Source organism: Vicia villosa, linkage group LG5 (assembly GCF_029867415.1).
Source record: "Vicia villosa cultivar HV-30 ecotype Madison, WI linkage group LG5, Vvil1.0, whole genome shotgun sequence".
Lineage (NCBI taxonomy): Eukaryota > Viridiplantae > Streptophyta > Magnoliopsida > Fabales > Fabaceae > Vicia > Vicia villosa.
This window is the reverse complement of record NC_081184.1, coordinates 126,018,481-126,079,800: the sequence shown is the minus strand read 5'-3', so window position 1 is coordinate 126,079,800 and position 61,320 is coordinate 126,018,481. Positions and strand designations below refer to the sequence as shown.

The 61,320-nt window shown below is 34.0% G+C and overlaps 4 protein-coding genes and 2 pseudogenes across 7 annotated transcripts; 5 read left to right on the top strand and 1 right to left on the bottom strand.

Moving 5' to 3' along the window:
• The first annotated feature begins 19,014 nt into the window (after positions 1 to 19,014).
• LOC131602381 (disease resistance protein RUN1-like) lies at positions 19,015 to 23,223 on the top strand. Of its 3 annotated transcripts, XM_058874469.1 has the most exons (4): positions 19,017 to 19,742; positions 19,990 to 21,076; positions 21,175 to 21,435; positions 21,586 to 23,217. In XM_058874469.1, the coding sequence occupies exons 1-4, from the start codon at positions 19,237 to 19,239 to the stop codon at positions 22,888 to 22,890; spliced, it is 3,159 nt and encodes a 1,052-aa protein (XP_058730452.1). In that variant the 5' UTR covers positions 19,017 to 19,236; the 3' UTR covers positions 22,891 to 23,217. The 3 variants fall into 3 exon arrangements, with proteins under 3 accessions (XP_058730451.1, XP_058730452.1, XP_058730453.1); XM_058874468.1 differs by having other exon boundaries at positions 19,015 to 19,742; positions 21,175 to 23,218; XM_058874470.1 differs by having other exon boundaries at positions 19,497 to 19,742; positions 20,151 to 21,076; positions 21,175 to 23,223.
• Positions 23,224 to 28,217: 4,994 nt separating this feature from the next.
• LOC131605364 (disease resistance protein RUN1-like) lies at positions 28,218 to 29,735 on the top strand (annotated as a pseudogene).
• A 9,018-nt stretch (positions 29,736 to 38,753) lies between these two features.
• Positions 38,754 to 39,353, top strand: LOC131605363 (secreted RxLR effector protein 161-like). The gene has a single exon (XM_058877728.1). It carries the CDS (start codon positions 38,754 to 38,756, stop codon positions 39,351 to 39,353), a length of 600 nt encoding a protein of 199 aa, XP_058733711.1.
• A 1,609-nt stretch (positions 39,354 to 40,962) lies between these two features.
• On the top strand, positions 40,963 to 45,162 carry LOC131602383 (disease resistance protein RUN1-like). Of its 2 annotated transcripts, XM_058874474.1 has the most exons (5): positions 40,963 to 41,749; positions 41,930 to 41,982; positions 42,091 to 43,010; positions 43,115 to 43,390; positions 43,528 to 45,162. In XM_058874474.1, exons 1-5 carry the CDS (start codon positions 41,247 to 41,249, stop codon positions 44,794 to 44,796), a joined length of 3,021 nt encoding a protein of 1,006 aa, XP_058730457.1. In that variant the 5' UTR covers positions 40,963 to 41,246; the 3' UTR covers positions 44,797 to 45,162. The 2 variants fall into 2 exon arrangements, with proteins under 2 accessions (XP_058730457.1, XP_058730456.1); XM_058874473.1 differs by having other exon boundaries at positions 40,964 to 41,749; positions 41,930 to 43,010; positions 43,528 to 45,158.
• A 5,363-nt stretch (positions 45,163 to 50,525) lies between these two features.
• Positions 50,526 to 54,480, top strand: LOC131602382 (disease resistance protein RUN1-like). The gene is made up of 4 exons (XM_058874472.1): positions 50,526 to 51,173; positions 51,391 to 52,474; positions 52,577 to 52,837; positions 52,982 to 54,480. The coding sequence occupies exons 1-4, from the start codon at positions 50,671 to 50,673 to the stop codon at positions 54,296 to 54,298; spliced, it is 3,165 nt and encodes a 1,054-aa protein (XP_058730455.1). The 5' UTR covers positions 50,526 to 50,670; the 3' UTR covers positions 54,299 to 54,480.
• Positions 54,481 to 60,719: 6,239 nt separating this feature from the next.
• LOC131605362 (uncharacterized) overlaps positions 60,720 to 61,320 on the bottom strand; it is a 1,923-nt pseudogene continuing 1,322 nt past the window's right edge.

Here is a 61,320-nt window from a genome sequence, read left to right as displayed (position 1 = left end):
AAATACATTAACGATACAAATAAAATCCCTATTGAGCGCCACGTGGACCATGGTACGATCCGCTTTGAGGTTGTCTAATAGGTCGCGTAGAAGGGTCACGAGTTGGTAGTGCTCCCCTATTCCTGCGACGCCCCCCTCTATTTGGTTCCTCTTGTGTTTGAGTCGACGGCCCCTCAATGCATTCCGGGTCTACAAAATCTGTGAGCCGTCCTTGACCTCTAGTATTCCCGCTATAGGAAAGGCGGGTGCCCGCATGGCCGTCAAAGCTTTGTCTAGGTGGGTTGAAATTTCTCCTAGTGGGTGCGGCCTGGAAGTTTGGATTTTGGAAGTTGGTGGTGGATTCGGTTTGGTTAAAATAGATTGGTTGTGGTGGTGTATTGAAGTTAGATGGTTGGCTGGGGTATTGTGATGTTGGTTGGTCGAATGTGTTGTAAGGCGGGTATTCTTCTTGTATGCCTATGTCGGGGGTTAGTGGTGGTGATGTGGAAGAACCCCCCACATTGAGGTCTTGGAAGTGTGATCTGGAAGAGCTACCGACATGGTATTGTTGGGATTGTTGTTGTTGGTAAAAAGGCGTTTGTTGGTGGATTGGTTGGTGGTGGTAATTTTGTTGTTGTTGTTGTGGTTGTTGTTGTGGTGGGTAATGTTATTGTTGGTAATTTGGTGGTGGTTGATGATGTTGGAAATACGGTGGTGGTTGTTCTTGATGAAAATTTTGTTGTTGTTGTTGTTGGTAAATAGGTGGTTGTTGTTGTTGTCCTCCAAAATATGGTTGTTGTTCTCGCGGGTCAGCCAAATAGAAAGGGGCAGACACAAACATTTCGGGATTTGTGACTGATCTGTACCAGTTGACATATTCAGGCGTTGGTTTCATTTCTTCCGGCGCCACAGGAAATTGTAAAACAGTGTTGGAACGTTTAGCCCATATTTTACCCTGATCTCTAGCAAACGTCTGCCAATTTTCTACGTACCACTATTCGCTAACCTTCGCCAGATGCCAACGTCCCAAAGAGTCAGGCTCAGGGGGGTCAGGGATACCTTGATGCATGCCGAATTGGAGCTTCACACGGTCACTTGGGTGCATCTCCACAGTGGTGAACCGTATGATGGGTGTTTTTGCCGTCCAAACAGCTGCCTCTTTACGGTCGGGTACGTGGTCCAAACCCAAGTAAGGTCTCCAAAGAAACTGCAACAAAAAAATATTAATTTCAAATTATATAAGATAGTTAATGTTACAAATATATTTAGAAGATGGAAATGTTTAGTGGTGTTACATCTTGAGGTCTTAATCGATCCAATAGTTGGCGGTAAAAAATGATTTTGTTTACTGGCGTATTGGTGTAGTCCATCCCGAGGGCATTAAACCTAAACACATTCAAAAATAAAAATCAATATAGTTACAATTAATAATGGAAAAAAATGAAGTAATTAAAATAAGATCATTAAGTTACCTTGACGCATAAGGGAAGACGTAAATGTGCGGATTTGCTGGGGCTAATACCGGCATTCTCCACCATCCCCATTGTGAATACAAGATCACACTCACAAAGATGTTTTTGATTCATGGCAAACTCAACAAGCATACAAGCAACAAGGCACAAGCAGAAGAACTCAAAAGAAAAGCAAGCATTGGTTACTTATAACAGAGCAGGTCGACCTACTATGCATATAGGTCGACTCAACACAAGCAAAACGAGAAAAATGCAGAAAAACAGCAGCTAGGTCGACCTACTGTCAATCCAGGTCGACCTAAAATGGAGAAAATCTCATACACTTCTGTTAGGTCGACCCACACATCAACTAGGTCGACCTAATCTGAGAAAAATTCCCCACAACGCATTTGAAGTGGATTCTGGTCGACCTACTCCTTTACCAGGTCGACCTAACTGGGAACAAATAACATCCAAAGGATATGCAGCTCTGTTAGGTCGACCTAAGCACCACAAGAGGTCGACATATCTGATCAAAAAGGATAAGCAGCTCTGCTAGGTCGACCTAAGCCCTACAAGAGGTCGACCTAACTGATCAAAAATGCCAAAGTGTCTGTTATTCTTGGCTCCAACTGATAGGCACTCATATATATATCATCAAAGGTTCAATTATTGAAAAAAACACCAACGACTGAAAGATACACAAAGGCTTCTCATCTTCGTTCTTCGTCATCTCCAACACAATTACACATAATCATTCTTGCGTTGAGGGTTAGTGATCGAGTTCGATAGCGTCCATGGAACGGAATTGAAGATTCCTAGTGGGTGAAGATTTGTGGGGTTTTTGGTGAATAAAATCTGCGGGTTTTGTCCTCTAAGATAGGTGTTTCTTGGGGGTTTTTATCAAGAGGTTTCATAGAGGATCCATCTGAGTGTGAAGATTGAAGAACAAGGGTTCAAGGCAATTCAAGACACTGCAGAAAAGGGATCGAGTGAAGCTCTTGGATAACCTTGATCTGACTCAAGATTAAGGGGGAAGAAGATTCAAAGGATCGACATAATTGGTTTATGGTTTATCGCTTTGTTATCTTCTTTGTATATACTACTTTCAACATTAATGAAAGATTTCCCAATTTCAGTTTGGAATTGGGGGCAGACGTAGTCGTAGCGAGGACGATCGACGAACTGCCTAAACAAATATCGTGTTCTTGTCGCTTTTACCTTTTCATTTACGTTCTGTTCATATTTGGTTATAATAGCAAATTGATCAACGATCCGAGTGTTAAGATTGTGAATTAAGAACTTATATAAACCTCACAATCCATCACACATTGAATCATCATCAATTTGATCATTATCACCAAGTGTTTGTGTTTTTGCTTATCTCACTATTGCTGCATTGTAAACGTCGTTCATCATATAAGAAGTTAATTGATTTTCAATAGAGCGACGTATTGATTCTATAGTGTATTCTCTTATCGTTTATCTCAAGCTGGTTAGTGGTCTTAACACATATACAATCGTTTCAATAGTGGTTCGGAATAGACGCGAGTCGATTCAGAATCACTTCCGCTTAAAGTTCAATTAATTCCGCAAAACTGTTTAAGATCTATTCACCCCCCCTCTAGATCCTAAGGCCAGCGTCTAACAAGTGGTATCAGAGCCTGGTTTATTCCGTGCAACGTGAAACACTTATTGGAAAGATGGCTTCCGGACCTAAAGGGGCTCACAATAGAGCTCCAGTTTTTAACGGTGAAAACTATGGCTATTGGAAGGATTGTATGTGTGTCCACATCAATGCAATTGATAGGAACATCTGGACAGCTATTGTCAATGGTCCCTTTCAGATCACCATGACAAATGCAGCTGGTGCAGTTGTTCCAAAACCAGAAAATACTTGGGATGCTGAAGATGAAAAGAGATATGCATACGATTGGAAAGCGAGAAACATTCTAATCTCAGCTCTAGGAGTTGATGAATACTATCGCGTTTCCCATTGTAGATCCGCTAAAGCTATGTGGGACACATTGCAAGTTGCCCACGAGGGAACGGATGATGTCAAACTAGCTAGGATCAATACGTTAACTCAAGAGTTCGAACTCTTCCACATGGAAGATGGTGAATCCATCGAAAACATGCAGAAGAGATTCGTTCACCTGAAAAATCGGTTAAATTCTCTTGATAGACCTGTTTCCAATGCAGTTGCTACTAACAAAATCTTAAGATGCTTGAACAGGGAATGGCAACCCAAGGTTACAGCAATAAAGGAAGCAAATGATCTAAACACCTTAGACATTACCACTCTCTTTGGTAAACTAGAGGAACATGAACAACACCTTAAATGCCTTGACATGCATGAGAAAAGGGCAAAGAAAGAAAAGAACATGGAGAAAGAGGTAGAGAAGAAGTCAATAGCTCTAAAAGCTTCAAGCTCCAAGACCTCAAGACAAGAGCTAAAGGATAGTGATACAAGTGATGACGAAGACTCCGATGATGAGGAAATGGGACTGTTTGTGCGAAGATACAACAAATATCTAAAGAAAAATGGAGCAAAACATTCTGACAAAGGCTTGATCAACTATAGAAAGCAATCAAACAAGTTCAAACAAGATGACGACAACAAAGGAAAAATCAAAGGCCTTTGCTTCAATTGTGGGAAAGTCGGTCACTACAAACCGGATTGTCCATACCTTAAGAAGGAAAAAGAGAAGAACCAAAGCAAAGGTCATAACAAATCCAAAAGAGCCTACATAGCATGGGAAAGTGATTCATCTAGTGAAAGCTCATCAAGCGATGAAGAAGAATCAGCAAACCTATGTTTCATGGCTCATCAACACAAGAAAAAGAAAGCTGTAAGTCATCTTAAACCTGAACTCGTAGATAAGGTATCTCATTCTCAACTAAAACTTGCTTTTGAAGAATTACATAGAGATGCAATTAAAGCTTTCAAACTTTTGGCCTCAAATAAGAAAATATTTTCATATCTTGAATCAAAAGTTGAGAAAACCGAAAAGGATATGGAAGCTTTAAAACAATCTATGCTAGACATTCAAAAGGATAAAGTTGAAATAGATCCTACATCATGGTTTGGTTGTGAGACATGTCACATTTGGCAAAAAGAAGTAAGAGATCTAAAAGCCAAGTTAGACAAGGCTCTACAACCAAAAGTGACTTTTGCGGTTGATCCAAATAAGTTCAAAAGATCGTATACTCCTTTATATAGTAAATACACTTTTGTACCAAAAGTATCAACTAGCAAAACAGCATATTCTCATCATATTACCTGTCATTATTGTTGCAAAAAGGGACATACCATTGAAAAATGCAAATTTAGGAGAATTTTAGTTCCTAAAGGAGTATTTCAATGGTTGCCTAAGTGCAACACAATGTGTATTCACTACCAAGGACCCAATGAAAATTGGGGACCTCCCTCTCTAAATTAATTTTGCAGGAAAAGTGTCTTGACATTGCCGAAAGGTTGTGGTTCCTTGATAGCGGATGTTCAAGACACATGACGGGAGACCTATCTCTTTTCGTTGAGTTTCAAGCAAAGAAAAAGGGGTATGTCACCTATGGAGATAACAATCGGGGAGCCATACTTGGTAAAGGAAGTGTAGGTAACCCTTCTACCACTACTATAACTGATGTGCTGCTAGTAGAAGGTCTTAAACATAATCTTTTAAGTATAAGTCAATTGTGTGACAAAGATTTTAAAGTAATGTTTACAAATTCTGGCTGCACAATAGAACATACTAAGAAAAGAGACATTATGTTTAAGGGATTAAGAGTAAACAACATCTACATGCTAAACTTGGATGAGGTATCTAAGTCCAGTACCAAGTGTCTAATTGCTCTGGGCGAAGACTCATGGCTTTGGCATAGACGTCTCGCCCACATAAATTTTGACTTACTTAATAAAGTTGTCTCAAAAGATTTAGTAATCGGCTTACCTAAAATGAAGTTTTCAAAAGATCATATATGTGATGCTTGTCAAAAGGGAAAGCAAACAAAAATCTCTTTTAAATCAAAGAACGTGGTTTCAACATCACGCCCTCTTGAACTACTTCACATGGATCTCTTTGGCCCTTCAAGGACTAAAAGCATAGGTGGAAACACCTATGGTTTTGTCATTGTCGATGATTACTCTAGATTTTGTTGGACAATCTTTCTACCTAGTAAGGATCAAACTTTTCCAGCTTTCACACAATTTGCAAGATTATGTCAAAACAAAATGGACAACAAAATAGTTGCAATTCGAAGTGATCACGGTGGAGAGTTTGAAAACATTCTTTTTGAAAAATACTGTGATAAACATGGAATTGAGCATAACTTTTCAGCTCCTAGAACACCTCAACAAAACGGAGTGGTTGAACGTAAAAATCGGGTTCTAGAGGAGTTGGCAAGAACAATGCTGAATGAGGGTAATCTACCAAAGTATTTCTGGGCTGACGCGATTAGTACCGCATGTTATGTTTTGAATAGGATAATAATACGTCCTATACTGAACAAAACTCCCTATGAATTACTAAAAGGTAGAAAACCAAATGTATCTCATCTCCATGTATTCGGTTGCAAGTGTTTTGTCTTGAACAATGGTAAGGATAATCTTGGTAAATTCGATGCTAAAGCTGATGAGGGCATATTCCTTGGTTACTCACAATCTAGCAAAGCATATCGGGTATATAATAAGAGATTACTTATAGTAGAAGAGTCAGTACATGTATCTTTTGATGAATCTTATACAAAATATGTTGAGAAAGGTCTTTCGTTTAATGGTGCAGGTCCATCCACTGAAGACATTGTCAAGGATAAGGAAGACGAGAATGAAAATATGGTAAAGAAAGATGCTGAGAGAGAGAAAGATGAGTCTCACGATGAAAAGGAAAAAGAAAGCATCTCAAACAATGAAGAACTTCCCAAGGCCTGGACAAATGTGAAAGACCATCCAATTGACAATATAATAGGAGACATCTCAAGGGGCGTTACAACACGCTCAAAGATAAGTAACTTCTGTCATCATTTTGCTTTTGTTTCACAAGTTGAGCCGAAAAACGCTAAGGATGCATTACTTGATGAGCATTGGCTAATGGCCATGCAAGAAGAATTAAACCAATTTAAACGGAATGATGTTTGGGACTTAGTCCCTCATCCGGGAGATCATCAAGTAATAGACACTAGATGGGTTTTTCGTAACAAACTTGATGAAAACGGCGTTATTACTAGAAACAAAGCTAGATTAGTTGCCCAAGATTATAATCAAGAGGAAGGTATTGATTATGAAGAGACATACGCTCCTGTAGCACGTCTCAAAGCTATTCGTCTCTTACTTGCTTATGCTTGTTCTAAAGACTTCAAACTATTCCAAATGGATGTTAAAAGTGCCTTTCTAAATGGCTATATAAATGAAGAAGTCTATGTTGCTCAGCCACCCGGCTTTGAGAATTACATGTATCCAACTCATGTCTATAAGCTGAAACGTGCTCTATACGGTCTTAAACAAGCCCCTCGGGGTAAAGTTGACACTACTCTCTTTATTAAAAGAAAAGATAAAGATATTCTCTTAGTCCAAATTTATGTAGATGATATTATATTTGGGTCGACTAATGCAAAACTTGTCGAAGATTTTTCTAAGCTTATGCAGAGTGAATTTGAGATGAGTCTCATGGGTGAGCTAAATTTCTTCCTTGGCCTACAAATCAAGCAACTCAGTCATGGAACGTCTGTGAATCAAACTAAATACTGTACGGAGCTGCTCAAAATATTTGGAATGAGTGAAGCAAAGGAAATTGACACACCTATGGCAACAAATACTAATCTAGACAAAGATGAGAAAGGTAAAGAGGTTGACGTGAAACTATACCGAGGTATGATAGGTTCACTATTGTATCTTACTGCCTCAAGACCAGACATTATGTTTAGTGTGTGTATGTGTGCAAGATATCAATCTTGTCCAAAAGAATCTCACTTAAAAGCTGTCAAAAGAATTCTGCGATACTTACGTGGAACTACTACATATGGCCTATGGTATCCAAAGGGAAATGAGTGTCATTTGGTAGGATTCTCCGATTCAGATTTTGCTGGCTGCAAATCCGATAGAAAAAGCACCAGTGGAACATGTCATCTATTCTCAAATTCATTAATAAGTTGGCATAGCAAGAAACAAGTATCGGTTGCATTATCTACTGCTGAGGCAGAATATGTAGCTGCTGGAAGCTGCTGTGCACAAATATTATGGCTCAAGCAACAACTTCTTGACTTTGGTATTAAGCTTGATCGCATACCTATCATGTGCGACAACACAAGTGCCATAAACTTGAGTAAAAATCCTGTCTTACACTCACGTACCAAGCATATTGAAATAAGACATCACTTTCTACGAGATCATGTAGAGAAAGGAGACGTTACATTTGAACATGTAGAAAGCAAGAAGCAACTAGCTGACATCTTCACCAAACCTCTAGCAACGGAGCAATACTTCAACATTCATAGGGAATTAGGGATACTCGATATCTCTAATTTGGGCTAATTACGTTTGTTCTCTCTTAATATTATTCCTTTACTTTATATATATATTTTTCTGCTAACATTTCTCTTAGCGTAAAGGTAGTTCATCATCAAGCCAGGCGTCATTCCACATTGACTAAAGGCTGCCACTAAAGTTGACACCTACATATTGAGAAAGCGGTAACGTAATTGTTGTTCACTTCCAAAAATATTATTGATACTATAATATGCTATCAATTAACATGCTTATAGTGACTTCATGCATATATCGCTCTTGCTCATATATGTGTCTCATCTTTAATACACCTTTAAATATATGAATGCTAGCATTTTATCTATGTTTCTCTCGTTACTCTCCTCTTCTGTTTTTCTTGTATCTCTTTTGATGTTGTCAAAGGGGGAGATAGATAGATGCTGAGTGTACGGGGGAGCTTTTACCACTTATTGCCAAAGCTTCTACTACCGGTTTGCCATCATCAAAAAGGGGGAGTATGTGAATACAAGATCACACTCACAAAGATGTTTTTGATTCATGGCAAACTCAACAAGCATACAAGCAACAAGGCACAAGCAGAAGAACTCAAAAGAAAAGCAAGCATTGGTTACTTATAACAGAGCAGGTCGACCTACTATGCATATAGGTCGACTCAACACAAGCAAAACGAGAAAAATGCAGAAAAGCAGCAGCTAGGTCGACCTACTGTCAATCCAGGTCGACCTAAAATGGAGAAAATCTCATACACTTCTGTTAGGTCGACCCACACATCAACTAGGTCAACCTAATCTAAGAAAAATTCCCCACAACGCATTTGAAGTGGATTTTGGTCGACCTACTCCTTTACCAGGTCGACCTAACTGGGAACAAATAACATCCAAAGGATATGCAGCTCTGTTAGGTCGACCTAAGCACCACAAGAGGTCGACCTATCTGATCAAAAAGGATAAGCAGCTCTGCTAGGTCGACCTAAGCCCTACAAGAGGTCGACCTAACTGATCAAAAATGCCAAAGTGTCTGTTATTCTTGGCTCCAACTGATAGGCACTCATATATATATCATCAAAGGTTCAATTATTGAAAAAAACACCAACGACTGAAAGATACACAAAGGCTTCTCATCTTCGTTCTTCGTCATCTCCAACACAATTACACATAATCATTCTTGCGTTGAGGGTTAGTGATCGAGTTCGATAACGTCCATGGAACGTAATTGAAGATTCCTAGTGGGTGAAGATTTGTGGGGTTTTTGGTGAATAAAATCTGCGGGTTTTGTCCTCCAAGATAGGTGTTTCTTGGGGGTTTTTATCAAGAGGTTTCATAGAGGATCCATCTGAGTGTGAAGATTGAAGAACAAGGGTTCAAGGCAATTCAAGACACTGCAGAAAAGGGATCGAGTGAAGCTCTTGGATAACCTTGATCTGACTCAAGATTAAGGGGGAAGAAGATTCAAAGGATCGACATAATTGGTTTATGGTTTATCGCTTTGTTATCTTCTTTGTATATACTACTTTCAACATTAATGAAAGATTTCCCAATTTCAGTTTGGAATTGGGGGCAGACGTAGTCGTAGCGAGGACGATCGACGAACTGCCTAAGCAAATATCGTGTTCTTGTCGCTTTTACCTTTTCATTTACGTTCTGTTCATATTTGGTTATAATAGCAAATTGATCAACGATCCGAGTGTTAAGATTGTGAATTAAGAACTTATATAAACCTCACAATCCATCACACATTGAATCATCATCAATTTGATCATTATCACCAAGTGTTTGTGTTTTTGCTTATCTCACTATTGCTGCATTGCAAACGTCGTTCATCATATAAGAAGTTAATTGATTTTCAATAGAGCGACGTATTGATTCTATAGTGTATTCTCTTATCGTTTATCTCAAGCTGGTTAGTGGTCTTAACACATATACAATCGTTTCAATAGTGGTTCGGAATAGACGCGAGTCGATTCAGAATCACTTCCGCTTAAAGTTCAATTAATTCCGCAAAACTGTTTAAGATCTATTCACCCCCTCTAGATCCTAAGGCCAGCGTCTAACACCCATGTTTGTAGCAAGAATGCACATCCACTAAATGTACAACTATCCCTTTTTGCACATGTGCACAAAGAGCTATAGAGGTATGCCAACACCGCTGAACCCCAACTATACGTCTTAATTGCATCAATGTCCTCAAGTAGACACAAGTACATAAAATTAACACTATTCCCCGTGCCTTCGGGAAATAGAAACCTACCAAATAACAACATAATATACATTCTAGTTTTTTGTAGCTTACTTTCTTTGCTAGAGTCTCAATTCAACACCAGGCCTTGATAAGCTAGTTGAAGGCTAGAAAGCTTTATACCTTGGCCCCTACCCCTTTGTCGCCCCTCACCCTCTATTAAATCAACACCCAAAAATTCTACGCATAGAGCGTTTGGTTGTTGGACATTTCCAAACACAGCTTTTCCATTTGTGTTGAGACCCAATAACATGTACACGTCCTCTAGAGTGACGATACATTCACCGATTGGAAGGTGAAACGTATGGGTCTCAGGCCTCCAACGCTCACACAATGCTAATATAAACTTCATATCGATTGAGGTACTTATCAAGTTAATTACCTTTCCAAACCCCGCACGCTCAAGATAAGGCACAATCCAAGGGTCCGGAGGACTTATCGGTCCCGCACGGGTTCTAAATCTCGTGATATCCTATAAAAAAAATGATGAACCATAAGTATTTGAATGTTTGAAATTAGTAAATATTATTAGAAAATTTAAGTGTTTAGAACATAAATAAATTGAATTTACTCAAACTTACGTAATCGGCGATGTTTGCAATGGTTCCTCGATGCTCTTCACCCATTGTTAGGAGAGACATTTTTGTTGATGATGAAAACTAGTTGTTCTGATGAAAGTTGCTCTGATGATAGTTCTTTGGTGATGAAGAAAATGAACAAGTTTGGGGACCTATTTATAGCCAAAACAAAACACAATTAAATGTGTTTGGTGCAATAAAAGTCTGCCACAATTAATTGTGAGAAGACAAGTGCATGCAACGGTTGAACACTTAACACGAAGCAAGTCGCCACCCCCGGTGACGACAACTCTTAAAAATCAATGTTGTCGCCACCCCCTTTGGCGACAACTATAAAAAATCAATGTTGTCGCCACCCCCCTTGGGCGACAACTCTAAAAAATCAATGTTGTCGCCACCCCCTCTGGCGACTGCCTGCATGCATTAGTCTTGTCACATTTATTTGTTTCAGACTTTGTATAGCGTGTATTCTTGCATGCATGCTTGTGTAAGATGTGGGGAAGAGATTCCTTAATTGCATAGGTGTGTAAGAGATTCCCTAGCCTGCATGCATTAGTCTTGTCACATTTATTTGTTTCAGACTTTGTATAGCGTGTATTCTTGCATGCATGCTTGTGTAAGATGTGGGGAAGAGATTCCTTAATTGCATAGGTGTGTAAGAGATTCCCTAGCCTGCATGCATTAGTCTTGTCACATTTAAATGTTTCAGACTTTGTATAGCGTGTATTCTTGCATGCATGCTTGTGTAAGATGTGGGGACGAGATTCCTTAATTGCATAGGTGTGTAAGAGATTCCATTGTGGCATGCATGTATTCTTGTCATGTTTATTTGCTCTTCAGACTTTGTATTGTGTGTATTCTTGTCAAGTTTATTTGCAATCTCCTTTTGAATTTGAATCAGGCACTGAGTTATCTTAACTTTTTTTTTGTTTTTTTTAATTGTTTTTCATTTTAACATATTTAAAATATATACATATTAAAATGGCGCAGATGTCATGGAAAACATTAATTCATTCATTAATTAAAAGGTACATTAAAAGGTCATGGAAAATATTAATTCATTCCAAAAAAAAAAATAAAACATCTAAGAAATTAATACGGTTAAAACAATGTCATTGGGTCCATGCATCATTTGAATGGCATCAATGTCGTATTCCACGTTATCCCAGAAACTTATTGTTGCTCCAGTCACAGCATCGACCCTTGTTTTAAGCCTCTTGATGCTTCTTATCTATTCGCCGGATTCGTACTCCCCCTCTAAAAAAGACATGAGAGTCCTCTTGAGTTGCTCGACTGAAGAGATATTCCAAAACAGAACCGGCATGGGAGGTTTGACGGGTGAGAATATGACATGTTCGTTCCTTCTGCGATACTCCGGTTCAGGTTCGGCACGCAATGTTGATCTCCGGGGCGGCTGCTCTGTTGTTCGGTGACATCCGTCTGGCCTAATGGTTGTCCGGCGAGGCATGGTTGTGTTTGTGTGATTGTTTGGTATTTGGAGTTTGTGTATCTGTGTGTAAACTCAACCATAGGAGCCCCTAATTTATAATAGTAGTGGGTAGAAAAAAAAGTATTGTTGCGTACTATTTACAAGACTGAAAGCATGCGTATTTGACTGTCCAAAATACAGACTGAAAGCATGCGTATTTGACTGTCCAAAATACAGACGGAAAGTATGGGTCCATGCATCATTTCAATAAAATCAATGTTGTCGCCACCCCCGTTGGTGACAACACTTAAAAATCAATGTTGTCGCCACCCCCGTTGGCGAGAACTCTTAAAAATCAAAGTTGTCGCCACCCCCTTTGGCGACATCTCTTAAAAATCAATGTTGTCGCCACCCCCGTTGGCGACTGCCATAATTGCATAAGGAAAGTGTAAGAGATTCCCTAGCCTGCATGCATTAGTCTTGTCACATTTAAATGTTTCAGACTTTGTATTGCATGTATTCTTACATGCATGCTTGTGTAAGATGTGGGGACGAGATCCCATTAAGGCATGCATTAGTCTTGTCATGTTTGAATCTTGTGCAGAATTATTGCATGTATTCTTGCATGCATGCTTGTGTAAGATGTGGGGACGAGATTCCATTGTGGCATGCATTAGTCTTGTCATGTTTGAATCTTGTACAGAATTATTGCATGTATTCTTGCATGCATGCTTGTGTAAGATGTGGGGACGAGATTCCATTGTGGCATGCATTAGTCTTGTCATGTTTGAATCTTGTACAGAATTATTGCATGTATTCTTGCATGCATGCTTGTGTAAGATGTGGGGACGAGATTCCATTGTGGCATGCATTAGTCTTGTCATGTTTGAATCTTGTGTAGAATTATTGCATGTATTCTTGCATGCATTAGTCTTGTATAAGAGGTGGTGCATCTATTATATGAACTACTTCACAGATTTACAACACAATTCTCCCAGACATTTCTTCTTTCACACCTAAACTTCATAAACATTCATCCCACATATTTCTCACAAACACATATCAAAATTATGGCATCCACCTCGAATTATTTTACCAACAACCCCTAGTTGAACCTAACAACTCGGTCAAGTTTTATCAATCACAGATAACAACTGACATAGAGGTTCAAAACATGTTCCTTACCCATGAGTATTTTGGTTATGATTATCTGGAACTGTACATAGTGGTCGAACAAATTGTTCCTTCACAAAATACTCAGTCACAGGTTATTGATCCTGTTGTTGATGACGAACAACAGCCCGAACATGTCATGGACGAAGAAACTGAAATAGAAGATGTTGTTGACGAGTTGGTGAATCGTGACTCCGAAGATGACGAACAAGTTCCAGTACCGGATCCAGTACCAGATACACATGCATACTCACCTCCAGCACATTTCACAACACTTAATTTGGGAGAGGACGAGCGATCGTCCGATATGTTCTACAATCCATATATGCGGTCAGACGAGGAGCTAAAAGAGGGTGACACGTTTCGCTCGAAGGATGATTGTATGTTGGCTATAAAAAATTGGCACTTAGCAAATTGTGTTGATTTTAAAGCTGATCGCTCAAATCCAGAGAGAGTGACTATTGTGTGCAAAAACCCGGAGTGTGGATACATGCTTAAGGCATCATTCAGAAAGAAATTTAATGCCTGGGTGATACGTTCGATATCTCAAGGCCACACCTGCGTCACCACTAATATGGCGCAAGATCATCGAAAACTCAGTCATGACATGATATGTCATACCATCATTCCTCTTGTCGAAACTGACCCATCACTGAAGGTGAAGACAATAATTTCTCATTGCGTTTTTGTGTTCTAATACAGACCTTCGTACAGAAAGGCTTGGTTAGCCAAGCAGAAAGCAATTGAAAAAGTCTACGGCAACTGGGAGGAATCATACCAACAACTTCCTCGCTACTTGGCTGCACTGCAATTGTATTCACCTGGGACTGTTACTATATTGGAGACACTGCCGGCACAGTCCCAGGACGGAACCCCTCTCGAAGGTAATGGAATCTTCCATAGACTGTTCTGGGCGTTTCGACCATGCATCATCGGTTTTGGTTTTTGCAAGCCGATTATTCAAATTGATGGAACATGGCTGTATGGGAAATACAAGGGAACTTTGCTGATGGCGGTCTCGCAGGATGGAAACAGCAACATTTTTCCAATAGCCTTTGCTCTGGTAGAAGGAGAAACAGCTGCTGCTTGGAGTTTCTTTCTGAAGAATCTACAAGCTAGAGTTGCTCCACAACCTAATCTTTGTTTGATTTCAGACAGGCACGCTTCTATTGACAGCGCATACAACAATCCGGCAAATGGTTGGCACAACCCCCCGTCTAAGCATGTCTACTGTATTAGGCATATAGCACAAAATTTTATGAGAGAGATCAAAGATAAATTTTTGAAGAACCACTTGGTGAACGCGGGGTATGCCTTAAACCAACCTGGATTTCAATACTACCGCCGAGAAATAGCGTTGACAAATCCAGATGCAGGGAGGTGGATTGACAGCATTGACAGAGCGAGATGGACTAGGTCAGACGACGATGGGGCTAGGTGGGGTCACATGACTACAAATCTTGTGGAATCAATGAACGGGGTTTTCAAAGGCATTCGAAACCTACCTGTAACTGCCTTGGTTAGTGCTACGTATTTTCGAATGGCAACTTTGTTCGCCACAAGAGGTAAGCGGTGGAATTCAGTGTTACAAACACAACAGGTATACAACGATGTTTGCATGAAATATATACAACAAGAATCTGCCAAGGGTAACACTCATCGAGTGACCGAGTTCGACCGTCATGGCCACACCTTCAGTGTAAAAGAAACAATTGACCACAACCAGGGGCTTCCACGACAAGAGTATCGCGTCAATATCCCAGGTCGTTGGTGCGACTGTGGCCAATTTCAAGCATATCGCATGCCTTGCTCCCATGTCCTTGCAGCATGTTCACATACTCACTTTGATGCATTATCTTTGGTATCAGAAATTTACAAGGTATCAACGTTGCTCAACGTATACGACAATTACTTTCCGGTGGTAGCAATGGAGGCATATTGGCCCGTGTACGAGGGGGAAACAGTTTGGCATAACGATTTAATGCGTCGGAATAAAAGCGGTCGACCAAACAGCAGGCGTATTAGAACCGAGATGGATGCCACTGAAAAAATGCAGAGGAAGTGTAGTATATGTCGTGAGGTAGGACATAATAGGAACAAATGTCCCAATCGTGGTGCTAGCTCCACAACAAAGTATTTAGGTGCAATGATATTTGTAATTTATTTTTTCAATGAAATGGAATCAAATTATTAGTTAAAAAAATAATATTGGAAAATAAGTTAACAAAAAAATTATATAAAAAAATAATGTTGAAAAAATAGTTGGAAAAAAGGACCTAAAAAAATTATGGAGAAAAAATAGAAAAGAAAAAAAAAACATATAAAAAATGAAAAAAAAAATAAGGGGGGTGGCGACAACACCTAAAGATAGCGCCACTGGGCCTGGCGAACACACTATGGGCCAAAACGTTGTCGCCACCCCCCCTGGCGACAACGTGTTATATTTAAAAAAAAAAACATTTTCGTAATTTTTTTGAAAAGTTGGTTATTTTTGAATTTTTTTTTTAAAAAAAGTAGATATTGAAAAAAAAAATTCAATTGTGGAGTTATAGGAAAATCATAAAATTTATATAATTGTTTTATTTCTGGTAATGTAAGGATATGTTTGGTTGGTATGCATGATAAAAATCATTTTGTAAGAAAATATATGTCTTTTTTGTTGATTTTTAATTTTCTAAATTTAGTAAATAAAATAAAATAAACCAACAACATTTAAAAGTATTTAAATAAATGTAGATAGCTTACAAAAATCATTTATAAATAAACTAATACTATATTCATATTTATATTTCTGAAAATATAAAAATATAAAAATAAAAAAATACTGTAAATATTTTAACTTCAATAAAAAGTTTTTTTGAGAAAACCATTTTATTGATTATTGGTAGTATTTGGTTTGCTTACATAAAATGTCCCTATATTTCGGAAATGCATCTCCGAAATCACTTTTTTCTATTCCAAAAACACCAAAAAAATGTGTTTTCGGAGATGAATTTCCGAAATTATTTTTTTTTAGGAGAGGGTGTGTCTTCAGAGATACATTTCCGAATTCACCTCTTTGAAATATTTCGGAGATGCACTTCCGAAATATTATTTGATACATAAAATGTAAATCAAGCTGAATCATATTTGGGATATTAATATTCCAAATATCTATTTAATATAATAAAGTAAAAAGAATATTAATTATTTTATAATAGAATATATAATAACATTTAATTGATCCATTAATTTAGCAATGAGATATTTGGGATATTAAGATTCTTTTATTTTACGATGTATTATTGGTTTTTGGTTGAATGTACGATTTATCACCTTTATTTTATTTAGTTTGTGTTTTAATTTGTGTGTTAATATATATAGTAGCATTTAATTGATGGATTAATTTACCAATGACATATTTGGAATATTAATTTTTTTTATTTTATGATGTATTTTTGCTTTTTAGTTGAATGTACGGTTTATCATCTTTATTTTATTTAGTTTGTGTTTTAATTTTTGTGTTAATAAAATTTTATACGTCAAATTTATAATATTGGGATATTTCAGATATGCATATCTCAATTAATCAATATCCCAAATTTTTGGAAGAGTTTTTTCGGAGATGCATCTCCGAAAAAATACCTGATAGTTAAACCTAACGTTAATTTTGAATTTTCAGTGCTTTCGGAGATGCATCTCCGAAAACACCACAAAATAGTTGTTTTCGAAGATGCATCTCCGAATTTTGAAAAAATCTGAGAAAAAAAATACTTCAAAGATGCATCTCCGAAGCAGAGATATTTTTGGCTTTTCAGCAGGGATTCTCCCCATAGGAGGGACTACAAAGACATTTTCTAATTTTTTTCCCTTATTAGACCCTTTATTCAAACTTAATCAGATGTGCTAAAATCACCATGTAACGGGTTTCAATATTTTTATTTGAGAGTTTTTTAATACACTCTTATGAGTTTTTAGGACTTTTTGACGAAATTCCTATAATACCCCCCCTAATTTAGATATGAATATCTAAACTCATCTCATTTTCGTTTTTTATTAAATAGTTTCGAAGATGCATATTCGAAGACATCAAATGATAGCTTTTGGACGCACATATCTGAAATAATTCATGTTTTTTTAAGAAAAACTGAAAGTTATTTCGGATATGCATATATGAATTATGCAAAATTAGAAATAGATTCTGTTTTAGCAGAATCAGTACCATAGAAACATGAAAAAATTAAATCGGTAAAAGCAAACAACGATAAAATATTGAATAGATATATTATATATGTATTGGATCGTATAAAATTTATATTGTGCACGACAGTACATTAAATAAATGGTTTGATTAAATTCTAAAATGCATCGAATGAATTGTCACTACTTAAATCTAAAACCGGTTTTTTCTTCGACTTCTCCCTATTTGATTCTCTCTCAAGCTCCGTCAATTTGGCGAACTCTGTCATCCTTTCTAAAAAGTGTTCCGGCCAAGTTTCCGCCTCTTTTGCAGAATGTGTCGTCCACTCCACTGATGTAGTCATAATAGGACACCTTGGTTTCAAATAAAGCTGAACAAAATGGAGCAATCTAAGATACCTAATACAAATGATGCAGCCAATGGGTATTGAGGTGGGCGACTCCGAAGTGGGAAAATGTCTCTGAAAAACCATATCTCGTCATATCGATACACACCCTGTTATATGCACTTGTTATAATATAGTCAATTTCAGGGAAAACACGTCCACTTTGCAACTGGTACGAGACCGTTAACAAATGGCACAATAGCATTGTGAATTTTATCGAATTCTTCATTTTTTTCATATAGTCATGTGTAAAGTTCCCTATGCGCCGTCAACTTTGAAATAAGTGTTTGACGCACAAGAGTGGGATTCTCCTCTCATTTATCAAATAAACTAGACACGGCCTGAAACCCGCAATTATCATTATCCCACATCTACGATCCTTTCAATGTGTTTGTGCATATAAAATGACATCTCATCAATGTGGATAATCGGTAGTGGAAGTAGTGGTTTTTTAATTAGATGATGTGAAGGACGAAGTTATAATGATTGATGCCGAGATAGATGTTCGACAACAATTTACAAATGATCAAATTTTCAGTGCTCGTCAACATATGCTTGAATAAGTCTAAATGGAAGCTAACAAACTCGACATTTTTTAAATATGCATATACGAAGTGATGCTATTTTTTTCATCCAAAATTCAACATCAATGCAAAGAAAAAAGAGATAAAATGAGAAAAATTTATCATAAATTATAGTGTTCTATTCGCTATTTGATATGATTAGTTCATCCCGCACCGCCGTCACGGAGATCAACATCGTCTCTGTTAGTAAAATTGAGTTCTCCAACTACATTCGCTTCTCCCATCAATTCCACCATTCCTGTTAGAAAGTAAACAACAAAGTGGAAAGAGAGTCAACAATTGTGGAAAAAGAGAGTGAACAATAATCAATTATCATGATATTGCTAAGAAGCTAGGAAGAAGCGCGCTTGAAGTTTCAGGAAAGTTAGTATTATTAATTAAAAATCATTACTCGTTCTATTTGCTTTATATAATTATAAATTGAGTAATGATATCTTTACACTAAACATGACAACTACACTATATATTTATACAGTTTTGTTTTTCTATTATATTTAATAATTATTTTTTCACTTCTTTTAATATAAATTAACACATGCCTTTGATGTATTTCACATGGTGTAAGTATAAGTGTAAGAATTTTGATGTATGAATAGCAATTCTCTTATAAATTTTACATTTCATATGATCTTTTGTCCTATCTACTTCTCCTTTCCTTCCCTCCTTGAACTGAATAGCAATTAACCAATATTATACTCTACAATAACCATATATATCATACTCAAACAATTTAGCTTATTCAGATGGCCAGTACCAGCAATAGCAACTCTTCATCTCTGGTCACTTTTCCAAGGAGAAATTATTATGACGTGTTTGTGAGCTTTAGAGGCGAAGACACACGCTGCAACTTCGCTGATCATCTTTTTGCTGCATTTCAGAGAAAAGGTATTTTTGCATTTAGGGATGACACTAAGCTGAAGAAAGGTGAATCCATAGCACCTGAGCTATTTCGAGCAATCCAAGACTCTCAGATTTTTGTTGTGATATTTTCTAAGAACTATGCTTCCTCAACTTGGTGCTTGAGAGAATTGGAACACATCCTTCTTCAATGCGGTCAACTACCGGAAAAACGTGTTCTGCCTGTTTTCTATGATGTTGATCCTTCTGAAGTGAGACATCAAAAAGGAACTTATGGCGAAGCCTTAGCTAAACATGAGCAAAGATTCCAACAAGACCCTGAGAAGGTGCGAAGATGGACGGAAGCTCTATCACAAGTCACAGATCTCTCTGGATGGGATGTGTGTCATAAGTAAGTAATCTTCCTTATCCATACTATATAAAATTGATGCTCTTACTTTTGCAAATTTTAAAGTTTTGACACATAAATTTAGTAATTAATCAAAAAACCCTGACCAACTTTTTTACTTAATCCAAAGAGGTTTTTGTAAAAGGGAAAAAGAAAAAGAAAACTATTATTTTGTCATGTATTCGTGCTTTTGTTTTAGTTTTGTCATGTGATGATTAGGTGTTGTTGGTTAACTGTTTTAAATTTGCAGGCCACAACATGCAGAGATTGAAAAGATTGTTGAAGAGATTATAAGTATATTAGGTTGCAAGTTTTCAAGTCTTCCAAAAGATTTAGTAGGGATGCACTCTCCTATACACGAATTAGAAAAGCATTTACTTTTGGACTCACTTGATGATGTCCGTGTTGTAGGAATTTGTGGGATGGGTGGAATAGGGAAGACAACTCTCGCTACTACTTTATACAACAAAATCTCTCATCAATTTCATCTCTGCTGCATTATTGATGACTTGAGCAAAAGGTATAGGCAAGATGGTCCAATCAGTGCACAAAAGCAAATTTTACTTCAAATTGTAGGCGAAGAACAGCTTCAAACATGCACTTCATACAACACATATAACTTGATACGAAGTAGGCTACATCGTGTAAAGGCCCTTATAATTCTCGACAATGTTGATCAAGTTGAACAACTAGAGAAACTATCCGTGAGCCGTGAATGGTTAGGTGAGGGAAGTAGAGTCATTGTAATTTCTAGAGATGAGCATATCTTAAAAGAGTATGGAGTGGATGTTGTTTACAAAGTTCCACTCTTGAATGAAAATAACTCTCTTCAATTATTCAGTCGAAAAGCTTTCAAACTTGATCATATTGTGAATAGTTATGATAAGTTGGCATTTGACATACTACATTATGCAAATGGCTTGCCACTGGCAATTAAAGTATTGGGTTCATTTTTGTTTGGTCGTAGTATCTCTGAATGGAAAAGTGCATTGGCAAGATTAAGAAAAAGTCCAAACAAAGATATCATGGATGTGTTGCGATTAAGTTTTGATGGACTAGAAAAAACGGAAAAGGAAATATTTCTTCATATTGCTTGTTTTTTCCACTCTCGCAATGAGAAATATGTTACAAATGTTCTTAATTGTTGTGGATTTCATGTTGATATTGGATTAAGAGTTCTAATTGATAAATCACTTATAAGCCTTTCAGGAAAAAATTGTATTGAAATGCATAGTTTGTTAGAAGAGTTGGGCAAAAAAATTGTTCAGGAAAAATCGAGTAAGTGGAGCAGGGTGTGGCGCGAGAAACAGTTCTACAATATTAAATTAGAGAATATGGTAAATTACTAGTTTGAAAATATAAAACTTATCTTCATTTTTATAGATTTTATTTCGAAAGTCAATATAGTTTTTCTTTCTTTTTTGAAATGTTTTAGGAAAAGAAGGTTGAAGCCATTTGTTCGCCAGGAACATATCATCTAATGGCCAACATGTTGTCAAAAATGATCCATCTAAGATTGCTCATACTGAATGGAGTTAATTCTACAGAAAACCTTACTAGTCTCACTAATGAGTTAAGATATGTGGAGTGGGATAAATATCCTTTCAAGTATTTGCCATCAATTTTTCAACCCAATCAACTTGTTGAATTGATCTTGAGGTACAGCAACATCAAACAACTATGTGAAGACAATAAGGTATTGTATATTCCCTTTTTGCTTCTTTTTTTTTCATTTATGAACATGAGCAAATCAGGAAAAAAAATGCAAACCCCCTCCCCTCCTCTCTTTATGGCATATTTTATGAAGCGAAATGAGATGTTGGTTCTATTTTTGTTGGTCTGGCAGTATTTTTCCAAGTTGAGAAGTTTGGATTTGAGCTACTCAAAAAATCTAATAAAGATGCCGGATTTTAGAGATATTCCACATCTTGAGCAACTAAGTTTTGAAGGATGTGTAAAACTGGTGAAGATGGATCCATCTATTGGTGTTCTAAAAAAGGTTGTTTTCTTGAATTTGAAAGATTGCAAAAATCTAGTAAGCATATCAAACAACATATTCAGTCTCAACTCTCTTGAATATGTTAATCTTTCTGGGTGTCCCAAAGTGTTTAAGAATCAAGGGCTTTTCAATATAAGTGGAAATGCATCACATTCCCAATCAACAACGTCCTCCATCTTGAAATGGACAGCATTTCGTTACCGTTCCTTGTACTCCCGCGCACACAAAGATTTAGCTAGTTGTTTGTTGCCCTTCTTGTCTAGCTTCTCTAACTTGCTTGAGCTTGATATTAGTTTTTGTGGTCTAAGCCAACTCCCTGATGCAATTGGATGTTTACGTTGGCTAGAAGAATTAGAATTAGGGGGAAACAATTTTGTAACGTTGCCTAGTCTGAAGGAACTTTGCAGACTTGCATATTTAAACTTGCAGCATTGCAAACTCTTGGAATATTTGCCTGAACTTCCTTTTCCTACTGCTATCGATCAGGAATTTCGAAAGAATAAATACATGAACAAAAAAGGATTGGTTATTTTCAATTGTCCTAAATTGAATGAGAGGGAACTTGGCAGTACTATCAATTTTTCATGGATGAAACAGTTTATTCAGGCAAACCAAGTACTCACTTCAATCTATAATGAGATTGATTTTGTAATTCCAGGAAGTGAAATACCAAGTTGGTGCAACAATCAGAGTGAGGGTCGTTCAATAAGAATAGATCTATCTCCTATTATGTCTGGCAATGACAATAATTGCAGCGGCATTGCTTGTTGTGCAATATTTTCTTTCTCAACTGTTGTCCCAACTATGACAAGTTATGCACAATGTTCTGACATGGAACTAGTTCTTTCTAACAGTGTATTTAACGGGAAGACTATTCGCATGATTCCAATAATTCTTGAAAGAGATCTTATTGAGATCGAATCAGATCACATGTGCCTAATCTATTTCCCTCTGAAAACATTCTTTTATTATCTGAAGATTATGGACAAAACTCTCGGCCATCAAGATCAATTTAAGGTGTATTTTAGAATTGGGAATCACAAATGTATGGGTTGGAAGGTTCAGAAGTGTGGGTATCATTGGGTATGTAAACAAGAACATGCATCGCTGCCGAAACTACTTAGCTCAGAAGTGCAAGTTTTTGGCAATTGAAGGTGAGACAATTGTGTATTTGGTTATATAAAACTAATAATAGCATGTGTAACTTAATGAACAATCAATAAATAGTCAATGCATAATTCTAGAGCTACTAATCTGGTCATTCAGCATAGTGTTTGAGAAGCCCATATTTTAGAACTCATTCCATTACTTGTTACATTACTTGTTAGATACACATAATATGAGAAAGAAAGTTATACCTCATACCCCTACAATTATTCCTCTACCCCTACATTTTTTAAAATATTTCAATTCTACCCTTTTAATTTATAAAATAATTTTATTATTTAATATTGACCATTTTACACCCCTACCAAAGTGTTTCGGATAACTTGCAATCAAATTTTCCGGTTTATAATTTTTCTTCACCGGATAACTTGCAGTCAAGTTTTCCGGTTTGTAATTTTTCTTCACCGGATAACTTGCAGTCAAGTTTTCCTGTGTGTAATTTTTCTTCACCGGATAACTTGCAGTCAAGTTATCCGGTTTGTAATTTTTCTTCACCGGATAACTTGCAGTCAAGTTGATGTACACCGATACTATGAAAATAGGCATTGTTAAATTCCCTACAAAATATACACCATAAGTTTAATAAGTTTGGTATATAGACATTGTCAACAAAGTTAAATTTTTTTGGGTAAACTTACTCAAGACATGGTTTAACTTCAACGCAGTTGATCAAGACATGGACATGTGCAGATTGCATTTCTTTCTGGGTCAACCAATGCACACTCTTCTTTCCAGAAGGTCGACCTGGAAGCCCGAATACTAATAAGGTGAATTGACTCCTCTGGTTGACATTTACCGGATTCAGTATGGTTCTAGGAGTTAACATCAAGTGATTGAAATAATGACTGCAAAAATGTGATGTTTCTCGATGCAAGTAATGTGCACATATAAAACCTTCAACTCTTGCTTTATTCTTCACTGATCGCTTTGAATCACCCATGAACCTTTCAAATGGATACATCCATCTATATTGAACTGGTCCACCAAGAAAAGCTTCATGTGCAAGATACACAGGTAAATGTTCCATGGAGTCAAATAAACCAGGCGAAAATACTTGTTCCAACTTACAAAGAATGATTGCAATGTTTTGGTCCAACTTCATGATGTCTTCCACTTTTAAAGCTGACACACAAATATCTCTAAAAAACTGACTAATTTCAGTTAGTGGATCAAGAACATGTTTGGGTAGCGAGCCAAATGCAATTGGTAGCAATTGTTCCATAAAAATGTGACAATTGTGACTTTTCATTCCATGCAACTTCCCAGTGTTAGGGTCAGCACACCTTGATAAATTCGATGAATACCCATCGGGCATTCTCAAATCTTTTAACCATCGAAAAACAGCTTTAGCTTCTTGGGAAGTCAGACTGAAACAAGCCTTGGGTTTTAATAACTTTCCATTCGGTAGAGGCTTCAACTCCAACTCTCTTCTGTTACACCATTCTTCCATGTCTTTTATGGCCTTCTCATTATCTTTTGTTTTGCCTTTCACATCCATCACTGTGTTAAATACATTATCAAAAAAATTCTTCTCAATATGCATAACATCTATATTATGGCGCAACAAGTTATCTTTCATATACGGGAGGTCCTAAAATATACTTCTTTTTGTCCAATTGTGCGTGACTCCGTATCCTTCAATTCGACATGCTTTGCCAGTATCTGTAAATTTTGGTAGCTCACTAACTTGTTCTCATATAGCCCATGGTGGCAATCGAGGCGGAGGCAAATCTTTCACTCGTACATCTTTTTTAAAGTTTGCCATGTTTCTTCTATAGGAGTGATTTCGTGGTAGGAATCTGCGGTGACAGTCAAACCACGAGATTTTCCCACCTTTATCCAACGTGAACCCTTTGTTGTGTCCCATGCAATGCGGACAACCCATTTTGTCATGCGTACCCCAACCAGACAACATGCCATATGCTGGAAAGTCGTTGATGGTCCACATCAAGGAAGCTCGCATTGTAAAGTTTTGTTTATGTGATACATCATAAGTCCATTCTCCAATCCACAATCTCTTCAAATCATCAATTAAAGGTTGTAAATACACATCAATTCCTGCTTTTGGACTCGAAGGTCCTGGAATGACGCACGTCAAAAACATGTATGGTTTTGTCATGCACATCTCAGGAGGGAGGTTGTAAGGGGTTACAATAACTGGCTAAAAAGAATACATACTTCCCGACGCTTGAACATAAGGAGTAAAACCATCTGAGCATAATCCAAGCCTGACATTTCTAGGTTCTGCGGCAAAATCAGGATGTATTCGATCAAAGTGCTTCCATGCCTCGCCATCAGATGGATGCCGCATAGTGCCTGGACTTGTTTTATTTGTATGATGCCATGTCATTTGACTTGCACTGTGCATTGAAGCAAACATTCTTTTTAACCTTGGTATTATCGAAAGATAAAACATGGACTTTACTGCTACACGGTCTTGATTAGTGTTAACGGCTCTACTGCGAACTTTATATCTTGGACTCATACAAAACTTACATTCCTCCAACAAAATACAACCATTGATGCAACAATCAATCTTTCTTACTCTTAAGCCCAACTTCGACACCAACTTCTTTGCTTCATAAAATGTTGTAGGCAAGTTGTCTTTCATTGCAGTTGAATCCAACATCATTTTTACGAAGAATTCCAAACACTGGGCAGAAACATTCCAATTTAACTTGGCGGCCAATAATCTCACACACATTGATAACTTTGAGTCAGACGATCCATCAAACAACGACGTATTCATCTCATTCAACAACTGATAAAATTTCTGCGCTTCCTCATTCGGCAACTCTTCCCCACCAAAATCTCCAGGTTGATCATAGGTCACGTTCACACCAAAAGCATCCTCAACCATGTCACCAATAAGATTAAAGTTTTCCTCATATTCCATAGGCGGCTGACTACTTGAAGCATGCGCGTTGCTAGTCTCTGGTACGTTACTAGGCAGTTCTTCACCGTTAAACGTCCAAACCCAATAATTTGTAATGAAACCCCTTCAATGCAAATGAGATGTTACTTCCTGTGGGTCACTAATTATTGGTCTACATTCACATTTAAGACAGGGACACCTAACTCCTCCTTCGCTTCGACATAATTCCTGAGCAAACGCCCAACTGATAAACCCTTCAACTCCTACTATAAAATTGGATTTAAGTCCCATTCTTCCTGGAAATGTTCTATCGTACATCCAACTACGATAATACCGATAATATTCCATACTGCACATTTATACAATCATTGTCATTTTGAGTTAGAAATATTAATCAACTTAATATAATTCTTAGACGTATACTAGTTAATATTTACTATTCTTAAAAATATTATTTAATAACAATACTACTAATATTTTTAACTACACATGTTATATTGAACATATGTTAATCATAAAGTTATTATTTTTTTAACTACACATTTTAAACTACACATAATGGAAATATTATTTAATAAAAATACTACTATTAAATGTTTACTATTATTAAAAATATTATTTTTGATTCACGTGATTACCACGTCGCTATATATATTTTTTATTTTAAATATACATATATAATATATATTCTACTTTTAATATATTTTTTAATTTAAATAAAATGTATTTTCAATTTAATAACAATAACATATATTTTAATTTTAGAAATATAACATATAATTATATTTTACTTTATTTTATTTTAAATATACATATATAATATATATTCTACTTTTAATATATATTTTAATTTTAAAAAAAATGTATTTTTAATAATAAAAAAAACATAACATATAATCTTTTTCTATTTAATATATACTGCAAATAAAAAAAGTTTATTTTCAATTTAATATTTTCTGTTTTTAAGAACAATTACATAAATTATATTTTTTTATTAATATTTTCTGTTTTTAAGAATAATATCATAAAATACATATATTTTATTTAGAAAATAAAAAACATATTTTAAAAATAAATCTAAACATTTTTAGCATTCTAAACTCCTCAACTCCTAAACTCAAAATTAACATTTACATCATATACATTTTTATCATTCTAACAATTTAATCTACTAAATATAAAAGAAAAAAAATAATATAAAACATATATTATTTTTAATAATATATCCTATTAATTTTTAAAAACAATATATAATAGTTTTTCTATTAATTTTTAAAAACAACAACATAAAATATATTCTGTAAATTAATATATAACAGTTTTAATAATATTAATATATAATAATTTTAATAATAGTTTTAATATATCCGTTTTTTTCTAATAGTTTTAAAAATATTAATATATATATATATATATATATATATATATATATATATATATATATATATATATATATATATATATATATAATTTTCGTTTTTATTTTATTTACTATATTCTGTTTTATTTTTTAATTTTTTGATAAAATAAATATTTAATATTTAATTTATAATTTCGTTTTATAATAATTAATTTAAAAAATAACCTAATTAAAAAAATAACTTAATAAATATATTAAAAATATATCACATTATAAATAAATATTTAATAAAAATCTGAAAAAAAATAAATAAGTTACCTCTTCTTCAATCTACTCCACCTTCTTCTCCTTCACCTTCTTCTGCTTCACCTTCTTCTCTCTTCAAAATGGAAACAAAAAAAATTTAAAGCATTAAAAACATAATACAGTATGAATATAAAACAAAATTATAAGAAATACTGATGTAATTTACCTTTAATATAACAATATGTAAAATTTGTGAAAAATATTTGGGATTGAAAGGTATGAAAAATTGAATTGGGATTGAAAATTTGGGGATTTTGGGAGAGGAGGGCGTTTCTGGTTTTGTTTTGGGAGAACAGAGAAGAAAAACATAAATTGTAAAGGAGGAATAGAAGTGGAAGAAGCAAAACGCGTAAATAAATACACTAATCAGTGACGTGAGAATCACGTCGCAACTTGCCACGTGAGACTCCCGTCGTAACATGACAACGGTAACATTAATTAATGTCCCTGCCTGCAATGTTGTCACCATGTCACTTCAGTGTAACGTTGAATTTTCCCTCTAAAAGTTGCGACGTGTTTGTAACGTCACAACTAAATTTTTTAAAATTTGAATCTTCCCCCTACGTGAATGTTATAATTTTTTCTATTTTAATTTATAAACTTAATATAGTGACGTGTATCCCACGTCGCAATATTTTTTACATACTCCAATGTCTGATTCCTGATTACTTTATGTTTATAAAGTTATTTAAAATTTAAAAATATGCTGCGATGTGTTTATCACGTCGCAAATGGCAATAATTACCCACGTGACTCCCACGTCGCTACATTATGTCGCTGGAGAGAGTATATCTTGTAGTGTTAAAAATAAACTGCATTTCCTTACCCCTTTTATATGTAAATTTAATTAGCAAATGTCTCTATTTGTGTTGGCTTGTGACAGCATCTGCCCAATTTGAAAACATTGGATCTTAGCTACTAAAAAAATCTAAGAAAGATGCCAAATCTTGAACGGATATGTTTTGAAGGATGTGTAAAACTGTTGCAGATGGATCCATCTATTGGACTTCTTAGAAAACTTGTTATCCTGAATTTGAAAGATTGCAAGAAACTAGTAAGCATACCGAACAGCATATTTCATATTAGCTCTCTTGAAATTTTAAGTCTTTATGGGTGTCCCAAAGTATTTAAGAATTCAAGTCATTTCAATATTAGTGAAAGTACATCTCATTCCCAATCAACAACATCCTCCATCTTGAAACGGGCAATGTTTCGTCTCCATTCCTTGTATCCCGGTGCACACAAAGAGTTTGCCAGTTCTTTGCTGCCTTCCTTGCTTAGCTTATCTAGTTTGATTAAACTTGATATTAGTTTTTGCGGATTAAGCCAACTCCCGGATGCATTTGGATGTTTACGTTGGCTAGAAGAATTAAATTTTGGGGGAAACAATTTTGTGACGTTACCTATCCTCAAGGGCCTTTCCAGACTTGCATATTTAAACTTGGCGCATTGCAAGCTGTTGGAATCTTTGCCTCAGCTTCCTTTTCCCACTGCTACCGAGCACAATCTTCCCAAGTTCAATTATCAGAAGAGATTAGGATTGATCATTTTCAACTGTCTTAAATTGGGGGAGAGGGAGCGTTGTAGTAGCGTGGCATTTTCATGGATGATACAATTGATTAAGGCAAGACAGCAATCCTCTACTGCCTTCTTTGATAACATTAATATTGTTATTCCAAAAAGTGAAATACCAAGTTGGATCAACTATCAAAATGTGAGTGGTTCAATCCCAATAGAACTATCGCCATTTATGCATGACAATGACGAAAGTATCATCGGCATTGCTTGTTGTGCAGTATTTTCCATTGCACCTATTGATCCAAGTGCAACAAGATATGCAAAGGAATATGAAGTAGAGCTAAGTATTTTAAACGAAAGTACTCGCCATGGTTGGTGTGAGTTGCTTAACAACATTCCAGTAAATGTAGAAAGAGATCTTATTGCAGTCAAATCAGATCACGTGTGGCTAATCATTTTCAGCCGGGATTCATTCTTTGATATTTTGAATCGGTCAGATGAAAATCTCAGGCATCTTAATCATTTCAGAATGAAAGTCGTTGGTATAGGCTGCGAGGTGCAGAGTTGCGGTTATGGTTGGATATATAAACAAGATCTACAAGTGAAGCATGGCTGTGGAAATTCCTTAGATATGAAGTGTAAGATTTTGGAAATTAAAGATGAGGCGCAACCATTATCGTCATCTGATGTAGTATAGCTACTGTAGTTTCATATATTCGTGAAAAGATCTATATTGATTTACCTGCATATTAAAAGTGAAGTTAATATGATCTGAAATAGCATATATTTACCATGAATTATCTATATTTAATGAATCTTGAATATGTGCTTTGGTTATACAAACAATTTGAGAAAATACTAGAAGTTATAACAAACTAAAATAACAATCAGCATCCCCACAACTGCGATCGGAGGGTGCTAGAACCACTTGATGCCAAAACTGACCCCCGAACCAGATTAAACCGGTAGCGATAAACCAAAAAAATAACAATCAGCAATATTCATATAGCCTATATGTGAAAAGAGATCAAACTTCTTCATTGATTATCATAGATCAATACAAGATGCTTATTAGTAAAGTCTTAGGACTAGCATAGTTATGATAGATTGGCTTTATACAATCATAGGCTCGAACAACTTGAAAGACTCTGATGCACTCCTCAATCCAACCTATTTTTTTACTCCCTTCTCTACTATCTCCTTTTTATTAATAAGGAATGATTTGTTTTTCTCAACTAATATGGAATGATTTGTTTTTGTCAACTAATTTGGAATCATTTGATTCTCCTTAATCTATCATATAAGAAAACTCATTCTACTCTTTCCACGATAAGCCACGTGCCTTAAAAACTCTTTTCATTAATTTTTTAAATTTTCTTTCTCATTCCACTTCTTCTACATGCCTTAAAACTCTTCTCATTGATTTCTCAAATTTTCTTTCCCATTCCACTTCTTTTCCATGTTCTACGACCATTACCAACAAGTTTCGCATTACCCTTTCTATTTCATATTCCATCTACCAAAACAGATCCAACATCCATTACCCTAAAATTGTTACATTTTTATTCCATATTCCATCTGCCAAACCCGTTCCAACATCCATTACTCTAAAACCGTCTTTCAAGCGTACATCCATTACTCTAAAATCGTTACATTTTTCAAGCGTCCAGTGCCGGCCCTGCACAGGCGCAGGCTGCGCTACCGAACTGGGCCTCGGAACTTGGGGCCCATTTTTTTTTATCATTAAACAAAAATATATAAAGAAAAGGAGATAAAAGAGTTGATTTTTGCAACAATGGTAAATGAATTGAAATAGATACAGAATTGAAGAAGAAAAAGAAAGTGAGAGTAAGATGAAATGTGACTTTAGTATGTAATTCTATGTACAACACTGCAACTTACGAATAAAATAATATATATCACTGGCCGTGTTCACGTGATGCTGCTTTAGGCTTTAGGCTTTTAACACTTCAATGTTAATGTCTCTAAAAAAAACTTCCACATTTTGTACAATAGACTAGTAGTACATCTTACATAATACTAGTATTATTTATATATTATATTGCCAATAAGTCAATATTGTTAGTTTATAATTTTGTTTATCTTAGTTTTTAGGCAAAATACCATTTTTCGTCCCTTAACTTTACCTCGGGATTCATTTTGGTCCCTTAATTTTTAAAATGTTCAAATAGACCCCTTATCTATTAAAAAGGTGGCACGTTAGTCCTTTCCGTCAATGTGATGGAAATGGACGTTAGACTGTGCATATGTGGCGTCTGACGTGACTATGTTTTACACGCATGGCAGGATGACGTGGCATATGTTATCTACAAGATCCTGAAAATTCAAAAAATTATTCAAAAATTTTGCATTAACCATGGTTTGAACTCAAGACACTTTACTTATGGTACAAATGGGTGTACCACTAAGCTATGCTGAATTGGGTTGCTATCTTTTATTTCTGTGGCTACTTATTAACTACCGCATTAGTTGATTTCTTTTGCTTCTACATTAATAATAATAATAATAATAATAATAATAATAATAATAATAATAATAATAATAATAATATGACTAATAATAACAATAGTAGTAATAATAAAATAATAGTACTAATAATAATAGTACTGATACTAATAGTACTAATATTAATAATAATAGTAGTAATAATAAAAATAATATTACTAATAATAATAGTAGTAATAATAAAATAATAGTATTAATAATAATACTAATAATAATAATAGTATTAATTATAATACTAATAATAATAATAATAATAATAATAGTACTAATACTAAAAATACTAATCCTAATAATACTAATAGTAATAGTAGTAATAATAAAAATAATAACACTAATAATAATAATAATAATAATAATAGTAGTAATAGTAGTAATAATAAAAATAATAATACTAATAATAATAGTACTGATATTAATAGTACTAATATTAATAATAATAATAATAATAATAATAATAATAATAATAATAATAATACAGATAATAATAATAATAGTAATAATAATAATAGTAGTATTAACAATAATAATAATATTAATAATAAGAATAATACTAATAATAATAATAGTATTGATACTAAAAATACTAGTAGTAATAATAATAATACTAATACTAATATTAATAATATTAATAGTAATACTAATAATAATAATAATCATAATAATAATAATAATAGTAATAATAATACGGATAATAACAATAATAATAGTAATAGTAATAATAATAATAATAATAATAATAATAATAATAATAATAATAATAATAATAATAATAATAATAATAATAATAATAATAATAAAATGGCTGTAATTAATAAGTAGCTTCTGAAGGAAAAAAAATCAACTAAAACTTGCTTAGCCTAGTGGTATAGACATACTTAAAATAATTAAAGTGTCTTGAGTTCAAACCATTGTGAGGGCAAAATTTTTGAATAATTTTTAGAATTTTCAGGATCTTGTAGATAACATATGCCACGTCATCCTGCCATGCGTGTAAAACATAGCCACGTCAGACACCACATATGCACAGCCTAACGCCCGTTTCCATCACATTGACGGAAAGGACTAACGTGCCACCTTTTTAATAGATAAGGGGTCTATTTGAACATTTTAAAAATTAAGGGATCAAAATGGACCCCGAGGTAAAGTTAAGGGACGAAAAAGGGTATTTTGCCTAGTTTTTTTAATCTAATTTTTAATTCTTAATTTTGATTTCTAATTGGCAATGTTCTTTTTATTACTAATTTCAAAATTGTTTTATTTAATAAAATTGAGTTTTGATTCTACTAATATAATAATTTAATGTAGGCCTATTTTATTTTTGGTATTTCATTTAATTAAATTTTTTTATTTAATATGTTAATTTTAATTATATTTTATTAATTTTAGGCTATTTTTTCATATTAAAACAGGCCTGATGATTCATTGGGCCGGCCCTGCAAGCGTCAGTTATTTATTTATACCCTTGAATACTTTAAGTTCCTTCTCATGTTCATCAATGTTGAATACTTTAAGTTCATTCTCATATTCATCAACCAGTCGTCTGAAACATGGACTTTTTCTTCTTCCACTCCACCTCTTCTACATGGCGAGACCATTGGAGAAAATCTAAGGTGGCTGGCTGACAGCAAGGAGCTATGGAAGGTGGCTGTCAGGGTGCATTGTAAATGGACGGTTGTGTCTAACAACAAAAACATTTTAAGATGATCTTCATAGACAAAGATGTAATATACGACACCGATTGTGATTCTGTTTATTTGGTAGCATATCGATTGGTTTTTGTATATTTGTAATTTTATATGCATTTAATATTACGATACCACACCACAATGATACTACATCACAAATAATGCATCCAGACGACAACACGAGTCTCTGACTAGTAGGCATCTGTAGTGCTTATATTGCGAAGATGTGGAGTATTTACGAAGGCATTCAGTTTGCTCACAAGTTGGGATTTCATAATATTATAATAGAAACAGATTCTAAACAAGTTATTAAGGATATAAATAGTAAAGATCCAAGTTATTCTATGGGCAGATTGTTAATATCCAAAATTAAATTGTTACAAAAGCAGGCCAAAGAGATTGCTCTTCAACATTGCTACCAGGAGGCTAATATGTGTAGGGATGACAAACAAACCCAAATCCGCAGGGTCCACCCGTAACCGAACCTAAGTCAACGGGTGAAAACCCGAGTTGACTTGATTTGGGTTCGGGTGCTACCCGATATTTTGGGTGCAGATTTGGGTAGTGTGAAACTTGCACCCGAAACCCGAAATCACACCCGCTTTATACATATATATATATATATATATATATATATATATATATATATATATATATATATATATATATATATATATATATATATATATATATATATATATATATATATATATATATATATATATATATATATATATATATATATATATATTTATTTATTTATTTATGAAAAATTGTAAGAATATTGTATTTTAGATATTTTGTTGCGGGTTTGAGTGAAAAAATCTGAATCCAACGGATGTGGGCATGGGTGTCATTTTGTCACTCGAACAACTTTTAGATTTGGGTTTGGGTGTCGATTTCAGGTGCGGGTTTGGGTAGTGTGAAACCCGCACCCGACCCGACCCGTTGTCATCCTTAAATATGTGTGTTGAGGCTTTAGATAAGCATGGAATTAGTCTACAGAAAAAGTTCTTACAGTTTGATTTGTGTCCTACTTTTCTTAAGAAATTGTTAGATAATGATTTGTTCGGAAATTCTAGTCCTCGTCTAATCTTGGTGTAGTTGTTCTTCTTTCTTTAGGCTTCGGCCCTTCCTTTTTAAAAAAAATAAATAATAATCTATGCAAAAATGACTTGTTTAAATACATAAAACTTAGTGTTTATTTTGTGTAAAATAAAGTTGAAACTTTTGTATTTAATGAAATAAATCACCATTTATTTTTTGTGTTTTCATTATAAAATTAATAAATAACAATTTAATTGTAACCAAAAGATTTATATTAAATTTAAAAAATATTTATAATACAATAAAAAAATTCATTGAAGCTTCGACGCAAATTGGAGCACCAAGAGAGAAGATACAGCTCTTTCAAAACCAAGATGGCCATAGGATTTTAATTCATTTAATGAGTCATCTTCAATTTCAATAAAGGACACCAAGATTGACAACAATATTTTAAAAATCGGATCGAACTGTTCGGTTCAATCGATTAGACCGAAAACTAGAGGTGACTTTGGTCCGGTTAGCCTTATAAAATCGCAGGTAGGTCAAAATCAGAATAAAATCAAAGAAAAAGATTTAATTGACCAAAACCGTTCGAACCAAAAAACCACAACCTGTTTTATAAAATCGCCTGGTTCAAAGAAATATCTGTCATTGACAAATTTTAGTATTTTTTTATAAAAAAATTGAAAAAAATTACGCTTAAATACACTTTTGATCCCCCTATTTTTAAGTTTTTTAAGTTTTAATCCCCTCATTTTAAAAGCCACGTTATTGGTCTCTAAACTTTATCTCACTTGGGATTTGTTTGGTCCCCCTCCATCTGGCTATCTCATTAATGATGTGGCATGTGAACAGCTCAGCCACGTCAGATATTTTAAATTTTTTTTTCAAATTTAATTTTAAATTTTAAAAAACATTTTAAATTATTAATTTTTTTTAATAATAATATGAAAACTAAATAAATAATTATGGAATTCATACTCTATAATATATAATCCCAAATCTGTCATCATAAATGACAATCAATTTCGTCTAATTTCAATATTCATCCATTCCTATTTTTTTTCCTTTTTTGTTATCTTTAATCAGTTCTACAATCCTTTCTCACTATAGAACAAAAACATTTTGATTTTCATCTTCTATCATATTTGGTTTCAGATCTAAATTTGGTGGTGGCGTGAGTGGAATAGTGGCGGCATGATTGTTATGAGTTATAGTGTTCTGGATTTTGATTTCACCTGTTTTGATTTTGAAGGTGATTTTTCGTTTTTGGTTTTTGTTCTTTAACCCTTATTAATATACAGTATCAATATTTAACCCTTTTCTCTCACTCTACATCCAACAAACAAACCATTTAATTTTCTTCTTCAATCAAACATGATTTTAGATCTGGATTTGACGGTGGCATGATTTTGACGTCACGAATTTGATTATGAATTTTCTATTTTAGTTTTTGATTTCATATATTTTTATTTTGTGTTTCATCCTGGATTTTGATTTTCGATTAGGATTTTGATCTTAATTTGTTTCTATTTTCTTTTGGATTTTAGGAATAAGGAGCTAGATCATATAAGTAAGGGGAAGGAGGAATTTTTCTGTTAAGTTCTGGAATTTTATGTTCTTAATTTTATACTATTTTTATTATTAGAATATTTTAGATCTGGATTATTTTTAGACGTGAATTTTTATGATATGAATTTTTAGTTATTGATGATACATGGTGTTGTTGGGTGTTAATGTGAAGGTGGTGGTGAAAGATGGTGTTGATGATACATGGTGTTGTTGGGTGTTAATGTGAAGGTGGTGGTGAAAGATGGTGTTGATGATAATGAGTTACGGTTTTGATAGTGAAGGAGACAATTAAGAAGAATTTTAAAAGTCTAGAGGTGAAAGAAGAACTTGATGATGTAGGAGATGAAGAAGAATTTGATGAATGCGGAATGAAAATATGAAGAAAGGAAAAAAAATTAAGCTTTCTAATTAATGATATTAGTTTTATTATTAATAATATAATTTATTAAATTATTGAATAAAAAATTATAGGAACTAAATTGACTAAGACTAAATTATTATTAATTTATAAAATAAAAAATATTTTTAATTAAAAATGACGTAAAGTCTGACGTGGAATCACTAGAGCAGTGCCATGTCATTAAAATGGGAGCCATGTCTGCAAAAAATAGAGGGGGACCAAACAAATCCCAAGTGAGATAAAGTTTAAGGACAAAAAACGTGGCTTTTAAAATGAGGAGATTAAAACTTAAAAAACTTAAAAATAGGGGGACCAAAAGTGTATTTAAGTCAAAAAATTATTATTTTAACATCTATACTTAAAACATTTTCACTTCTTAAAAAAGAAACTCTTGTTTAACACAAAAAAAATGACAAAACTTAAGTACAATTCTTTTAGAAATTTGCATAAGATAAGAGGAAATTATACACTTGTCATATTTTCATTGAAAAATAGTAAAAACCACACCTAAAGAATTCTACCTAAGTTTTGTTAAAAAAAAACAACACGAATTTCTACTAAATTATAACACTATGTTATAATTTTGTTTCTTTAAGCATATCATTATATTATATAATTTATTTATTATTGATTTCATAGTATTAAGTTTATAATAGATTTTTAAAATATTTAAAATAAATTTGTGAACATATAATTATTTGACCCATCCATAAAATTTAACTTTATATTTTTAATTTATTTAATAAACAATTTGGCCGTAGGTTTATTCGGTTGAAATTAAATAAACCTTAAACCGAAAGTCTTGATTCGACTTACGGTCCAATTTTTAAAACTTTGATTAACAGAGTGGTACCAGCGAAAAGGTACAGTAATAACGCTTATCTATTGAAATAAATGAAGAAATACAATTAATTGGTGGGACAATGATGAAGAAAAATCAGCATGGAAATTTTAAGAACACGTTGAGCTACTACTGTCAAAGTATACCAAGTCACTCGCATGAAATTGACATTGGCATGGGGACCACTAATAATAGCAATAATAATTCAAATACGGCTAATCGTGATTGTTTTGTCATATCATTATCGGTTAGAATATTAATACGCATTTGAATTTTAATCGGTTAATAAGGTTTCAAATACGGCTAATCATGATTGTTTTGTCATATCATTATCGGTTAGAATATTAATACGCATTTGAATTTTAATCGGTTAATAAAGTTTCTATTCAAAAGGAGTATTCAGGTCAAATCCTAATCTTTAGCATAGAGGGTTGGAAAATAAGAGTTTCAGATTTATGCAGCTTTATGTAAGGCTACTTATACAGCCACAATTTTTTGCTTTCACAATTATGGTGGAGAATGTTGGGAGTAAGTGTGAGTGGTTAAAGTCTTACATTTCCTATAAATGGGTGGAATATTGGATTTATAAGAAAGATGACCCATTTACCTAACACCTTAAGGTTTTTGGTTGATATGTGGCGTCTCCCCGAAGAATGTTGGAGTGGTTTCAAGCCCAGTGTCGAACACTCTAAAGTGTTCAGATGTGTAGGAAACGTTCATGTACTAGAAGCTAGAAGACTCAAACTTGAATGCTAGAAGCCAGAAGCATGTATTCATTAGATACAACGAGAAATCAAAAGGATACAAAATGATAAACCCTTTAACTATGAATGTAACAATCAGTTGAGATGTAATATTTGAGGAAGATGGCTGCTAGAATTGGGGTGAAGCCTATGAGGAAGCACTTGAGGAATTAGATGAACATGAATATGAAAACCTAGAAAATGAGGATTTTTTATGAAGAAGCAGTGAAAGAGAAAAAATGGAGAGATGCCATGGACATGGAAATACCAACAATAAGAAAGAACCAAACATGGGAGCTAGTTCAAGCTCCCTCAGAAGCAAAAATAATAGGTGTAAAGTGGATCTACAAAACAAAGCTGAATGAAAACGGTGAAGCTAGCAAGTGCAAAGCTCGCTTGGTGGTCAAGGGTTATGCATAGGAGAAAGGTGTAGACTACGATGAGGTTTTTTCCCTGTTGCAAGATGGGATACCATACGAATGGTGATAGCTCTAGCCGCAATAAATGGCTGGAAACTCTATCAATTAGATGTCAAAAGTGCATTTTTGCACGGAGACCTGCAAGAGAATGTATATGTATCACAACCGCAAGGATATGAAGTAAAGGAGAGGAAAGCAAAGTTTACAAGCTAAAAAGGGCACTTTATGGGTTGAAGCAAGCTCCAAGAGCATGGTTCAGTAGGATCGAAAGCTACTTCATCAAGGAAGGTTTCGAAAGAAGCTGCTATGAACACACTTTGTTCATCAAAGAGGAGAAAGAGAAAATATTGATTGTAAATCTTTAAGTTGATGATCTTGTTTTTACTGATAATGATCTGATCATGATGCAATGGTTTAAAAGTTCTATGAAAAGATGATTCAAGATGATTGATCTAGGAGAAATGAGGTACTTTATAGGAGTTGAAGTGCATCAAAATGCGAGAGGAATACACATAAGCCAGAGGAAATATGCAAGAAAAGTTCTCGAGAGATCGGCATGGGAAACTGTAATGGAGTAAAAAATTCCATAGTCCCTGGAAGTATTAAGCTATCAAAAGCAGAGGAAGGAAAACAAGTCGATGGAACTCTTTTCAAGCAGATGGTGGGGAGTTTAATGTATATGACAACAACCAGTTCTGACTTAATGTATTGTGTGTGTCTCTTTAGTCGGTTCATATCAAATCCAAAGGAAGTACACATGCTTGAAGCCAAAAGAATTTTAAGGTATATTAAGTCAATAATTGATCTCGGCATCTTCTACTGGAAAGGGTGCAGGGACGAGTTAGTAGCTTACACGAACAACGGTTATGCTTGTGATATAGATGATCGAAAAAGTACCTCAGGCTATCTATTCATGTTAAGTGGTGGAGTTGTTGCATGGGCATCCAAGAAGCGTCCAGTGGTTACTCTTTCTACAACTAAGGATGAATACGTAGAAGCTGCATCCACTGCTTTCCAGTGTATTTGGATGCAACACATTCTAAAACAAATTAAAGGTACTCAATCTGATTGTATTATATTACAATGTTCTGCGATAATTCTTCTACCATTAAGCTTGCCAAGAATCCAGTTTATCATGGGAGAAGTAAACACATAGACGTGAGGTTTCATTTTCTGAGAAATCTAACTAAGAATGGAGCTGTTGATATGGATTTTTGTGGAACAAATGATCAGCTTGCAGATATCATGACCAAGCCACTGAAGTTGGACCAATTTGAGAATATTCGAAAGCATCTTGGGGTACAAACAGCAGAAGATTAAACTTAAATGCAGTATGCATGCTTAGTTTAGGGGAGAAATTGTTAGAATATTAATATTTATTTTAATCAGTATTTGAATTTGTTGGTTAATAAAGTTCTTATTTAAAAGAAGTATCTAGGTTAAGTCCTATTCTTTAGCATAGGGCTAGAAAGTAGGAGTTTCAGTTTTATGTAAGGCTACTTATACAACCACAATTTTCGGTTTTCATCATCGAACAAAGTTTACAATATCAATAAAGTTTGAGTTTATTGTATTCTTACCGTTGATCAACATTATCATACAACAAGACCACTTACAATTATTGGAGGTGTTGAAAAAAATTCAATAGTTGAATAGTTGCAATGAGGTGTTGAAAATAATGTGGATTAAGTGTTGAAGATGTTGAATGAGAAGGGAGTGGGGCCACTATAAAACTTTACAAAATCTTATTGGTTGTTGTGATTGTTTAGATTTTTATCCCACCTTAATTATTTGGAATCAATTACTTTATAGTAAATTAATTTTTTATTTATTTTTATTTTCATCAAAATGCATCATTTTTTTTCTATAAATAAAGACTTGATTCATTATATTTGGACACGGAAAAAATCAAAAATTTTCTCTCTAATTTTTCTATTTAACCTCCAATAACCTCTTATTTGTAGCTCTAACCATCTTTTTAGTGAAACATAAAATTAGAAAAATAAAATTCAAATAAGTTATTAAATTAGAAAAAATTAAAATAAATTATTTAACTCTTAATTACTTTAATTTAATTTTAATCGATTATTTTTATTAATATATTAATATATAATCACAAAAACAAAAACATAAAAGAAAATAAGAATGTGAAATAAAAATGGTGGAGTAGGGTCTCGAATTTTATTAAATAAACCTTTTGTAGTGAGTAAAAGTTGAATGAGTGTTAAATTATTAGATAGAAGAGAAAAAAGATAATATGGAGGATAAAAAAAAAATGTTGAATCCATATTTAAGTGCAAAATATGATATTTAAGCCCTGAAAGGAAGATAAATTGTAGCGTTCTAGATGTGAATATTATGATGCTTTTAGATGCCACAGTTCTCAAAGGCAGTGCTTCTCAATTTAAACAAAGTTATTAATTGAGTCAGACATATAAGCTGCATCTACATTTTACTATTTGAACGATATCATAAAGTGAGAGCAAGTCATCATAAATTTAATTAATTTTATCCATAGCAATAGCTATTGATAATGTTATCATAAATCTGTCTTTTAATTTTGATGAATTTTTTTATAACTATGTAGTATGTTGACGCCATAAAATATAAAACATGTTAATTCTTCATTTGATGCATAAAAATTAATATAACAAATGAAATCATGGTCAGATTAAATTGGAAGTATGTGTACAAAAATGATAATGTTAATACAAAGAATTTAATGTCGTTAATATGACTATTTTAAATTACAATTTACAACCCAGGCTAAACAATCCGACGCTTTGTAATTGTAAATTACTATTTTGAGAAGTCTTCTTTTTTGACTTGCAATTTGTTTGTGTGGACATGATGTATTTAGTTGAGTGAATGAGAAAAATATCTACTAACATGGTATTGCTAAGAAGCTTGGAAGAAGCAACCTTGAAGTTGCAGGAAAGTTATTAATAAAAACTTGTTCATATCACAGCTCATTACTCCATCTTCTTTCCTTCCTTCCACTGCAGTAGCACTAATCTATCTATCCTCTTACAATTTATAGCTTATTCAGATGGCCAGCACCAGCAGCACCTCTTCAGCTTTGGTGACATCAACAAGGAGAAACTATTTTGATGTGTTTGTGAGCTTTAGAGGTAAAGATACTCGCTTCAATTTCACCGATCATATTTTTGCAGCCCTCCAAAGAAACGGTATTTCTGCATTCAGGGATGACACTAAACTCAACAAAGGTGAATCCATAGCACCTGAACTCCTTCGAGCAATAGAAGACTCTCAGATTTTCATTGTGGTTTTCTCAAAGAACTATGCTTTTTCAACTTGGTGCTTGAGAGAATTGGAACACATCCTTCTTCACTGCGGTCAACCACCAGTAAAACGTGTTCTGCCTGTTTTCTATGATGTTGATCCTTCTGAGGTGAGACATCAAAAAGGAACTTATGGTAAAGCCTTAGCTAAACATGAACAAAGATTCCAACAAGACTATGAAAAGGTACGAAGATGGAGGGAAGCTCTAGCACAAGTCGCAAATCTCTCTGGCTGGGATGTGTGTCATAAGTAAGTAATATTCCTTATCCATAATGTTGAGGCTCTTAGTTTTGTGATTTATAAAACTGACATATAAATTTAGTAGTTAGTCAAAAAGCCCTTGACAAAACATTTTATTTAAAGATTTTGTTATAGTTATGGTATGTATGTCATGATTTGGTGTTGTTTGTAACTGTTTTAAACTTGCAGGCCAGAATATGCGGAGATTGAAAAGATTGTTGAAGAGATTATAAAGATATTAGGTTGCAAGTTTTCAAGTCTTCCAAAACATTTAGTAGGGATACACTCTCCTATACAAGAATTAGAAAAGCATTTACTTTTGGACTCACTTGATGATGTCCGTGTTTTAGGGATTTGCGGGATGGGTGGAATTGGGAAGACAACTCTCGCTAAAGCCTTATACAACAAAATCTCTCATCAATTTGATGTATGCTGCTTTATTGACGATTTATGCAAAAGTTTTAGGCAAGATGGTCCGATTAGTGCACCAAAACAAATTCTACTTCAAACTGTAGGCAATCAACCGCTTCAAACATACAACTCTTGCAACATATCTAACCAGATAAGAAGTAGGCTACATCGTGTAAGGGCGCTTATAACTATTGACAATGTTGATCAAGTTAAGCAACTTGGGAATTTAGATCGTGAATGGTTTGGTCCGGGGAGCAGAATAATTATAATTTCTAGAGATGAGCATATCTTAAAAGAGTATGAAGTGGATGTTGTTTACAAAGTTCAACTCTTGAATCAAAAAGACTCTCTTCAATTACTAAGTCGAAAAGCTTTCAAACTTGATCATATTGTGAGTAGTTATGATAGGTTGGCATTTGAGATACTAGATTATACAAATGGCTTGCCACTGGCAATTGATGTATTGGGTTCGTTTTTGTTCGATCGTAATATCTCTGAATGGGAAAGTGCATTGGCAAGATTGAGAGAAAGGCCAAACAAAGATATCATGGATGTGTTGCGATTAAGTTTTGATGGGTTGGAGGAACCGGAACAAGAAATATTCCTTCATATTGCTTGTTTTTTCAATCGTGGCAGTAAGAAATATGTTACGAATGTTCTTAATTGTTGTGGATTTGAAACTGATATCGGATTAAGAGTTCTAATTGATAAATCACTTATAAGCCTTGAGTCAGAAGGTATATTTGGAATGCATGGTTTACTGGTTATGTTCGGCCAAAAACTAGTTCAAGAAAAATCAAGAAAGTGGAAGAGGGTGTGGGATAGGGAACAATTCTACAATGTTAAGTTGGAGAATATGGTAAATTAGTAGTTTGAAAATATAAAACTTATTTTCATTTTTTATAAATTTTATTAGAAAAGTTTTGAAAATTTTCTTTTTTTTTTGTTGTTGCAATGTTTTAGGAAAAGAAGGTTGAAGTCATTTGTTGCTTAGGCGCACCATATGATTTCATTATCTTGGATGAAACATTGTCAAAAATGAGCCATTTAAGATTGCTCATTCTGCAGAGAGTTGATTTTTTAGGAAACCTCAACTGCCTTTCTAACGAGTTAAGATACATGGAGTGGTATGAATATCCTTTCAAGTATTTTCCATCAAGTTTTCAGCCTAATCAACTTGTTGAGTTGATCTTGAGGCACAGCAGCATCACACAACTATGGAAAGACAAAGCTAAGAAGGTACTGTATATTCCCTTCTTTTTTTCCTGTTAAGAATGTAACATAAACAAATTAGAAAAAAATGCCCCTCCCCTTCTTTATGGTATATGTATGCGCAAAATGAGAGTTTTTTCCCTATTTTTGTTGGTTTGTGACAGTATTTTCCCCATTTGAGGAATTTGGATCTGAGCCACTCAAAAAATCTACAAAAGATGCCAGATTTTAGAGATATCCCAAATCTGGAGCGATTAAATTTTGAAGGATGTGTAAAGTTGGTGCAGATGGATCCTTCTATTGGGGTTCTAAAAAAGCTTGTTTTCTTGAATTTGAAAGATTGCAAAAATCTAGCAAGCATACCAGACAACATATTTGATCTCAGCTCTATTGAATATGTAAATCTTTCAGGATGTCACAAAATTTTTAAGAATCATAGGATTTTGAATATAAGTGGTAACACATCACATTCCGAATCAACAACCTCCTCCTTCTTGAAATGGACAGCACTTCGTTACCATTCCTTGTACTCTCGCGCACACAAAGATTTAGCTAGTTGTTTGTTGCCTTTCTTGGTTAACTTCTCTAGCTTGGTTGAACTTGATATTAGTTTTTGTGGTCTAACGGAACTCCCTGATGCAATTGGATGTTTACATTGGCTAGAAGAGTTAAATTTAGGGGGAAACAAATTTGTAACATTACCTAGTCTGAAGGAGATTTGTAGACTTGCATTTTTAAAATTGGAGCATTGCAAGCTCTTGGAATCTTTGCCTCAGCTTCCTTTTCCTACTGCTAAAAAAGATATGATCAGAAAAGGATTGATCATTTTCAATTGTCCTAAATTGAGTGAGAGGGAACTTGGCAGTACTATCAATTTTTCATGGATGCCACAGTTTATTCAGGCAAACCAAGTATTCTCTTCAATCAAAGATGGGATTTATTTTGTAGTTCCGGGAAGTGAAATACCAAGTTGGTGCAGCAACCAGAGTGGGGGTGATCCAATAAGAATAGATCTATCTCCCATCATGCATAACAATGACCATAACTTCAGTGGCATTGCTTGTTGTGCAATATTTTATGTTGAACCAACTATGACAACATATGCACAAGGACCTGATATAGGAATTTCGTTATGTATTTTTGGAAGCGGGTTTGCGTGGGATAGACACATTCCAGTGAATCTTAAAATGGATCTTATTGAGATCGGATCAGATCACATGTGCCTAATGTATATCCCTTTGAATTTATTTTTTTTTCATTTTAAAGAAAACAAAACTCTCAGGCATCTTGATCATTTTGAGGTGTATGTTAAAATTAGTAATAGCCAAGGTATGCATTTGAATTGTATGAATTGGAAGGTCCAAAAGTCCGGGTATCAATGGATATGTAAACAAGATCAGGTGTCGCCGGAAGTGCAAGCTTTTAGCAATTGAAGATGAGGCACAACTACAATTACAACCATAATGAACCAGACTAGTAACAGATGTAACTTAATGAACAATCAATAAATAGTCATTCAGCAAGGTGTTTGAGAGGCCCAGATTTTAGAATTCATCCCATTATTTTCTTGTCAGATATACATAATGTGATTATGCTTTGCTTATGTTGTTGTTCTCATAACTCAATAAAATACGTGATTCAATTCAATTGTATAAACACATATGAAAGAGAAACATGTGTTATGAACTTAACCTACAAAAAATAAATTGTGAAAAATTTGAACCAAGTGAATACAGAAAATGTAACCAATTCAGATCACAATATAAATATTTCCCCACATGTGACGCATTTGTGTTTTGAAAACAAAAGTTAAAATTGAGAAACGCGAGTAAAACAGTGGTGAAAAGTTGCTCATTAAATGAGTAAGCCTTTGACAAAGCAATGTAATAGGAATATAATTTATTTTGTATCATGTCTTTCTTTTAGAAGTCTCATTTTTAATTACTTTTTTAATTTGGATTAAGTCTCATTTCGTTCACAAATTAATTTCTTTTTCTTTTTAAAGAAGAGGCTAAATTGATATTTGCTAAGAAAATTCTTTTATGAATCAGAGATTCAATTAGCATCATTATATGCTTCTAATACAACAAAAATTCACTATACATAATACCATAATTCATTGTCCATTCTGTTACATCATCCTCTCTGTTTTATAACTTAAATGATCTAATTGTATAGGATTGTCAACCAAACATATACATCTAATCACATCTCACCATGTTTAGTATATTATAAAGATTAATTATAAAATATGTCGAGAAGATGCTGTTCAAACTTGCAATTTTTGTGTATGTAAGTGATGTATTTTGGTTTTTAATTGGGACACAGGGCACATGAAGTGAGGATATATTGATTTTACTTTTTGTTTAATGAGAAAAAGTCAACTAACATGATATTGCTAAGAAGCACAATTGAAGTTGAAGTGGTAAACCGTTAAGAGTTATTATAAATTCTACAATTCCATACCATGTTATGGCCTATCTACTCCTTTTCTTCCTTCCTTCCCCGTAATAATCATTAGCCAAGTTTCTTATCTTTGCATTCCTTCCACTGCAGTAGCAGTAATCTATTCTACACATCAATTTTGCTTATTCAGATGGCCAGCACCAGCAATACTAATAGTATCATTCAACAGCCTTCTGTCTTCTACCAGCACAGATTCAGCGTCTTGGCTGCACACGGGAGACGGAATTTTTTCGGTGTCTTCTTGCTATAAGGCTTTATGTAATCGGTTCATTTCGTTCGGCCCGACGAATCGCTTCGACATTGTTTTCTCCGATATTTGGAAGGTGGAAGTTCCTCTCAAAGTGAAAGCTTTTGGATGGAGATGTTTCATTAACAAAATTCCAACTAGAGATTCGCTTTTTATTACAATTGTTAAAATTGTATTGGCTGAGCCATATTTTGAATTGGATAAAAGCGGTGAAATGATTAGTGTATCTTGCTGTACAAAATAGATAGCACAAACAGATATATATGAGAACAAGTGGGCCTGAACTAACATATGCCTAAGGCCCACAGAAGAGACTAAAGGCCCAATAAGGCTATTATTCTAATATCCCCCATAAGCTTGAGGGTATATTGTAATTTACCCAAGCTTACGAATGTGAGAATGAAACACGGAAACGTCTAAGGTTTTGTGAAGGAGTCTGCAAGTTGTTGAGAAGATGCTACAGGGAGCAGCTGGAAGAGATGTTGCTGAAGTTTTTCGCGAACGATATGGCAGTCGAGTTTTATGTGTTTGGTGTGTTCATGAAAAGAGGAATTGTTGGCGATATGCATGCCAGATGCATTTTCACAATACAGCATAGCCGGTTTATGAAAGGGAATGTTTAGTTCGTGTAGAAGGTTGGTAAGCCATTGTAACTCGCAAACAGTAGAAGCCATGGAGCGGTATTCAGCTTCTGTTGAGCTGCGAGAAACTGTAGCTTGTTTCTTGGATTTCCAGAATATCAAAGAGTCTCCCATATAGATACAGAAACCAGTGGCATGTGTTACAAATAGTTTTCTTATTAAAATTAATGTCTTGAAATTGTTTAGACATGTTGTGTAAAACATCAACAGAAGGGTATCCTAGTCTATAATGCCATAAGGTATTATCATTGCAATCAGAATTGACAAGGCTAGCAGAATAGCAGTTATTAGCAGTGCATTGTGTGACCGGATTCTTGTGAAGAATGTAGAGATTATGAAGATGTATCAGAGGTCCAATCATCTCCTTGGAACACACATCCTGGATTTGGCAGGAATCATGTAAAAAAGAGACAGTCAATTTGGATGTTTTGCACAGTTTTGAGATAGAGATTAAGCTAAAGCGAAAAGATGGAATGAAGAAAACATGATGTAACATAAGATTGGGAGCCAAGTTAATATTGCCAAAGAATTTAGCAGAAATAGAAGAACCAGTAGGCAAATTAATAGACATAGGTGTTATGGGATATATATCAGAAAAACACTGAATATATGGGCAAACATGATGGGATGCACCAGAATCCAAAATCCACATAGTAGGGTTGTTAAATATACTACCTGTTTGCAAAATACCTGAAATCAAAGCTTTGTCCTCCTTGGGTTGTTGGTTGTCTTTACGAGATTGTTGAAGAAGCATGACAAGATGTTGGTAGTCTTCTTTGGAGATTCCCATATCCTTGTTGTCAATGGCAGTTTTAGTTGGCTGATTAGGCTTTGTATCAGCATTAGATTTGTTTTTTCTGTATCCAGGAGGAAATCCGTGTTTGAAGTAGCAGGTGTCGATTGTGTGGTTTGTTTTGTGGCAATTGGTGCAGAACATGGTAGATTTAGATGAACCTTTGGCTTTATTTCGTGAAGCATTGTTGTTATTGGTGTTGGCATAAAGGATTGTGGATTGTGTAGCTGTGGGATTGGGGATTTCTTGTTGAGCAATGAGAGAGTATAAACGGCTGATATTGGGAAGAGGATCAAGAAGAAGAATTTGGGTGTGAATGTTGTGATACGAATCATTGAGACCTTTCAAGAAGCATGTAACATACTCCATATGCTTGTAATTGCGAACGGCTTTGGAGAGATCGCAAGTACAGGGTGTAAGGCAAGAACAAGAAGGGGTGGGGCGTAAATCTTCGAGCTCATCCCAAAGAATTTTCATAACAGTAAAGTAAGCAGATAAAGAACGATCGCCTTGTTGTATTGAATGTAATTCGCGAAGAAGATCGGAAAAGCGGAAATGATTACCTTTCGTAAATCTTTCGCATAGATCCTCCCAAAGATCGAAAGCTGAATCAAAGCAGATGGTACTCTGGACGATATGAGGAGAAAGAGTTATGTTGATCCATGACAGAACCATGCTATTGGCACGTTCCCATTGTTCATAATTGGGATCGGAGAATGGCGATTTCTTGAGCTTTCCGTTGATGAAGGAGAGCTTGTTCTTGGATGTAACCGCACGTCACATAGACTTACTCCAGTTATGATAATTGTTGTCATCAAGTGATGGAGCAACGATCGTAGCTCCGGGATTTTCACCAGGATGTATGTAAAAGGGATTACTAGGATTAAGATTGGATTCTGAATTGATGTGATTTGGGCTCTTTTTAGGGCTTGATTTAGGGGTAGTTTTGGGGGTAGATTCATCGTCGGAAGCCATGGGTGATTGAAGAAAGGCAGAAAGATTGAAAAAGAAAGGAAAAAATGCAGTTTATGCGGAAGGAAGAAGAAGATAAGGTGGTTATGGTCTTCTGGTACCATATTACAATTGTTAGAATTGTATTGGCCGAGCCATATTTTGAATTGGATAAAAGCGCTGAAATGATTAGTGTCTCTTACTGTACAAAATAGATAGGAGCTGTCAAAATGGGCTACCCGGCCCTAAACGGGCCGGCCCATGCGGGCCTCGGACTTTTCAGGGCCAGGCCAAAAAAACCCATTTTTAAATGGGCTCCATTTTTACTACCCAGGCTCAGCCCTGTCTGGGCTGCGGGCTACCCGACCCTGCCCTAAACGGGCCTATTTCTAAAAAAATAAAATTTTCTGCTTATTTTTCTAATAACCATACAATTGCATGCAATAATACTTATATATAAGTTACAATTAAAATGTAAAACAACATATTAACTTAATTTCAACTATTCAAAATACATCAGAAATTATATTTAATTCTGCACACAAAATTAAATAACTTGTTCCAACAAATTTTAAGATATATATTCATGACAATTATAATTTTATAACAATCATAACAACGAACTGTTATAAAATTTTATAACATTCATAATTAGATTGATGAGATATTATTTTATAGCAAATTGTTATATATATATGATTTGTACCAACTCTATCCTACCATAAAAAATTACATCATGACTTTTTAAATCTCATTTCAACCTTATTTTTAATTAGAATATATCATGGTGTCTTTTCTATACTATCTACATAATTATATTAGGATGGAACCTTTTAGTTTGAAATTAAGTCAAACCATCCACTTTTGTTTGATATTTATACCTTTATAATACTTAAAATAAATTAAAATACATAATACGCAAATTGTTTATAGCATACCTTTATAAATTAGGAAAGGATAATTTCTAATTATATTAAAAATTTTAATTTTTTTCGGGCTGGCGGGCTACCCATGGTCCATACGGGTCGGTCCATATTTTTTAGGGCTTTTTAGGGTCGGGCTTAAAAAGGCCCGGATGTAAATGGGCTCGAAAAATAAGGCCCAAGCCCTAACTATTTTCGGGCCTGATGGGTCGGCCCATTTTGACAGCTCTAACACAAACAGATATATATGAGAACAAGTGGGCCTGAACTAACATATGCCTAAGGCCTCAGAAGAGACTAAAGGCCCAATAAGGCTATTATTCTAATACTTTTCATTAGAGGTATTTTTAATTCCTCTTCGAATCTTTCATGTGCTTTTTGTGATGAGGTAGTAGAATCTTCATCCCATTCTTTTTTGTCTTGTCGTCATGGCGTTATCATTTGGAAGGAAATGGTCGAGTGGATAGGATTGATATATCATATCTCCTTTGATTTCAAAGAAAGTTTTCGGTTTTGGTGGTCTTATTGTCTTTTTAATCAAGTCAGAAGAGAAAAGGCGGGTGTTGTTTCGTTGGCTATTGTTTGGAGTCTTTGGTTGTGTAGGAATGAAATTATTTTTAACAACTCTTCTTGGAATGCGAGGGATGTGGTTTGGGGGTGCAAAGCTCTTGTTTGGAGGTGGTCCTATATCGAAAAAATTACTCAACTCAATTGTAACTTTTATGAGTTTAGCAATAATCCATTGTATAACTTAATTTAGGTTGTAATCAGTGCATAATTTTCTCTTTTTGGTTTGTTCGCTCCTTTTGTATACGAGTACCTAGAAACTTTGTTCTTTATTAATACATCTCATCTTGCTTTCTTAAAAAATTAACAAATGAAATTATGGTATGATTAAATTGGAAGTTTATGTCAATAAATTACAATGTTAATACACAGAATTTAATCTCATTAATGTGACTATTTTAAATTACAATTTACAACCCAGGCTAAACATTCCAACACTTTGTAATTGTAAATTACTATTTTGAGAAGACTTCTTTTTTGACTTGCAATTTGTTTGTGTGGACATGATATATTTATTTGAGTGAATGGAGTGGGGTATATTGAATATTTTTTAATGAGAAAAAAATCCACTAACATATTGTTGCTAAGAAGCTTGGAAGAAGCAACCTTGAAGTTGCAGGAAAGTTATTAATAAAAACTTGTTCACATCACAGCTCATTACTCCATCTTCTTTCCTTCCTTCCACTGCAGTAGCACTAATCTATCTATAACTTATTCAGATGGCCAGCACCAGCAGCACCTCTTCAGCTTTGGTGACATCAACAAGGAGAAACTATTTTGATGTGTTTGTGAGCTTTAGAGGTAAAGATACTCGCTTCAATTTCACCGATCATCTTTTTGCAGCCCTCCAAAGAAACGGTATTTCTGCATTCAGGGATGACACTAAACTCAACAAAGGTGAATCCATAGCACCTGAACTCCTTCGAGCAATAGAAGACTCTCAGATTTTCATTGTGGTTTTCTCTAAGAACTATGCTTCCTCAACTTGGTGCTTGAGAGAATTGGAACACATCCTTCTTCACTGCAATCAACCATCGAAAAAACGTGTTCTGCCTGTTTTCTATGATGTTGATCCGTCAGCGGTGAGACATCAAAAAGGAACTTATAGCGAAGCCTTGGCTAAACATGAAGAAAGATTTCAACAAGACTCTCAGAAGGTGCAAAGATGGAGGGCAGCTCTAGCACAAGTCGCAGATCTCTCTGGTTGGGATGTACATCATAAGTAAGTAATCTTCTTTATTGATACTATATAAAATTGAAGCTCTTACTTTTGCAAATTTAGTAAATATTAATCAAAAAGCCCTAGACAAAATGTTTTATTTAAACGAAAGTTTTTTCTAAAAGGCGAAAACAACTCTATTTTGCAAATGGCTTTTTGTTTTAGTTATGGTATGTGTGTTATGATTCGGTGTTGTTGGTTAACTGTTTTAAACTTGCAGGCCACAACATGCAGAGATTGAAAAGATTGTTGAAGAGGTTATAACGATATTAGGTAGAAAGTTTTCAAGTCTTCCAAAACATTTAGTAGGGATACACTCTCCTATGCAAGAATTAGAAAAGCAGTTACTTTTGGATTCACTTGATGACGTCCGCATTTTAGGAATTTGTGGGATGGGTGGAATTGGGAAGACAACTCTCGCTAAAGCTTTATACAACAAAATCTCTCATCAATTTGATGTATTTTGCTTTATTGACGATTTAAGCAAAAGTTATAGGCAAGATGGTCCGATTAGTGCACAAAAACAAATTCTACTTCAAACTGTAGGCAATCAACAGCTTCAAACATACAACTCTTGCAACGTATCTAACCAGATAGGAAGTAGGCTACATCGTGTAAGGGCCCTTATAACAATTGACAATGTTGATCAAGTTAAGCAACTCGAGAATTTAGATCGTGAATGGTTTGGTCCGGGGAGCAGGATAATTATAATTTCTAGAGACGAGCATATATTAAAAGAGTATGAAGTGGATGTTGTTTACAAAGTTCCACTCTTGAATCAAAAAGACTCTTTTCAATTACTAAGTCGAAAAGCTTTCAAACTTGATCATATTGTGAGTAGTTATGATAGGTTGGCATTTGAGATACTAGATTATACAAATGGCTTGCCACTGGCAATTGATGTATTGGGTTCATTTTTGTTCGATCGTAATATCTCTGAATGGGAAAGTGCATTGGCAAGATTGAGAGAAAGGCCAAACAAAGATATCATGGATGTATTGCGATTAAGTTTTGATGGGTTGGAGGAACCGGAACAAGAAATATTCCTTCATATTGCTTGTTTTTTCAATCATTACAATGTGGAACATTTTACGAAAGTCCTTAATTGTTGTGGATTTCAAGCTGATATTGGATTGAGAGTTCTAATTGATAAATCACTTATAAGCCATGTGGAATATAATAATTCTGTAAGGATGCAAGGTTTGTTGGTTGAGTTGGGAAAAAAAATAGCTCAAGAAAAATCAAGAAAATGGAGCAGGTTGTGGGATAAAGAACAGTTCTACGATGTTAAGTTGGAGAATATGGTAAATTAGTAGTTGGAAAATATAAAACTTATTTTCATTTTTTATAATTTTTATTTCAAGTTTTTAAATTTCCTCTTTTCTTTGTTTTCTGTAATGTTTTAGGAAAAGAAAGTTGAAGCCATTTGTACTGAACGTGAGATGACGATCATAGCTGAAACATTGTCAAAAATGAGCCATTTAAGACTTCTCATACTGAACAGAGTTGATTTTTTAGGAAACCTCAATTGCCTTTCTAACGAGTTAAGATACATGGAATTACAAGTTTATCCTTTCAAGTATTTTCCATCAAGTTTTCATCCTAATCAACTTGTTGAATTGATCTTGAGTTATAGCCGCATCAAACAACTATGGAAAGACAAGAAGGTACTGTATATTCCCATTCTGTTTTTTATTTTCCTGTTAAGAATGTAACATGAACAAATCAGAAAAAAATGCCCCTCCCCCTCTTTATGTTAAATTTATGCGCAAAATGAGAGTGTTTTTTCCTTTTTTGTTGGTCTGTGACAGTATTTTCCCCATTTGAGAAATTTGGATCTGAGCCACTCAAAAAATCTACAAAAGATGCCAGATTTTAGAGATATTCCAAATCTTGAGCGATTAAGTTTTGAAGGATGTGTAAAGTTGGTGCAGATGGATCCTTCTATTGGGTTTCTAAAAAAGCTTGTTTTCTTGAATTTGAAAGATTGCAAAAATCTAGCAAGCATACCAAACAACATATTTAGCCTCAACTCTCTAAATTGTGTAAATCTTTCGGGGTGTCACAAAGTTTTTAAGAATCATAGGAATTTGAATATAACTGCTGACACGTCAAATTCCCAATCAACTACCTCCTCCATCTTGAAATGGAAAGCATTTCGTTACCATTCCTTGAACTCTCATGCACACAAAGATTTAGCTAGTTGTTTGTTGCCTTTCTTGGTTAGCTTCTCTAGATTGGTTGAACTTGATGTTAGTTTTTGTGGTCTAAGCCAACTCCCTGATGCAATTGGATGTTTACGTTGGCTACAAGAATTAAATTTAGGAGGAAACAATTTTGTAACATTGCCTAGTCTGAAGGAGCTTTGCAGACTTGCATTTTTAAACTTGGAGCATTGCAAGCTCTTGGAATCTTTGCCTCAACTTCCTTTTCCTACTGCTATTGATCGGGGCCTTAGAAAGAACAATTATGAGAATAAAAAAGGATTGGTCATTTTCAATTGTCCTAAATTGAGTGTAACGGAACTTGGATGTACCGTCATATTTTCGTGGATGATACAGTTTATTCAGGCAAACCAAGTATTCTCTTCAATCTATGATATGAATTGTTTTGTAGTCCCAGGAAGTGAAATACCAAGTTGGTGCAATAATCAGAGTGAGGGTGATTCAGTAAAAATAGATCTATCTCCCATTATGCCAGGCAATAACAATAATATTACTGGCATTGCTTTTTGTGCAATATTTTTTGTTGCACCTGTTGACCCAACTATGACAACATGTGTACAAAGACTTAAAATAGAAATGTATATTAGTGATGGTCTAACTCAAATGGCATGGTTTAACAAAGCTCCAGTAGTTCTTGAAAGAGATCTTATTGAGATCGAATCAGATCACATGTGCCTAATTTACTTCCCTCTGGAAACAATTCTTCATTGTCTGAAGAGTGTGGACGAAACTCTCAGTCATCTTGATCAATTTAAGTTGTGGCTTAAAATTGATTATGGTAAAGGCCGATGTGAGGATTTGAATTGTAAGGTTTTGAAGTGCGGGTATCATTGGGTAAATAAACAACACCAAGAGTCTCTGTCGAAACTCCATAGCTGGGAGCTGCAAGTTTTTGGCAATTGAAGGTGATTATATTAAACCATAATGAAACAAATTTGTAACAATTGTAACTTAATGAATAGTGAATGCACTATTTCTAGAGCTACTAATCTGGTCAAGGGATCAAATGATAGAATTACTCATTCTGTAAGGTGTCTGGAGACCCAGATTCTAGAATTCATTCCATTATTTTCTTGTTAGAAACATATATGTGATTATGCTTTGTTTATGTTGTTGGTCTCATGACTCGCTAAATTATATGATTCGATTATATAACCACATATGAACGAGAAACATGTGATATGAACTTACAAAATGTAACCTAGAAAAAATTAGAAGATGAGAGTATATTTTATATGCAATAAAACTATAATATCACAGCATAAATATTTTTTCATATGTGACCCGTTTACATTTGGAAAACAACAATTGAAATCGAGAAACACTAGTAATGGAATGTTTTAGGAAAATGCTTTTTTGGTGTTCTCACGCCACCATGACAACTCTGTAATATTCTTAGCATGTGTTTGGTTCAGCGTCCAGGCTTGATTTATCGCGTCCCAATGCACTTTTTACCGTGATATTCAAAAGCTAGAAATCCAAGCTTTACACTAAACGCACGTTTGATGGGATGCTACCGTGGAAACAAACAGACGCTTAGTGTTCGAAGATACACCTCTCTCATATCAAATTGAAAAGACACCCTTTTACGTGAAAATTTATTTTGAAAATGCATTTTTGTATGTTTTAAAAATGTGTTCGAAGATGCATCTCCGTAAAAACGATTTATTCAAAAATTATGGTGATTCGGAGATGCATTTGTGGACACTTTTCTTTCATAACTCGCGCCAGAACCCTTTCATCTTCTTCCTTCTTCATTGTCTAAAAAGTTTCAAAAAAAAACATTTCACCTCTTCCTCTCCCAACCATTGAAGCATCTCGTCATTACATTGAAGCATCAGTAGAGCTCTTTCTCCTCTTTTTCAGCATCTCATAACATCGAAGTTTCTCCCTCATCAATCAATTTCATTTGTTAAGTTTTTCAAATTTTATTTTCTTTTTATGTTTTGATTTGTAGTTAATTTTTTAGGATACATTAGTTGTTTTAGCCACTTTAGGTAGTAGTGTAAACAAAATTGGTAGGTTAGAATAATATGCAACGAGGGCTTTGGAACTGTTATGGCATAAAATGGGTTGCTGCCATGGGAGACCATCAAAGGTTTGTCCAGAGATGCATCTTCGGATTGAACTCAGTAAAAAATTAGGTGATTTTGTGGAATTTGTGAATTTCTTCGGACATGCTTTTTATATTTGTCTTTGTTTATAACGCATGTGCAATGGCTGAAGACAATATTGGTCAGATTAGGCTCGGACGTGTGTCTCAAACCGTGTCAGTACGATGTGAGAGGGCCACGGCGAGGACCACGAGGTCATGAGTTGCTGATAACTCGTGTGATGATGCATCTACTTCGCAGCCCCGACCGTCTGATTCTCGTAGCTGAATCTCTGAAGCATCAAGCATATGATGCAATAGAACTTGAGGTTCTTTAGGGTCCTGTTGACCTTGAAGCCCCTAAAGTCGAAGAGGAACCCGAATTAGATGCTCCATTAGAGAGTTATCTAATTATTTCCATACTAATTTATGCTTATGTTTTCTTTTTAAAGGAGCATGATTGTTTGAAAATGATTAACCACCGCAAGAAGCTACTAGAGTTGCCACAACCCACTGCTGCTTAGTTCGTTGATGTTATCCACTATTCAGGCCTTGCCGGTTTATGTTCTTCTATGTACTAGACCATAAACCACAGCATGCAGGCAACTTTTGCAGAGAGGTGACACTCAAAGATGGTATCTTTTCACCTACATATAGGCGAGATGACCATCGCTTTGGATGACGTCTCATGTCTCCTACATCTTTCCATCACGGGGGATTACTGAACCACGGGAGGATCGGACGAGATGAAGGGGTCAATCTGATGGTCACCCTATTGGGGACTGGCCCTAGTAAGGCGACGGAGGAGGCAGCTCACACTAAAGGTGCTCATGCACGGTTTAGCTTTTTGCAAAACTTTATAAAGAACTTGTGCAGGGGTTTTGGATGCGATGGTGATGATGTGCAGGTTCAGTACCACTGCATTGCGCATTGAGGTGTTACCTCTTGTTAAGGTTGGCATGTACATTTTTGTGGACAAAAGTGCAACATATATCGATGTGGTCTACCTCAAGTACTTCATAGACATGAGTGTGATTCACGAGCACAACTGGGGGCCTCTTGTTTGGTTTACCTATACTTGAAGTTGAGCTAGAGTTATCTTTGAAAGACACAACAGATGAAGGGGTGTTACGCTGCTTACGAATAATTTCTTATTACTAATATGTTCATAAATCAATTGTTACACTTGTTATTAAACTTGTTATTAATATTGTATTTGAACCATAGTTGTAAAGTGGTTTTACAATTATAGTGTATTCTAATTAATCTCAATTGCAAAATGACTTATAAATAAAGTTGAATCTTTTTATTCAAATATAACTAGAAATTTTGGTTAAACTTTGCTTTGAATTTTCATTATAAAATTGACAAATATATATATTAAATTATAATTTAAAAAAATTATATTCAATTAAAGATATTAATAATATAGTTAAATAGGAGTACTATTAATAACTAATAACATAAATTTATAAATAGTAAGTCTTAATGTAAATTTATATTATGAAATTAAAGAATGAATGCGTGTGACAGATTTTTTTAATTGTTATTTAGAGTTACATTTTATTTTTTTAACAAAAATTTAAATATGTATTAAATTGTAAATAAAAAATTATCATTTAAATAATATTTTATTTGTCAAAATAAAGATAAAATTTTATTTCTTTTTTTTAGACTTCATTGAAAATTGATATATATATATATATATATATATATATATATATATATATATATATATATATATATATATATATATATATATATATATATATATATATATATATATATATATATATATATGGGAGCGTATCCGGTGAGAACTGATAACTTCTGTGAGAAATGAGAACTAACAATATTAACCTTCTGATTTAATTAACGCTTCAGATTTCTTTATTCCATATACAGAGTGTCTTACTGAATTTTTTCTATTATACTTAATATTTATAAATTCCATAAATAGAGAATCTTGTCATAATTATATTTATTATACTAACATTTAGTATAAATAAAAATTAATAGCTTTCGATTTATTTTATTTTTAAAAACTTAAATAAATAATAATATTTAAATTTTTAGTTTGCCAATATCCAAAAAACGCCATAATTATTATAATATTGTCACTATACTGAAATTTATATTAAATGCTCACAATTGTAAAAAATTTAAATATAATATTTTTTCAAAATTTCAAATAAATAAATAAAACTAAACTAATATTTAAATAATAATCCCACATTCTTTAATATTTTTAATCGAATGAACATATAGATGTAAATCAATATTGTTATTTTAATCAAATGAACATTTGTCTTTAATTTATGCTTTAGACTTAGTGTAATTTTTTTCATTACATAATTATAAATATATTGATATATAATTTATTTTGAAGAAAAAAACATAACGTTCTAGTATATTGATCTATAATTTTCAAGTATAAATAAATCTATTATAAATAAAAGCAAATTCTTATTTTTGAATATTTTACTATTATGACCATTTTAAATAAAAATATATAATTGATTTATTCCTTATATTTTATTTGATCTAAAATATTAAAAAATATAAATGATTACATATATTTTAATTTTGTTTATTTATTTATTTCCAAGTTAATAAATGTTTTATTTTTTATCTTCAACTATTGTGACCGTTTAAAATAAAAATAAATTATTAATTTATTACGTATATATTAATTTGATAAGAATTTAAAATTATCACCTATATTTTAATTGAGTTGATTTTTTTATTAGCAAATTGAAAAAAAAATTAGTTTTACATATTTTTAAGTTACTAGCATTTTAAATATATTTTATTATTCTAAAAATAATATGTTAATTATGGTGCTTATTAGATATTGACAAACTAAAAATTTATTATTTTTTTAATTTTTTTAAATAAAAAATTATTAGTCTATATTTTTACGAAATATTGGCATAAGAAAAATATTAGTATTTATTTATACCAAATATTAGTATAGTAAATAAAAAATAATTATGATAAGATTCTCTATTTATAGAATTTATAAATATTAAGTATAATAGAAAAAATTCAATAAGATGCTCTTTATATTGAATAAAGTAATCTGAAGCGTTAATTAAATCAGAAGGTTAATATTGTTAGTTCTCATTTCTCACAGAAGACATCAGTTATCACCGGATACGCTCCCTATATATATATATATATATATATATATATATATATATATATATATATATATATATATATATATATATATATATATATATATATATATATATATATATATATATATATATATATATATATATATATATATATATATATGTGAAGTGTGATTGCACATTCTAAGTATTTGTTGTTAGTTTTTTGGGTCTTGTGTTGGACTTCAGTTAGTTTGGCCCAATATGAGTTTGTAATCGTTAGTAACATGAGAACATTATATAATCATTCTTGCAACTGTATCTTTTAATAGAGTTAAAGTTAGTTACAACTTTCTGTCTCTTCTTCCATCTTCATCATGTTCATCTTGTTATGTTGTGCACCGACAATTAGTATTTAGAGCTCCAGTTCAGATCCACATGAAGGAAAACATGGGTGTATGTGAGGTGTGTGATTGTTTTGATTTCGGATTCATTCAATTCATAGTGAGTTGAAGATTGAAATCATATCGGAATCACAATTCTTAATTTCGAAGGATTGGGAAACACGAGTGTTTTGTGAGATCTGAGTGGTTTCATGCACAATATTGAAGATGAATGGTAGGAACGGTAGTTTGAATATGAAACTTCATGTGTTTGATGGAAAGAATTGAAATCGGTGGATGATTCAGATGTGTGTGTTGTTTGGCGCTCAAGATGTGTTTGATCTCCTCAACAAATGTTACACGCTTGTTGTTGCGGATGCAACGGAAGCACAGAGAAATGCGCAGCGAGAAACAAGAAGAAGGATCAGAAAGCGTTGTTCTACATCCATCAGTGTGTGAATGCGAATGTGTTTGAGAAGATCTCTTATTCAACGACAACGAAGGCTGCGTGGAACACATTGGTACGGTGCTATGGTGGTGGTGAATCATCTGTGCAGAAGGTGAAGCAACAGTCTCCATGTAAGCAGTGTGAGAATCTCAACATGAAGAGCAATGAGAATGTACCTGAGTACATCTCCAGAGTGATTCTGATCATTAATGAGATGAAAGCTTGTGGAGAAACACTCTCAGAACAAGTGATTATTGAGAAGGTACCGAGATCACTTACTCCTCAGTTTGATTACATTGTTGTAGCTATTGAACATTCTAAAGATATGATCACCATGAGAATTGAAGAGCTGCAAAGCAGTCTAGAAGCACAAGAGTTGCGTCTAACTGAGAGAATCTTTGAGAGAGGTAGAGAAGACTCTGAAGGCTTCTTCTGATAGGAAGAGTCAAAAGTCTTCTTGGTCAGAAGCCAAGAGATATCGTGGTTCTCAGAAGTCAAAAGCATATATACACAGTAAAAAAATCATTGTCTTGGATTTGAGATATGCACATCCGAAACACCTTTCTCACGTCATTAAATGTGCTTTCGAAGATGCATCTCCGAAACAACATCTTTTGTGGTGCATTCAGAGATACATCTCCAAAAGACACTTTGGAATTTTAAGGGGTTTTTTTCACCCCTACAAAGTGTATAAAGAAATTCTCTAATGTTTTGTGATATTGGGTCTCAATTTCAATGAAGAGCAGGGTTTCTGTCAAATAGTCTATCGGCAATAATTACACTCTAAACATACAAAAATATGAAAATGCAGGTTATATCAAATATCTTTGTCGCCTCTAACCATCTCTACATCTATCAAGGGAATTGTACTCTTAGGATACAATAGTGGGTTAGTTCAAGTGCTATTGGTTTGTCACAGTTTGCCAAATTTGAATTATTGCCACTTAAGAGCATCTCCAACTGTGAACCATTTTTTGGTTCTTTGTGGGATTTATTAAGTCACGTCACCTTTAAGCAACTCAATTAATTTTTTAATCCAATACTGCAACTCTAAAGAATTTATATTGGGTCCCACAACTTTACTTTATAAACTAATATTTTATTCATATTAAATTTCATATTATTTAAAATAATAATTTTAATTATTAAAATTAAAATTGATATAAAATAAATAAAATTCAAATTTAACTTATAATTTAAAATAATAATTAAAATTAATCTCAAATACATAACATATAATTAAAAACAATAAAAATAAATAACATCACAAAATTAATCAAACTTAAATTTCATCATCAACATGTCCAAAATGTTCCCAAACATACTCGACTAGTTCTCCTTGAAGTTGACGATGAACTTGTTTTTCACAAATACTTGCTCTTCTTTGTAGTCTTGTTGCAAGATTCGGATAAGGACCGTTAAATGTTTTAGCTGTTAAGTTGTTGTTATCCACATTATCATAAAAGTAATCAAAATTTACATCCATGTGTATGTCGTTCGTCTTCCACAATCATGTTGTGCAATATGATGCAGACATATATGGTATGCTCGAGGGTCTCCATGTGCCAGGCACGCGTTGGGCCATGTATAATTGCAAATCGAGATTGAAGCACTCCAAATGCCTGTTCCACATCTTTTCTAGCTGATTCTTGATGTTGAGCAAATAATTTTTTCTTTTCTCCCTTTGGCATTGAAATGGTCTTGACAAATGTAGTTCACTCGAGATATATACCATCTGCTAAATAATACCCCATATTATATGGCGTTCCATTGATTGTATATTGCACATTGGGAGCATGTCCTTCCAAAATATCATTAAAAACAATGGATTGGTTTAACACATTAATGTCATTGTTTGAATCTGCAATATCAAAAAATCATGT

Excerpts from the sequence above, each read along its gene's own strand:
- LOC131602381 (XM_058874468.1), top strand. The coding sequence starts at position 19,237 with ATGGCCAGTACCAGCAATAGCAACTCTTCATCTCTGGTCACTTTTCCA. Across the intron at positions 19,743-19,989 it reads GGATGGGATGTGTGTCATAA|GCCACAACATGCAGAGATTG; the intron begins GTAAGTAATCTT and ends TTAAATTTGCAG. Across the intron at positions 21,077-21,174 it reads ATATTAAATTAGAGAATATG|GAAAAGAAGGTTGAAGCCAT; the intron begins GTAAATTACTAG and ends GAAATGTTTTAG.
- LOC131605363 (XM_058877728.1), top strand. The coding sequence starts at position 38,754 with ATGGGAAACTGTAATGGAGTAAAAAATTCCATAGTCCCTGGAAGTATT.
- LOC131602383 (XM_058874473.1), top strand. The coding sequence starts at position 41,247 with ATGGCCAGCACCAGCAGCACCTCTTCAGCTTTGGTGACATCAACAAGG. Across the intron at positions 41,750-41,929 it reads GGCTGGGATGTGTGTCATAA|GCCAGAATATGCGGAGATTG; the intron begins GTAAGTAATATT and ends TTAAACTTGCAG. Across the intron at positions 43,011-43,114 it reads ATGTTAAGTTGGAGAATATG|GAAAAGAAGGTTGAAGTCAT; the intron begins GTAAATTAGTAG and ends GCAATGTTTTAG.
- LOC131602382 (XM_058874472.1), top strand. The coding sequence starts at position 50,671 with ATGGCCAGCACCAGCAGCACCTCTTCAGCTTTGGTGACATCAACAAGG. Across the intron at positions 51,174-51,390 it reads GGTTGGGATGTACATCATAA|GCCACAACATGCAGAGATTG; the intron begins GTAAGTAATCTT and ends TTAAACTTGCAG. Across the intron at positions 52,475-52,576 it reads ATGTTAAGTTGGAGAATATG|GAAAAGAAAGTTGAAGCCAT; the intron begins GTAAATTAGTAG and ends GTAATGTTTTAG.